A 72,089-nucleotide genomic window follows, 5' to 3' on the forward strand; every position below is an offset into this window, starting at 1 on the left:
GTCAGTAATGAATTGATTCTGGGTCTTCATTTTGACAACAACGTCGTCAACATAGGCTTCAACATTGCGATGTAGCTGGTCGGAGAAGCACAGCTATATCGCACGCTGGTAAGTAGCGCAAGCGTTCTTCAACCCGAAGGACATGATCTTATAGGCGTATGCCCGGTAAGGGGTGATGAAGGCCGTCTTGATTTGGTCTTCTTCTTTTAGGGCGATCTGATGATACTCTGAGTAGCAGTCGAGGAAGGATAATAGGACACATCCTGCTGTCGAGTCGATTACTTGATCAATACGTGGTAGCCCGAAAGGATCCTTCAGGCAATGCTTGTTTAGATCAGTGTAGTCGATGCACATCCTCCAGTCGTTGTTGTTCTTCTTCTGGACGAGCATAGGGTTGGCCAACCAATCAGTGTGGTAGACTTCCTTGATGAACCCAACTGCGAGTAGTTTTACCAGCTCTTTCTTGATGGCTTCTCGCTTGTCCGGTGAGAACCGCCGTAACCGTTGCTTTTTTGGTGTTGCTTTAGGGTCAACCTTCAAGGCATGCTCGATCAACTCCTTGGGCAGCCCTGGCATATCCGCTGGTTTCCACGCGAATACATCTCGGTTGGCCCTAAGGAAGTTGACGTGCTCGAGTTCCTATTTGTCACCCAGTCCTGCTCCGATGATGGCTATTTTGGAGTCGTCTCCCTCTTGTAGCTGGATAGTCTTAGTGCCCACACCATTGGTTGGTTTAACCGATGATTGGCTTGACTTCTTGGAAGGCATCGACACCTTGAGTGAGAGTTCTTTAGCAGCGGCAAGTATTTCGCTAACAGAGCTAGGAACCTGGATAGTAGAAGCATGATCTATTGCTTCCTTGTCGCACTCGAAGGACTTGAGGAGGTCTCCCCGTAGTGAAAGGACTCTTGTGTTGCATGGCATCTTAAGGAGCAGGTAGACATAGTGCGGCACTGCCATGAACTTGGCTAGTGCAGGTCTTCCCAAGATAGCATGATAAGAGGACTCAAAGTCGGCTACTTCGAATTTGATGCACTCTGTCCGGAAGTTCTGTTCTGCATCAAATGTGACTGGGACGGTAACCGAGCCAATTGGAGTAAAGGAATTTCCGGGAACGATGCCGTAGAATGGAGCCTTGCTTGGAGTAAGCAGACTCATATAGTTGAGGCCCATCTTTACCAATGTGCTTGCAAAGATCAGGTTGAGCCCAGTTCCGCCGTCGATGAGTACTCGAGTAAGCTTGTAGCCCTAAACGACTAGATCGAGTACTAGCGGGAACTTTCCAGGTTCAGAGAAGCTGGTCCACTGATGCTGCGGGGAGAAGGTAATGGGGACCTCGCTATATTTGAGTGGCCTCTGAATTGCTGGTTCGACTGAGAGGATCTCTCTGAGTAGGAGCTTCTGAGCTCGCTTGGAGAAGCTAGAATCTCCTCCAAATATGACGTTGTAGACGTTTTGCTGCTATTGGAAACCATCACGGTCTTTCTTGTCGTCTTCATCATCTTTGTCTTGTTCTTTCTTTGGAGCAGTTGCAGGTGCCGACTGGAAGGATTTGCGCAGGATCGTACACTCCCACATCGAGTGGTTGCTTTTGGGGTGGATTGGACATCTTTTGTTGTGAAGTATCTTGTCGAACTGGTCCTGCGGTTTGTCACCCTTCTTACCGCGCGGTGTGCGATCCATAGTACCGATAGTGTCGTCAGGCTTACGCTTACGCATAGGATCCCGCTGGTTGCTGGGCCCTCCACGGTCGTTGTGGCGCTTCCCGTTGTTGTCATTGTTGCGGCGGGGAAAGCGACTGCGTTCTTGCTCCTCTTCATCTGCCCAGCGCTGCATCATGTCACGTAGATCTACCACCGTTTTGGGCGGATTACGCCCGAAGTCGCGGTATAGTGACTGGACGGTGATGTCGCTCTGGAAGTAGTCGATGACGTCGGCGTAGGCGACGTTGGGGATGGTGGCTCTTGTGTCGAAGAAGCGCTTGACGTAGGATCTGATCGACTCGCCTTGCTCCTGCTTGATCATGGATAGGGCGTGACGAGTAGCTACTCGATGTAGCGACCCTTGGAAGTTGTCGACGAATGCCTTCTTGAGGTCCTCCCACGAGTGGATTGACTCGCGTGCCAAGCTTTCGAGCCACGTGAGGGGTGCGGGCTCCAGGGCCATCGGGAGGTAGAGGACCTTGGTGTTAGTGTCTCCCCCTGCAACACTAATAGCGGTCGAGTATAAACATAACCATTGAGCAGGGTCTTGCTTACCTTCGTACTTTTGGATGTTCGTAGGCTTGAAATCCTTTGGGTACTCGATGTTGTCGAAAGCCTTGCTCAGGGCTTGGAAGCGGTCGGAGTTGTCCGCAGGTTGCGCTCTGCGTCTTGCGTTGATGATGTCCCGTGCGTCCACAATGGAATCGGCTACCACTTCCTTGTTGTTCCCATGGTTGTTGCGGTTTGGCTGAGGGCCAGGAGCTTGATTTTCTTATGGTTGGCCACCTCTGGGGTGATGACTACTCGCAGCTTCCTGATCCTCTTGGTTTCTTCGGTTCTTCTATTCTTGCTGCTGTTGACGCTGGTGGCCTCCGGGGGTATGGCTTGCTTGAGGTATTGCTGTTGCGGTAGCCCTTGATCGCGTACCATGAAGCGAGGACAGGGGGTTCTGTTTCTTGAGTTGTTCAATAGCGTTTTTGGTGAGATTTATGACTCGTTCCAACTCGGGATTCTGGGGCATCATCGTGAGTCGCAGGGTTGCTTCTGTCATTGCGGCGATCGATGTTCTGAAGATGGGATCCGCAGCATTGTTGAATTCGTTGTTGAGGTTGCGTGGTAGGAGATGAGCACGTTCGGCCGCACGAGTCCTGTGCACTTCTTTGCATTGATTCCTTTCCCTGCGGGCTGTACGAGTGACTTCATCTTCATCAGCTGGAGCGTCTTGGGTCAGGTTGTCTGCTGAGATCTGATCCAAGGCTTCATTTGGATCATGGTGGCTTGGAGCACCTTCGGGCTGGATGATTACCGGAACCAAACGCTTGTGAGAGAAGCTTTCCAGGTCTGATTCGTAATCAGCTAGGGCAGTTCCACCGGAGCTAGTTTCCTTCTTGGTTTCGAGGGGACTGCCACGTTGAAACGGGAGATCATCAATGCTGGCGACTTCTCGCTGGTTGTCGAGTAGTTCTGCGAGGGTATGACCTCGACAAGATTTGAGTTGCATCTTAGCCAGCGCATTGGTGATGAAATCCAGGATGTCTTGAGGTGACTCGACTGGATCTGGGTAAACATAAAAAACGGGTGCCTCCCGGCTAGCGGTGACTGATTGGTTTTCGACGTGAAGTAGGCGATCCAAGCTATTTTCATAGGAGGATCTAATCAACTATTTGTAAATAGACGATGAATGGCGCAAACTAAAAATTGGTTGCGCGATAAGAGTCCCAATCCGAGTGGATTTCGGTTTGAGATCAATCTGAGTCCGAGTAGAACTCGAGTTGTTTTCGAGTTTCGGCTCGATCTCCTTGGCAAGGTTGGGAAGCAACATAATGCCGCGATCATGAGATCTGGCGAGCTTGTTGGAGTCTTTCGACATGGAGCTCTTCGGCGTGGGAGAGTTGGTTAAGTGGCTATCGAAGCCGCCTGAACCATTGGTGACACAGACCCACGAACCGAAGATGAAGGTGGCGCCTCTGGGAGGTGTCATGGTGCTGAAAGCGAAAGTGGCCATCGAACTCGCTGATGAACTCGCAGAGTCCCCTACCTGGCACGCCAGCTGTCAGTGTTTACCGCCAAGGCTGCTCAGGGATACCCTTAGCAGTAGAGTTTGTAGGTAGGGATCGACTTGATGTAGACTAGGCCCGATCTTCCGAGAGGTAGGGGTAAATTCGATTGGTGGAGTATGTGACGTTGGCGATCCGGCTTCTAATCAGACACGATTCAAAGTCCCGCAACCGTTACACCGCTGCTCCGTTGGTTATCAACCAAGTACAACTTGATTGACCTCGCCGAGAAGGCTTTTCCTGCAAATGAATCGAAGAACACAAGCAAGAAAGTAGAAACACACAATCTGAAATTGCAAATATAAATGAAGCAAGGATAAATATGGGGTTCAAGAACTCAATTCTAAAGGACTAATCGACACAGTGGAGGAGATCAAGAACGGGGGCCTTGGATCACAGTAAAAGGACTTGTCGCCACAGTTACAATGAATCTATCTCAGTTCCTCAATGAAAAACTAGATCTAAACAAAACCCAAGTCTAAAAGGCAGCGGCTACTTAGTTTATATCCTAAGGGACGTCCTAGGGTTTCTGGTGGAGGCCAAGGGGGCGTCCACCACTTGGGCCAACACGGTACACGGGCCAACAGCCCAAAAGATTGTGTCGTAACAACTTGATAGATTCTTGACATTCACTTGTTTTGACAATTCCCGTCGACTCCGAATGAATTTGGGCCTCAAACCAGTGCCATTGGAAGCTCATTGAAATTATCTTTCCATCTATATAAAGAGCATCCCAAACGGACTCCATATGCGGCCTGGACGTTGATTTTAGTGTGGACTGCTTCTGGACACCGAAGCAGACTCGAACTCGACTTGGATTGGATTGGGCCTCCAACTCGGCTTGGCTACCCTTACTGGTCCACCACACCTCTAAACTCCTCCCCAACGTCCTCCTCATCATCTCCATTGTTTCTAACAATAATTAAATTATTAGATAGTAATCTATTCTCAAATTCAGATGATAAATTTATTTGGAACGAGCGCACCTTATAATCAATGGTCGTATCCGAAGGTGTCATGCCCTCATCATCCTCCCCTTCTTGAAAACAAACCGTCCTCGGTTTGATCTTAGTTGGATGATATGGGGTAGGTAACAACCAATATTACTCCCCTTCTTTGAAGTGAACCTGCTTCTTTAAAATAAAATTAGAGAAACTTGACATTACAGGATTAGTAGTATTGTAGCCCTCTACTTGATCACAATGTTGCACAACAAGTGTAGAATTCAGATTTGAACAAATATAAACTTGATGTACCATGTATTCTCCTTTGTTATTATATTTGCCAATAACATAATATGTATATCTAGAAAACCATAGTAAATCAGCATATACATAAAGTTTCTCCTCCAAATCACTAAGATTACACAGAACATCAAATTCAATGTAACCTAGAGTTTGTAAAGAAGACAACAATTTCATCTCATCTGCATCACTAGCAACATGAATCGCATTTGTAAATTCAGCAGAAGCATGTGGTTTAGTTCTCTCATGTTCATGATCAGGTAAGTCATCTTTATCACAGGGAATATGAAGCAAATCATCTTGTGACAAAGGTGAATCAAGAGTTAGTCCCACTAATAGTTGCTCTGTCATAGCATGATTGGTGGAGGAATTCAGCACATCAAAAGAAGCCTCACCTTCCATGAGTGCAGCACCATGAGCATTACCTTTGCTCACAATTTCAGCGGGAGTAATAGGTGCATTGTGAAGTGATGGCTCTGAATTTTCACATGAGGATGTGATCTCCTCATTTTCTTCCATGTCGTTCTTGTCCTCTTGCTTTTGATCAACATCCTGCAAAAGGTTAGGCGTAGCAAGAGAAACAACAATGGACTGAACCTCTATGTTTTGCACCTCATCATATGAATTCAAAGCAGGAGGTGGGTTAACAAAGCTTTCACGCATAAGAAGTTTCATATCTATCCAAGTTTGGGGTTTATCTGAAGAACTTAAAGAATCCCACCAAACTAAAGCTGAGTGTCGCAAAACACTAGCTGCATTTTTTACCTTCCTCCTTGGACACATGCAATGAGTTGCAAATATGTTATCTATAACAATTTCCCACTCCAAGTACACATCAGCACCCACACCATCATATGTTGGTGGATATGAAGAACCTGTCATTGTTAGAAGATAGCGAAAGACAACACAAAAGTATTATCCCTATCAACTAGCAACTACTGGGTGGTGGTGAAAGTGGTATGCAATATCTCAAGCGCCTTACCACCGTCTTGCAAGTGTTCTTACCAAAGCCAACAGGCGGCACAATCAGTTGTCAAGCTTGGGTGTAACAGTTGCAAGATGAATCTGTGCTGATAGAAGTATATGTGTAGCTTTGGGTAGGCACAATATAGTAGCAAGGAATAATAATTATTCAATTCAGAATTGCAAGACTGAAAAGTAGTCGAAAGATTGCCTATGTCGCTGGCCTAAACCCATCCTGGACCTAGTTCAAGCAAACAACAAAACAACTCACCACGAGACCACAAAAGGATGCAAGCACTTCTGAATTTTTTTCTTTGCTGCCATTTCTTTCTTTGTTTTTTTTTCTTGTTGGTGCGGCTTTTTCTTTTCTTTTTTTAGCACCTCTTTGCCTTTTTCTTTTTTTTTCCAGAACTGAAGCAATCAAATATGGTGTGCAATAATTACATGCACCAGTCAACTAAAAACCAGAGTTGACACTAAAGACTACGAACAAGATCTAGACACGACAAACACAACGACACAACAAGGGACTAAAATTCAGCAAAGCAAATTGAGCTAAAAAATTGTGGGGCACAAAAGAGTTATAGGACAGTGGAAACAAAATTTTTTAGGGCTTTTTGTGGACTATGGGTGATGACAAAAAATGAATCTAAAGGGGGGAAAAACACGATAATACCTCACGGACAACCTGGAATCCTGATACCACTTGATGTAGACTAGGCCCGATCTTCCGAGAGGTAGGGGTAAATTTGATTGGTGGAGTATATGACGTTGGCGATCCGGCTTCTAATCAGACATGATTCGAAGTCCCGCAACCGTTACACCACTGCTCCATTGGTTATCAACCAAGCACAACTTGATTGACGTTGCCGAGAAGGCTTTTCCTGCAAGCGAATCGAAGAACACAAGTAAGAAAGTAGAAACACGCAATCTGAAATTGCAAATATAAATGAAGCAAGGATAAATATGGGGTTCAAGAACTCAATTCCAAAGTACTAATCGACACAGTGGAGGAGATCAAGAACGGGGGTGAAAGTGATTGGGTGCTCTAGCCTAAGAGGGGGAGGGGGTGAATTAGGCACTAATAAAAACTTAGACCTATGGCTCCAACTAGTTTGCACAAAACTTAATCTAAAACATGCTATCTAGATGTGCAACTAGATTGTTCTAGTGTGAAACTCCTATCCCAAAAGAGTTTAGCAACCTATAGCCTTTCCTATCAAGAAACTACTCTATGAAAGTAAAGACATACAAATTGCTAGTATGAAATGCGGAAGCTTAAAGAGCGGGATAGGAGATAGCAAACTCTTGACGCGGGTGTTTATTCCGTGGTTCGGTTAGCCACAAAGGCACACCTACATCCACGTTGTTGTAGCACCCACTAAGAGTATTGCTACTCGGCCACCAAGTCTCTTCCGTGAACACAATCACGGTCACCTTGGCCCCGGGTTCCACTAAGGAGCTTCTCCACAAAGTATGGGGGTCTCCACGTCCCCCGCACAAAGATGTCATCGCCGCTCCACACCAAGTCGGAGGGTCGATGACGTTGCCGGCGAGCTTCACGCTCTAAGGTGCCGGCGCACCAAGCTCTTGTTTTGATTCACTAGAGAACCACAGCACAAAGGCTCAAGGCCTTGCAATCTCACTCACTAAGAGCTAATCCCTTACACAACACTCTCAAAGTGTGCTAAGGGCTAAGGATATGATCTTGATGCTTTTGTATGGCTTGGAGATGTTCTTGGGTGTGTGTGGGATATCCAGCAACTCCAGCAATCTTCAAATGGCCGGGGTGAGGCATATATATAGGCCACCAAGTCTTGTAGCCGTTGCTCCAACGGTCAGCAGAAAATCTGCGTATCACCGGAATAACCGATGCCTCTGGCAGGAGTAGCATCGGTTCATCCGGTCACTCTAATACCCGAAGTAGCCGTTCAACTCCTGACAGCTAACACAGTGACCACCGGTTGAACTGATGCTTTGTTCCGATGCATCACCGGTTCATCCGGTGCTTAAGGATCTTCTCCTGACAGCTGGCGTCATTACACCGATGGTATGCACCGATGCTTCACCGGTTCAACCGGTGCTGAAGAATCTTCTCCTGGGCTCTTGACATCGTCTCTGGAACATAGGACGTCCAATGTACCGATGCCTCTTTTTGACCCGTCGGTTCATCCGGTGCCCATAAGCTGACTTGGCTTTGATTCCCTTCTGCACCAGAATTCCATAGCATCGGTTCTTCCGACTACCATCGAATGCACCGATGCCCTTGGCGTCGGTTCTTCCGGTGCAACAGACTGAAGAGCTTTCAGGGCGCTGCCCTGAGACTCGGGGCAGCGGGACTGCTTACAGACATAGAATGTTCTAGAGTAAGGGATAGCTCATGGACGTACCTTACCTCTTTTGTAACTACCCGAATAGACGTAGTACTAGCTGCAGTACAAGGAAACTACCCGATCGTGTTGTAGAAGGACTCCAACTGTACTCAGCTAGGACTTTCCGTGTAACCCTGTCCCCCGGATATATAAGGGTGGCCAGGGACGCCCTCTAAACAATCATCTACACCTAAGGCAATATAAACCACCACACAGGACGTAGGGTATTACGCAACTCGCGGCCCGAACCTGTCTAAATCTTTGTGTTCCTTGCACCATCGAGTTCCAGAGCCGTCGATCCCTACCTTCAAGCCCTACTGCAAAGGGTATCCCTGAGCAGGCTTGGTGGTAAACACCGACAGCTTGCGCGCCAGGTAGGGGACTCGTCGAGTTCATCGGTGAGTTCGATGGCCACTTTCGCTTTCAGCACCATGACGCCACCCAGAGGCGCCACCTTCATCTTCGATTCATGGGTCTACGTCGCCAATGGTTCAGGCGGCTTCGATAGCCACTTCACCAACTCTCCCACGCTGAAGAGCTCCACGTCGGAAGACTCCAACAAGCTCGCTAGATCTCATGATCGTGGCGTTATGTTGCTTCCCGACCTTGCCAAGGAGATTGAGCAAAAACTCAAAAACAACTCGAGTCCTACTCGGACTCAGATTGATCTCAAACCGAAATCCACTCGGATTGGGACTCTTATCATGCAACCCATTTTTTGTTTGCGCAATTCATCATCTGTTTACAAACAGATGATTAGATCCTCCTATGAAAATAACTTGGATCGCCTACTTCACGTCGAAAACCAATCAGTCACCGCTAGCCGGGAGGCACCTGTTTTTGACGTTTACCCAGATCCAGTCGAGTCACCTCAAGACAGCCTAGATTTCATCACCAATGCGCTAGCTAAGATGCAACTCAAATCTTGCCAAGGTCATACCCTAGCAGAACTAGTCGACAACCTGCGAGAAGTCGCCAGCATTGATGATCTCCCGTTTCAACACGGCACTCCCCTCGAAACCGAGAGGGAAACTGGCTCCGGTGGAACTGTCCTAGCTGATTACGAATCAGACCTCGAAAGCTTCTCTCACGAGTGTTTGGTTCCGGTAATCATCCGGCCCGGAGGTGCTCCAAGCCACCATGATCCAAACAAAGCCTTGGATCAGATCTCAGCAGACAACCTGACCCAAGACGCTCCAGCTAATGAAGACGAAGTCACTCATACAGCCCGCAGGGAAAGGAATCAACGCAAATAAGTGCGCAGGACTCGTGCGGCCGAACGTGCTTATCTCCCGCCATGCAACCTCAACAACGAATTCAACAATGCTGCGGATCCCATCTTCAGAACACCGATCGCCGCAATGACAGATGCAACCCAGCGATTCATGGCGATGCCCAGAATCCCGAGTTGGAATGAGTCATAAATCTCACCAAAAACACTGTTGAACAACTCGAGAAACAGAACCCCCTGTCCTCGCTTCATGGTACGCGATCAAGGGCTACCGCAACAGCAAAATCTCAAGCAAGCCGTACCCCCGGAGGCGACCAGCGTCAACAGCAGCAGGAACAGCAGAACCGAAGAAACCAAGAGGATCAGGAAGCTGCGAGTAGTCATCGCCCCAGAAGTGGCCAACCACAAGCAAATCAAGCTCCTGGCCCTCAGCCAAACCGCAACAACCATGGGAACAACAGGGAAGAAGTAGCTGATTCCATTGTGGACGCACGGGACATCATCAACGTAAGACGCAGAGCGCAACCTTCGGACAACTCCGACCGCTTCCAAGCCCTGAGCAAGGATTTCGACAACATCGAGTACCCGAAGGATTTCAAGCCTACGAACATCCAAAAGTACGACGGTAAGCAAGACCCTGCTCAATGGTTACGTTTATACTCGACCACTATTAGTGTTGCAGGGGGAGACACCAACACCAAGGTCCTCTACCTCCCGATGGCCCTGGAGCCCGCACCCCTCACGTGGCTCGAAAGCTTGGCACGCAAGTCAATCCACTCGTGGGAGGACCTCAAGAAGGCGTTCGTCGACAACTTCCAAGGGTCGCTACATCGAGTAGCTACTCATCACGCCCTATCCATGATCAAGCAGGAGCAAGCCGAGTCGATTAGATCCTACGTCAAGCACTTCTTCGACACAAGAGCCACCATCCCCAACATCGCCGCCGACGACGTCATCGACTACTTCCAGAGCGGCATCACCATCCAATCACTATACCGCGACTTTGGGCGTAATCGGCCCAAAACGGTGGTAGATCTACGTGACATGATGCAGCGCTGGGCAGATGAAGAGGAGCAAGAATGCAGTTGCTTTCCCCGCTGCAACAACGACAACAATGGGAAGCGCCACAACGACCATGGAGGGCCCAGCAACCAGCGGGATCCTACGCGTAAGCGTAAATTTGACGATACTATCGGTACTATGGATCGCACACTGCGCGGTAAGAAGGGCGACAAACCGTAGGACCTGTTCGACAAGATACTTCACAACAAAAGATGTCCAATCCACCCTAAGAGCAACCACTCGATGTGGGAGTGTACGATCCTGCGCAAATCCTTCCAGTCGGCACCTACAACTGCTCCAAAGAAAGAACAAGACAAAGATGATGAAGACGACAGGAAAGACCGTGATGATTTCCAACAGCAGCAAAATGTCGTCAATGTCATATTTAGAGGAGATTCAAGCTTCTCCAAGCAAGCTCAGAAGCTTCTACTCAGAGAGATCCTCTCAGTCGAACTAGCAATTCAGAGGCTACTCAAATATAGCGAGGTCCCCATTACCTTCTCCAGGGAGGATCAATGCACTAGCTTCTCTGAACCTAGAAAGTTCTCGCTAGTACTCGATCCATTCGTTCAAGGCTCCAAGCTTACTCGAGTACTCATCGACGGCGGAAGTGGGCTCAATCTGATCTTTGCAAGCACATTGGTAAAGATGGGCCTCAACTATATGGGTCTGCTTACTCCAAGCAAGGCTCCGTTCTACGGCATCGTTCCCAGAAATTCCTCTACTTCAATTGGCTCGGTTACCCTCCCAGTCACATTTGGTACAGAACAGAACTTCCGGACCTAGTACATCAAATTCGAAGTAGCCGACTTCGAGTCCTCTTATCATGCTATCCTGCGAAGACCTGCACTAGCCAAGTTCATGGCAGTGCCGCACTATGTCTACCTGCTCCTTAAGATGCCAGGCAACACAGGAATCCTTTCACTACGGGGAGATCTCCTCAAGTCCTTCGAGTGCAACAAGGAAGCAATAGATCATGCTTCTACTATCCGGGTATCATCAGATCGCCCTAAAAAAAGAAAACCAAATCAAGACGGCCTTCATCACCCCTTACGGGGCATACGCCTACAAGACCACGTCCTTCGGGTTGAAGAACGCTGGCGCTACTTACCAGCGTGCGATACAGCTGTGCTTCTCCGACCAGATGGTGCTTCCTGGTTCTTATGACAAGAAGAGAGAATAATTTTGGTCATCGCTGATGCGATGCATTGATAGTTTGTTCAATTCTTCCACTATCATTCTTTCTAAGGATATGGCATATAAGAAATGAGATAAGACTCATTTTTTGTTGTATTATGCATACAACCATTCTCTTACAATATGTTGCGTATAAAAACTTCTCACACTGTTGATCTATTCAAGATTTGGAATGATCAACTTAGCCATCCAAAGGGATGCGTGCAAAAATTAATAGCAACTCTTTTTGGTCATGATTTTCCCACAGTATGGATACAGTAAGTACCATAGGGAAACAGATTTTAAGACCCTCTTATCTTAAAATCAGATTGATTATCTTAGATTTTCAAAAGAATATGTATGGGTCCGATACAAAGATTGTACGGACAGTTCTGGCATGTTATGGTTGTAAAGATACAGCTGTTAGATGATCTAAAGTGTGGAAGATCCGCACTTAGCCATCCATTTAGTAGATAATGCCTCTTGTTATGAGCATTATCCCGAACACTACTGAGCTTTTATACCTACAATGACGAAGTTTAGCTACATATCCAAAAGGATAAATTGGAATTTATAAGTATGACATTAAGTCATAGCAGGACCATTATTAGTAAATTGCTATTGCCAACTTCGTGTTGGAGTCAGGTGAACTTACACACTCCTAACTTATGATTAACTGCATATCCCCCATATGCATATAGTACGTGGAAATACATGAAGATTTTCTATTTGCGTAAGATTAAAATACGTTGTATACGTACTACTCTCACCACCCCAGCATATATTGATGGGTTCACACAGGAAGCTGGGGATCAATTTGAGATTTCAAATCTCCGTCGATTGTTCAGTATCTAGATCTCTTAGAGAGGATCTATTTACAACCTGTATGCTGGATTTTAGTATAAATGAGCTTTTTTAGGCATTAGGGGGCGATTAGAAGTACCATATGTAATGCCCGGAAAATATTTGAATGCATGAAACATTTCAAGCTCAGGATCACGTACTAAATTAACTGAACTTTGAGTTCAAATAATTATTGATTTGCATAGTATTGCAAATAAACTGCCACATGCATTTACTAATCATTAATCTGATACAAGTATGTGCCAGAAAGAGTAGTGGTACTAAGTAAAACCACTCAACTCCCAATTGTAAATAAGAGGGGGAGAAGTATGGCCATAAAGTAGGATTATTCATGCTAGCAATAGAAGACTTTCCTTCTAAAGTAGTAAATGCAACTCAACCTTTGGTTGAAAGATACCTAGAGGACATTTTATGTTCTGTGGATATTTATAATCCACAACCCAGATCAGAAGTGCACCAAAATACTGATGCTGTGATATCGGAAAGCCCTGACTCTCGTTTAAGGAAGTCACGATAAGTCATTCAGGGTTCATTTTTGAGTTTTCATAACCGGAGAATTATATCATATAAAGACTACATGTATCGATACATACTTCTCTAAATATACTATATACATTATTCCAAGTTATCCAGTTAATAAGACCATGGCAGAGTGCTTTGTCACTCTTACTTGAACTTGACGAGTAAAATTATACATACAGAGATAATCTTGCTCACCAAAAGAGAGGTGTTTTGGGCAGTGAAGCCAACACCTAGTTGTACCTTTACTATGGGTACAAAAGTGTTTTCATCCTGAATGAGGTGGTGAGATTAAAGCAAGTCTAGTGACACAAGGGGTTTATGCAAAGCCCGGAGCATTGATTTTCAATGCAGGTTTTTCTCCATAGTAAATTAGAAATTTCCGATACTAACTTGGCAGTACAAAAGCATCTATCTTTGCAGTTGATAGTTGATAGATGTAGTGATTAGATATGATCACTTGATTTGGTATATTGTGAAACTTCCGGGAAGGAGTTTACATATCCAATACTTACTTATATATAAAATCACAACATATACCGTGTATTTGTTAAGTCAATATATGGCTTAAAGCAGTTAAGTTGATTTTGGTACAATCGACTTTGTATGTATTACTTAAATTGAAGGGACACATAATTGATTACACGTGGTATTCATTTCAGAATTCTTAATGGATTTTCTAGTATTATATGATTGATAATAATCTTGACATCATTGGTAGTGAACACTTGTCAAGAACACGTTGTAATCTAAAGACAGAGGTTAGAGATAGGAGATAACGGTCTAAACCAAAATTTTATTTTGTGTTTAGCATCCAAGTATCTTCTCCCAAGTTTTTTATAGTAAAGCTATCTATATCCACATCATATTGAATGACTCAATATGAAAGGGAATCCTATGGTGGTTCTACCTCATGATAGAGAAAGGCATGAGGAAGATTGTTTTATGCCATAGTGATTGAATTAAGATGATGGGACATGTGGTCCATTATCCCTGTGCTATTTATGCACTATTACATATATTGCAAAAGTTCCCGGCCGGATATTGTCTTTGCAATAATTTGCTATCTAATAGCAGCGCTATTCTACCTAAGGTTGGTAGATTGAAGTTAAGAATATCTTTGATATCTTAAAATAACACATATGGACTTGGTATAATCCATGATCCAATTACGTGGATATCATGATTCTGGTTATTTATAAGACCCCCAAATTCCATATCATTAAAATAAGCTTCACAGGAATATGAAAATATCATTCTGTAATAGTTATTAAGTAATGGTCAATTCTATTAATCATTTTGAATTTGTACTGTACAAGGTTGCACATGAATGTGCATAGCTTGGTAGAATGATATATCACATATTGAAGTTACTGTATTGATTCCATTGAATTAAAGGTCATTATCTATAAAGATAATGAAGCTTATGTTGTTTAGATGGAGACAAGTTATACTTAATGCAATATTTTGCATTAATATGGTTCTGTTCCATAGGTCTATGGGAATATGAACATTTGCAAACTAAGTACTTGTGATAACCTCGAAGAGATATTCACAAGGTCTACTATGCTCCATATTTCATATGAGTTGAATACATTGGTATGAAAGGTTTGCAAGTTTTAGGGGAGAGTCTCTCATCTCTCTGATTAATAATTTATTGAAAACATCATATTGCACTTTTTTCTTTGTATGAGTTTTTCCCTTTAGGTTTCACATATAAAGTTTTTGATGAGGCAATATCGACACAAGACTATGTCATATCATCCATTTTCCCGAAGAGATTTTTGGTGGATGATATTGGGACATATGATACATTGTACTCTTTTCTTTATGTGAGTTTTTCTTTTTTGCGGTTTCTCATATAAAGTTTTTGATGAGGCAATGTTAACACAAAGTTATATGCTACGTCCTCTAGTTTTCCCCACCGTGGTTTTTAGAAGATGATATTTGAAGCATATTGACCATATGGTCAAGGTGTTATTAGACTAAGACTTTGGGTTTTTCTCAAGGGTCTAGTAATATTGATAATTGTATATTATGGTGTTTCTCCTTATTTTTTCACTGGGTTTTAAGGAGTTTTGTCTAGTATACCGATATTACTTTGGTTTTTCCCACAAGGTTTTCCAAAGATTCTCCTCACATTTTTCCTAAAAGGTTTTTGGGGGAGTTATATACTATATCGCATCTCCTGGTTTTTCCCATAGGATTTTCAAGGAGTTATTCGATTGATTACAAGACCACAAGAAGATCAAATTGATTACAAGACCACAAGAAGGATAAATTGATCAAGGGGTAGTGTTTTGAAGGAATTAGGAATTAGTGATCAATTCTGTAATTAAATAATTAATTAGATTAATGATATCACTATGATGTCACTAGGAAGTTACTATTCATGAAGGGGTCATCCCAAAAGAACATGTCCCTTAAGCCCTTGTCTTTTGGTCTTGTATATAAACACAATCAATCAATAGAGAGAATCAATCCATTTCACTCCATTCCATTCCCTCTCCTACTTCTAACATTTTCTACCGAGGAGGCGACAAAAAAAATACCGCATTTTTTATGGCAGGTTAGATCTTGATTCGGAGTCGAACCTTTTGATATTTGGATAGCTTTTTCCTTTTTTCATCGGGCACAAATTCTGATAGTTTTGTTGGATCTCATTCAATTCTACTAAGACACATCGGATATCTATTACACATGGCCTGCAAGCCCAAGAGAGTGAGCAGGGTTTCTTATTTTTCTATTCTAATAAAGTAGTTATAAGTTCAAATTATGAACTATGTTCAAGCTCTAACTTCATTGATACCCCTTGTCAACCTTGGCAGTCGACTCGTCGGCGACGACATGAGATAGTCAGGGAGATCGAGATGGAGGACAGATTGGAGAGGAGGAAAAAAAAACTCTGTTCTTTTCGCAGTTCTGATTGGTAATAAAATTCAACTTGTATTCCAGTATAACGCGCTCGGCCTATATATATTGCCGGCTCAATAGTTGCCCACACGGGCCCACATACTCACGCACGTCACATGCTGGTGGCCACATACGCAGGCCATCAAACACATCTACGCTTCCCACCTTCGTCACATAGCCGGTGTGACAGTACTCTGTTTTTTAAATAATAAAGTATAGACATATATGGCCACATACACGCAGTACAATCACCTCATGAATATTCGTAAGCCATGAGCATGTTCGAGAGTTTGAGCTACCAGATCCTCAAGAAGATTGATAAAGTGACCACATGTCATTCGTTGCCGAGTCAAGAACGCAAACTTGGGTGGACAGATTCTACCACAACCCTACCAGGGGGTTACTCCTCTCTTTGTTAGCTGATACAAAATATGAGTTCATTGAACTATTTGATAAAAACCAAGTACATCGATCAAATGCGCTCAACATCACCTGCTCCATAGTTTTCTGTTTTGCCAATTACCATTTTTTTTATGAAACACAGTACGTACGCAGACATTCATATACTCCCTCTGGGCGGAAGCTACCTTACGTCACTGCACGACCTCCTTCCCTATCACCGTCGTGTACGGTCCCCCGCGTCGTCCGGAGAAAATCCCATTCCTCCACCATATGCGCAACCTCAAGCCGCCTGGCGGAACAAGATGGTTAATTCTAGGCGACTTTAACCTTATCTACAAGGTCAGAGATAAAAACAATCGGAACATCAACCTCTCGCTTATGAGACGCTTCCGAAGAACAATCGACTACTATGAGTTGAAGGAAATAAACTTGCAAAACAGAAAGTACACCTGGAGGAATCAGAGGCGTCGCCCTACTCTTGTTCGCCTTGATCGCTTTTTCTGCAACCAAAACTGGGACATAACTTTTGATAGCTGCTCGCTACAAGCTTTGTCCTCCTCCCACTCGGACCACTGCCCTCTCCTGCTGTCGAACCAATTGGGGCCACGTCGCTCGGCTCCATTCAAATTCGAGAATTTCTGGACGCGTCTCCCGCACTCCCAAGAGATTGTGACGCAAGCATGGAACACTCCGACTGACCACATCGAACCTTTCCACATATTAGGCCATAAGCTGCGCTCCACCTCCCTGGCCCTCAAGACCTGGAGCAAATCCTTCCTTTCTGAAGCGCGCCAGAAATTACATATGGCTCAGGAAGTGATACTGCGCCTTGACGAGGAACAAGACTTCAGGCAACTCTCTGAGGCTGAGTTCTCCCTGAGGGCAAAACTAAAAAAACGTATCATGGGCTGGCTGGTGATTGAAAGAGCTAGGAAAAAACAGTGAGCTAGAATTTCGGCTGTACATGAGGGAGATGCAAATACAGTTTCTTCCACCTCCGGGCGAATGGTAGACGAAGAAAAAACCTCATTCAACGTCTTCGTAAGAACGGCGGCTGGGCACTTAACCACAATGATAAAAGCAGCCTCATCCAGGAGCACTTTGAGAACATCGTGGGCGTCCCCCCGGCACGCACACGTGACTTCTCCTGGCCTGACCTTGCTCTGCCGCAAATCGATTTGTCGTCGCTCGACAGGCCCTTCTCTGATGATGAGATACTACATTTTTTGAGAGCAATAGGTAGCTTTCATTGATCAACGGCGATCATTACAGAGTTTTGACAAAATAAGTTCAGGAGGAGAATGAAACCATTCTGACACACACAACTGATCAGCTGACTTGGCCAAAGCATGAGCTACCTCATTACAATTTCTACTTACATGGATAAAAGAAAAGACAACAGAGGAAACTCTCATCAGTTGTTTAATATCTTCAACGATAATCCCCGTATGTGAGCGATCCACCTTTCTTGATCGTAACTTGTTGATCAGTGTCAGGCAGTCAGAGGCCACCACAACTTTATCATATGGCAGTTGCATGGCAAAGAAAAGTGCACGCCTGAAAGCAATCGTCTCAGCCAACTCTGGGTTTGTGATTTTGTCGATCCCTTGCCTGAACGCGGCCAAGAATTCTCCTCTATGATCACGGACCACTAAGCCCAGACCCATACGATTTGCATCCGCAAAAATAGCTGCATCTACATTAATCATAATCCATCCCTCCGGCGGTGGACTCCATTGATTTGGCATTGTGGATTCACACCTTTTGGGGGAGATAGATTGATAGCAATGCAGGAAGACCATATCCACATATGCAAGAATTTTTTCCACCAAGCACCATGGGTGCAGTTCAGTTTCTCCATTTCTCATTGCATTTCTAGCCTCCCAAATATGCCAAAATGCAATAGCTAGAATTGTAGTCTCTCTACTGGTGCACCTGGACAAGATGTCAAATAGCCAATTCCTTGCAGAACCACACCATTTTTGGTTAATTTTGAGACCTGTTTGTTTCTTTAATTCCTTCCATACCTCAGCCACATACTGGCAGCCTATAAATGTGTGATGCAGATTCTCCTCTCTAGCACAATGGCAGCAAACCTCTGATGCTGTAATGTTCCTATTCTTCAATTGTTGACCTGTGGGGAGACAATCATGAACAAATCTCCACAACATAATTAGCATCTTGGGTGGTACTTTAATTTTCCACAGCCTCTTCCAATCATTGGCAGCTAGATCTTGGTTTGATGTTGCACCTTTACCTTGAGCACTGGTTTTCAAGTGCACTTGCTGACACCTCGCCATAATATACGCCGATTTGACAGTGAATGTCCCCGTCTTTGTCCATGGCCAAGAGACACAATCTGGAACCCTGTTACAGGTCAACGGGATTTGGAGGATTCTGCTTGCGTCTGCAGATGAGAAGCAAGCAGCAATTAATTCTTCATTCCATCGACCTGTTGTTGTGTCAATTAAAGCACTCACTCTTAGCTCATCAGGAATAAAGACAGTGGGTTTAACTGTGTGGCACGGTGCATCAAAGACCCATCTATCTCTAGTAATTCTTATATTTTCCCCATTCCCAACTCTCCAGACAATGCCTCTTTGTAACAAGTCCTTACCAAACATGAGACTTCGCCAAGTAAAAGAACATGATCTGGTTACAGCGGAGTCCAAGAAAGAACCCTCTGGGTAGTATCTTCCTTTCAGTACCTTTGCACATAAAGAATGTGGTTCCAACATTAGTCTCCAACACTGTCTAGCTAGCATTGCTTGATTAAATAATTTCATGTCTCGAAAGCCCATCCCCCCCATGAACTTTGGAGTTGTTAACCAATCCCAAGATTTCCAGTGCAATTTCTTCTTCCCCCCTTCAAAACCCCACCAATGATTGGAAACAATAACTCTCATTCTATCACAAATAAAATCCGGAAGCTGAAAGCAACTCATTACATATGTGGGAATGGCCTGAGCTACAGATTTTAACATTGTCTCCCTTCCTGCCCTTGACAGGGGTCTATCACTCCAACCTTGTACCCTTTTCCACATGCGCTCAGTTATAAAATTAAAAACAGAATTTCTTGATTTCCCCACAAAAATTGGCATGCCAAGATAAATAGAGTGGATGGCTTCGTTGTGTACCTGTAGAGAATCCTTTACCCTCTGTTTTATATGATCTGGACAATGAACACCAAAGAACAGAGTAGATTTTTGAAGATTTATCATTTGTCCTGATCCCCTGCTGTAGATCTGTAAAATAGATTTCAAGCTATTAATACATTTCACATCAGTCCTAGTAAAGAAAATACTATCGTCTGCAAAAAGCAAGTGTGAGATGCGTGGTCCCATAATTCCATTTCTCACCCCTTTTAAATGGCCCATTTGTTCCTCTTTTTTCAGTAAACATGAAAGGCCCTCTGCACAAAGAAGAAACAAGTAGGGACTTATAGGGTCACCCTGTCTCAATCCTCTTGATGGAATAAACGGTTCAGATAGGTCCCCATTTACTTTAATTGAATATCTTACAGAGGTAACACAACGCATGACACTATTAATCCAAATTTGTTCAAATCCCATTTTTTGTAAAACCCCTTCCAAATAGTTCCATTCGACCCTATCATATGCCTTCATCATGTCAATCTTCAACGCAAAAAAGGGGTTCCTTGCATGTTGTCTTCTAATAGTATGCATGCACTCATAGGCTATCAGTACATTGTCTGTAATTAACCTCCCTGGTACAAAAGCACTTTGTTCTTCAGCAATAATGTTAGGAAGCACAACTTTCAACCTATTTGCTAATACTTTAGATGCGATTTTGTACAGGACGTTACAAAGGCTAATAGGCCGAAAGTTTGTTAGTTTCTCAGGTCTCGACACCTTGGGAATGAGAACAATTATTGTGTCACATAGACCTTCTGGAATTTCATCACCCCTCAGGAAGCTCCTAACAGCATCACATATATCATCTTCTAGGATCGCCCAGTGTTTCTGATAGAACATAGCTGGAAAACCGTCTGGTCCGGGAGCTTTTGTTGGACCCATCTGAAAAAGCGCTTCCCTAATTTCCTCATTAGTATATGGCCTGCATAATTCATCATTTGTGGACTGATCAATGCGAACCGGAATCGACTCTAGTACCCTTTTTGTGTCATCATGGGGTTCTGTTGAAAATAGATCTTTGTAAAAGGAACCTGCCATCTGTTTGATCTCTGACTGATCTTCACACTTGCTTCCATCCTCCCGTAGCAGGTATTTTATTTTATTTATTCGTCTTCTTGCTGTAGCTCTCGCCTGAAAAAAGGATGTGTTACGATCTCCAGCTTGCAACCAGTCCACTCGAGAACGTTGGCGTGCCATGATCTCTTCCCTTTCGAACAATTCACAAAGTTTTCGTTCAATTTCCTTCTCTTCTTGACAGTAAGTCCCTGTGGCACTATGGATCCTGAGCCATGACAACCTCTTCTCAAGTTTCCTGATTTCTATCTTAGGAGCCCCAAATGATTCCCGACTCCAGGCTGCAAGAGACTTTGCCATCCCATTCAGCTTGCTCCATGTTGTATGCAAATTCCTTGGTTCATATCTACCCTCTGTCCATAATCTCTCAACTGTTTCTTTGTAGTTAGCTGCTCTGCACCATGCTGCCTCATATTTGAAGTTATAGTTGAAACCTTCATTTTGCCTTCTTTCACCTGCTCTATCAAGCGACACCAACACAGCATAATGGTCGGAGGATGTGGTGATAATATTTTGAACCTGTGTATCAAAGATTTGTATAAATGGTCCATTTGCCACAGCTCTGTCCAACCTGACCCGCACGTTATCACGCCCTTGTTGTCTATTATTCCAGGTATACTTAGGTCCACTGAAACCCAAATCAACAAGCTGGCAATCCTCCAGACATTCACGAAATTGGCACATTTGTGCTTCCCCTCTAGTACAAGTCCCTAGATGTTCATCATTATAAATCACTTCATTAAAATCCCCCATGCATATCCACGGTCCATTCCATTGGGCTTTGAGGAAACGTAACCGATTCCAAAAGATGTGCCTTAGCTCTGCCTTTGGTTCCCCATACACAAAGGATGCTCGCCACATTAATCCTGAATCCTCCTTAATTTTCACATCAATAAAGTTTTTACACACATATTGCAAACAGACACATGTAGTACATGTAGACCAGAAGAGAGCTAACCCCCCACTTCTCCCTGTACAATTGACTGCCAAGCAACCATTGTATCCTAATGTCCACATAAAACGCCTCACCTTTTCTTCCCTCATTTTGGTCTCAGATAAGAATAGGAGGGAGGGACGGTACTGCTTCACTAACCAGCGAAGCTCTCCAACTGTCGAGTCCCGTCCCAAGCCTCGACAGTTCCAACTTAGTAGATTCATGGTTCCCGGCGGGGCTGCATCGCAGCCTCCGCCGATATGTCTTCAATGGGGACCTTTGATTTCTTCACTTTCTTTCCTATTTCTTCAATTGTTTCATCTAAATCAAAATTCACTCTTGATTGCTGCTGTGTAGAATTCTGCACTAATTGAGGATTTGCAATAACTAACGCCATTGCATCATGCTTCACTTCTTGCTCATCACAAACAATGGTATTAATCTGAAAAGGTGGGACTCTCGCCTGCTTGCGTTTTACACCTTGGTTCTTTGGCCGATACGGAATTGGTTCTTTGCTGATATCCCCATCATTTGCAATCATCTTCTTATCTCCATTTCTAACCTGCCTTTTCATAGGAGGGGTTGCTTCATTCTCCAGCCTAACTGTATGTCTTTCACCCAACCCTGAAGACCCCATTGGGTTTACTTGATTATGAGGACCCTTTGCAGCCTGGTTGCCTTCACAGGAACCTCTTTGCCCAACAGAATACTACATGCTATACGTCAGATGCCTCAGAATAAGGCCCCGGGCCCTGATGGCTTCACGGGCCACTTCTTCAATTCCTGCTGGCAAATCATTCGGCATGACGTATCTGCAGCTATCAACTCCCTCTATAATCTGAGATGTCAGGACCTCAATTTGTTAAACAAAGCAAACATAATCCTCATCCCAAAGAAAGAGGGAGCGGAGGAGATACGTGACTACAGACCAGTCAGCTTGATCCACGCGATAGCTAAAATCATCAGGAAACTACTTGCGCTACGCCTTGCGCCACTCATTAATGAACTCACCTCGCCATGTCAGAGCGCCTTTATCAAGAAAAGGAGCATCCACGACAACTTCCTCTATGTGAGGAACCTCACTAGGAAAATTCACAGAACCAAGTCCCCTGCCCTTCTCTTGAAGCTGGACATCTCTAAGGCCTTTGATTTCGTACGGTGGGACTACCTTCTCTCGCTCATGCAGCGTAGAGGTTTCCCTATGCGGTGGCGCAACTGGATTTCATCATTGCTCTCAACCTCCACCTCAAGAATAATGCTAAATGGAACCCCACTAGATCCGATACAACACGGACGAGGGCTACATCAAGGCGACCCGCTTTCCCCACTTTTATTTATCCTGGCCATAGACCCCCTACATCGGCTTCTACAAGTTGCCACAGAAAGAGGTCTCCTCAGCAAACTCAATGGCCGTGCGGCAAGATTCCGAGCTTCTATGTACGCCGACGATGCCGTCATCTTCCTAAAGCCAACCCCAACGGATGCTACGAACATCAAGGAGCTCCTATTGAATTTTGGGGTGGTAACAGGGCTTCACAGTAACCTCCAGAAAACAAGCGTAACACCAATCGGCTGTAGCAATATCAATATCGAACCCATCCTCGCAATCCTGCCGGTGGCACGTGCCTCCTTCCCACTAAAATACCTCGGCCTACTTGCGCAAGCTGGACTTCCAACCTTTAATCGACAAAGCTTCGGGGAAGCTTTCCACCTGGAATGGAAAAAACTTAACTCAGGCTGGTCAGGTCTGCCTCACCAAATTAGTGCTATCTTCCCAACTTGTTTACTTAATGACTGCACTAAAACCGCCTAAGGAAGTCCTGCCGGAGGTCGACAAGATCCGCAAGCACTTCCTCTGGGCTGGCGACAAAGCAATCTCAGGGGGTAAATGCAAGGTTAACTGGACGAAAACAACATTATTGAAGGAGTGTGGCGGACTTGGTATCCTTGATCTTGAGAGATTTGCACGTGCCCTATGCCTCCGGTGGCTATGGCATGAGTGGGCTTCTCCGGATAAATCTTGGATAGGAATAGAGGTACCCTGTGATGAGACTGACAGACTGTTGTTCGCGGCTTGCACACACATACAACTGGGGAACGGCAAGAAAACAGACTTCTGGCACGCGGGCTGGATACAAGGTAGACGCCCTAAGGACATAGGCCCCCTGCTTTTTGCCAAAACAAAAAGAAAAAGCGGTCTATTGCTGAGGCTTTTCAGAATAACAATTGGATTCGCGACCTAAATCACCGGGCAGGCTTCACGACAGCACACATCCGAACTACAGCCAGATCGTGAAGACCACATCACGTGGAAGCTAACGCATCACGGCGACTATACCACGGCTTCGGCCTACAGAGCTGAATTTCTTGGTTGTTTTGCCATGCCGGCAATCGCTTCCATCTGGAAAACTTGGGCACCGCCTAAATGCAGGTTTTTTGCATGGTTAATCCTACAAAACCGTGTCTGGACCTCGGACAGGCTGGCCAGGAGAGGGTGGGAGCACAACCCAACTTGCCCTCTATGCAGAACGATGATGGAAACGGCGCATCACCTGCTTGCCACTTGCCGCTATTCGAGACGCGTCTGGAGTCAGGTGGACACTTGGACGGGTCAACCAAACCTCCACCCGAATGAATGGCCCCAGAGCACGTGGCTGCTCGAATGGTGGGAGAACATCTCGACATCCCCAACCACCTCCTGCAAGGGCACCCGCAGCCTTGCGCTTATCATCTCCTAGGAAATTTGGAAGGAGAGGAACGACAGGATTTTCAATCGCCACGAATCCCCGATCCCGACCATCATGGCGAAAATTAAGAATGATGCATCAATTTGGATCGCTGCAGGGGCGAAGGGCTTAGCAGCCCTTTTAGCACGAGAATAGATCTTTGTTTCCTTGTTTTGTCCGGCTAGCCGGCTTGTAAAAACTCTTCTCTTTCAATGAAATAGGCACTGTCTCATGCCCGTTCGTTCAAAAAAAATATGCATGCACACTTCACCCCTAAGACTACACGCACGTAACCCTACCCGTACGAGCATCTCTGAGATACTGAGTCGGTAGATTCTCGAGATTGATAAAGTTGCTAAAGACGTCTTGCTATCGACAGTCACATCGCCTACCACTTAAAAATTAACACCAGTTAAATTATAAAATAAATCGAGGAAAACATGAACAGCCATGAGTTACGCTCAGTTCGCTATTTTGCCAACTACCATAACTTAGATCAAAACCATGTCAAAATCAACCATCAGAGTCAAGGACAGGCTATGCTGCGATATATATATTTTTTAAAAAAACTATGGCAACCCTGAGGTTGCCTGAACTTTATTGCATTGCATTGTGAAAACAAATAATTACAAGTCAGTAATATATACTACTAGAATATAAGAAAAGCATCATACATATGGTACATATACATTCGAGCTCCTTTAACAATCGCCTGCTATATATCTATATAGAGATATGTTTCCCTCCCTCCTTAAACTCGGTGCCCTTGTATAGAACGGCAAATACCACAAAAAGAATGAAGTCCAAAATCGACAGACCAACCAGGAGCAGGAAGAACAGCTCAAGGTGGCCGTAGTTCAGGTTCTTCGTGATCCAGCCTCTCCTGTTCCGCCGAGTGGTGACGCCGGTGACCGCACTGACCGCCAGCATGCTCGCAAAGTTTCCAAGCGAGATGGACGCCATGCACAAGGAGCTCCCGAAGCACTTGAGGCCATCCGGCATCTGCGCGCTGAAGAAATCTAGCTGGCCTATGTACATGAAGACCTCCGAGGCTCCGATCAGCGCGTACTGCGGCGCCTGCCACAGGACGCTCATGGGGCTCGGCTGGTCCATGGCCACGACTCGTCGCCGGCGGTTGATCTCCACGACCGCCGCGGCGAGCATGCCGAGCAGCGCGATGACCAGCCCGGAGCCCATGCGCTGGAGGCCGGTGATGCCGTCGGGGTTCCTGGTGAACCGCGACGCCACGGGCGCGACGACGAAGCGGTAGGCGAGGACGGAGAGGAGCACGCTGGTGATGTCGAACACCGACATGCTGGCGGCCGGCACGCGGAACCTGCCGAAGAGGTTGGTGTCCATGGCCGTGCCTTGCTCCACGAACGTGGACGCCATTTGGGTGAACTCGACCGAGTAGACGATGGTGCAGATCCATATGGGCATCATGCCCAGGATGCTCTTCACCTCCTCCACCTGCGTCACCGTGCACAACCTCCATGGGTTCTTGGTGTTCCCAGCGTGGTAGTCCTCCTCAGTCACAATGGCTGCCTTGTCAAGACACCTAGAAATTCCAGGTACAAGTATGATGATCATCCTCCTTCATCCATTGAATGCTAATTAAATAAGTATTTTCACACAGCTCGATCGAAAACCTGAGTTGATCCCTGTGCAAGAGTTTGCGGATCCCTGAATCCTCGTCTTCAACCTCGTGAAGGTCCTCACCAGGGGGCATCTGGATGTGCCTCTTGTGGAACGCAGCAGTGAACACCTGCACCATGCGCGTGACCGGGTTGCCAGTGGGCTTGAAGTGGCGGTAGTACGGCGTGCCGAGGAGGAAGACGAGAAGCCCAAGCGCCACAGCCACTGTGGAGGCCCAGAAGCCCCTGATCCACATGCCCTTGTCCTCGTAGAACGCCAGGAAGGAGTTGGAGAAGAGGGAGCCGACGTTGAGCGCCACGTAGAAGTAGCTGAAGAAGGCAAGCTTGGAGCGCCGCTCCGTGGCGTCCGACTCGTCGAACTGGTCCGCCCCGAACGTCGCCACCGACGGCTGGTACCCGCCGATCCCGAACGCAGCCGTGTAGGTTGACACGTAGAACATCGCAATGCCGAGCTGCGACGGTGGCCGGCATGGCCTCAGCCCTACGCCGTCGCCGCACCGGGAGGGCACCACCAGGAAGAACAAGGATGACAGGGACAGCATCACCAGACCCTGCACGTACACACGCCACAAAACAAAGTTCGTAATTAGTATTCACCTGTTAATAATGGTCTTACGACAATTAAGTAGCTAGCAACCAGAGTGAGTTCGATCAATTCTTATTACCACGAGATAGATGGCCTGGAACACGATGCAGGTGATGTAGCGCCCCATGTAGGAGTCGCTGAGGAAGGCACCGAAGAGCGAGAAGATGTAGACAGTGCCAGTCCACTTGCTGATGTTGTTGGCGGCCTCGGCGTTCTCCTGACGAAGCACCCTCCGTAGGAACACGACCAGGTCAACAGCAACTCCACCGAATGCCAAGTTCATAAGAGCATAGTTCACTGATCACCAAAACAGTTGCATGGTGGTTAGTAGGGTGACTGAAACCAAAGGTTTCTTTCGTATATAGTAGTACATAAGTCGGGGGAAAAAACTATTGCTACATGAATACAAAGCATTGCAATTTTAAGCAAAACAAATACGCAAATTTTAGCGAAAGTATAGCGCGCATTGTTATACTGTAGTCAATCAGCGACAAATAAAGAGTGCCAGAATATAGCAGAGAATTAAACAAACTTTTACCAAGCAGTATGGCAGTGGTTTTCTTTCCCCCTGTGGTGGCTCTAACTGCAGGGTTTCCCCTGAAATCGACTGTGCCATCTTCAGTGTATAAAGATGGTGTTGCATTTTCAGTCTCATTGTTCGAAGAATTTGATCTTGAGAATTCACTTTGCAGCGGCTTCACAAATATTTCATGAAATAAGTAAGACAATATGTTAGATCTAAATACTAACTAAATACTAACTAAGGACGAAAGATTTGAAGGCACTCTGTTCTGTCTTAAGATTTATGTCTAGTCAGGAAGATGACAAATGCTTTAAAAAAAAGGAAAAACGACAAATGGTTCTTAAATTGTTCTGCAATGTTAGTGTGATGTTTTGCCTAGGAGATTACGTTACATGTGGCGTATACTATTTGAAAATTGCTGGAAGGAAAAATGTATCGGAATTGCAAAAAGTATTGTAATATACTCTTGTGGTTTTAATGAAAATAACTACTACTTGTAAAAGGAAATAGTAAGTCTGATCCACTAATATCACAGGTATAACAAAACACAACGATTGGATATGTCATTCTTACAGTCATGGGTATGCTACTTGTGTTTGGAGACTCCATCGTGTTGGGAACCTTTAGTACAAAAGACAGAATTAGCAGGAAAAAAGGTTAGCAACTAAACTTACTGATAGTCTTAAACTTTCATAAATTGATTTCATATATTGATGCTTTTAAATACATAAATATTTCCAATAATACCATATCATTTTGTTCCAAAAAATTAAAAATATTTCTAAATTTACTGATTATATAGTATCCTCTCTCCACAGTCCTGCCTGTCCATGAAAATATGTAGTAGGTTCCATGAAATTGGGCCATGAACCACGGAATCATATTAAAATTTTATTTAAAAAACAATGTAAAAAGTTTCCAGTGTGCTGCTAGCATACAACTTAATTTCATCTCAGATGAGGAGAATGATCTCATCCTATTAGTTTTAAGTAAGTAATGAAACAGTAGCATGGAGGTTGACATAAGTACATTAAGGACGAAAAAGTAAGATACTTCCACTGGTAAATATTATTCCATCTACATTTGTCTAAGTCAAACATTTTTAACTTTGACCATTAATATCTAGAGTATTATATATGATTACTGACATTACTTTCACTGAGAAAAAGTCTCATAGTATATATATTAATTTCTTTGCATTTAAGCTAACCAAATCCTTATAGATATGGCTTGTCAAAATGTCATATATATATTAGAGGCCATATTATCCATATCCTAGTGCCTTATATTTGTGACTGAATGAAAGTATTTAAATTAATCCGTCAGGAGTTAGCAACATCCTAGGAATTAAACACTATCTGACAAGAGACTGGAAACAGGATTTCCTTCTCCGTAAAATAAGTAATTGTCTGATACTTCCTTTGATTGCAAATATATGTACGTTAGGACATTGGTATGGCCTCCATTATTGAACTTTCAGTAACAATGTCTACAAAAATATATTTTATTAGATATAAAGAGCTTTATATTCTGAAAGTAATTTTATAACTAATTAATCTGGTGTTATCAATCTACACAAAATTTTAGATGTCAATGATCAGAGATAAAAAAATTTGAATTAGGGATTACATTCGTTGTTGGACGAAGCAAAAAATTATGAGAGTTAGTTCTTAAAGGCATAGCAGTTGTGACAATCTCAATCTCCAAAGTGTCCATCTTGTTAAAATGTGCCAACAAAAGAAATTGCATGAGAACATGAGAAAACTTCACCAATGACGACCCTCACTTTAGTATTGTAACTGCAGAGATAATGTGATGGTGTACATGTTGTATACTCCCTCCATTCCTATATATAAACATCGATCTATCTCCACAAAAAATATGTTTAAATATAAAGAGTTATATACTATAATATATTATGAAAATAACTTTTGTAACAGGTAGTGGAAATCTTGTATTGTCAATCTACACAAAAATTGAGATGTTGATGATCATAGATAAAAAAGTTGGAATCAGCTAGGACTTGCATTCATGGTTTGGAGGAAACTAAAAAAATAATTGAGGCATTTCTTATAGGCATGGGAGTTATGGCGATCACAATATCCAAAATGTCCATCTTGTTAAAATGCGCCAACTAAAAATAATGTGAGAAGATGAGAAAATTTGATCAATGGCCCCTAACTTTGTTGTACAGTAAATGCAGGGAAAAATTCCTCACACATACCATTGGTTAAACCCTAAATCCCTTATCTCTTATATGCCACTGTTAGTGACTGCGGAGGAACCCACATGTCATAGACACAATGATGATATATGAGGGGAGATTACAAGTTTTCTCGTTGGCATATAAGAAAATTGCCCAAAATTGCAGAGAATGCAACACTAGTATACAAGTAGCATACTCCTGCCATCCCTATGTATAAATATTTGAAGCGTTCAAAAATTATCCAAGCATATTTCTGGGAACTAATTAAACATAACCCCACCCACCCCACCCCACCAAGTAACTAATCGATCCTCTATAGGGCCTACACAGGGGTGGTAAAGGGCTTTAATTTTTTGTCTAGATTATCTAAGGGAAAGGCCCTAAAAGGATCGGGCTCTAATTTTATTTAATTTTGAGTTAAAAAAATAAAGGGCCAAATAGGATTGTGAAGAGAGCATTAGGGCCATGGCCCATTACCACCTTATCTTTCCATTCCTGATTGGAGCTAATTTATTGTATTTGTAAAACAGTGACTAAAACCAGCCATTATATTATGGATTAGCACAACAGTTAACCTGCAAATGTGCAATCAAGTGTTGTTCCATCTGTTTAATTAGGGCCATTATCATGTTACGTAAACCAATTAGTAAATGAAATTTAGTTAATATTTATGCAGAAGTTAGCGAACTGAAATAACCACAAGATCATTCATCAACAAGGGTGAAATTCATCAAAATTTCTAACTGTAGCAATAGCATATGCCAATATATCCCAATTAACGGTCCGAGTAGCTAAAAGCCAAAAAGAAGGTAAAAGGCATTTTATCTTTATCAGTAGACGTAAGAATCTGATATGAGGTTCTTACAGCGGTATCAACGTGCTGAATCTCTGGAGAGTCCATCTTGCTGGCAACCTTTAAGAGGAATACGAACAAAAATATAAGTTTATGCTTCTTTTATTTTGAGCAGGAAATAAGAATACATATGCTTGCATTGCTGGTATGTAAAATATTTGAAGGTAACAATTGTAAAAATACACTTAGTTTTTTTTGAAAGAAATGATACACTTAGTTTTTAAACTCAACAAGGAGTAGACTTAAACAGCTGATAGGATTTTGGTCTACACAATTCCAAGTACTGTGCGAAAGAGCGGCACCGGTTGTTGATTAGTCTCTGCACATTTTTTGAAGCAAAACTGTAGAGGAGGTCCCCACAATTTAGTTCCCAAAAAATTTTACACAGTACTCATCATATTGAATCTTCAAATACATACATGGAGCATTAAACGGTGTTGAAAAAAATAACTAATTACACAGTCTAACTGATTAGCACGAGTTGAATTTTTTAAGTCTAATTAGTCCATGATTGGACATTATTTGTCAAGTAACAACGAAATATGCTACAGTACCAAAACTCAAACTTTTTCACAAACTAAACGGACCCTTAGTCTCTGCACATTGCTGCAGACTTAAAGCCGAAATGTTGTAAAATTAAATACATATATTGTTAGATAAAGTAGAAGCAGTCTCAGAGAATCTGCAGGGACAGGGAGCATCTGATCGATGAGCGAGATTGTAGGACACAGACCTGCTGCTCCCTGACTGACTCTGGAGGAGCTGGCAATGGTGGCGTCCAATGCTTGGACAATCGATGGATGGATAGATGGTTGAGGCTATGATCTCTGCTCAGATTAGAATAACCTCCTATTTAACCTGTAACACCGGCCACTAACGTCCACAGGTGACACGCCAGACACTGCCGGAGCAGACACAGACAGCCCAAAAGGCGATGGTGGCGCCTGCTGCACGGCACGCAACAAGCAACAACCGTGTTCCCCAGCACGCAATGGGTCCGAAAAGCTCCAGGGTTTTCTGTTTCGGCCATCTGCTGGCAGGCGTCCATTCAGCGCCGCCCTGCTTGTCTCACCGCCGGCGGGACACGCAAGCTCTCGTCTCTACACGCAGAGCACCGTCCACCGCCGGTGATGTGGCGCCACCGTGTGCATGGTCTCCCTGCATTTATAGGGTCGGCTCGGAGGAAGAGGACAAAATTAAAGAAGGCACTTAGTTTCTTCTGCAAGCACACTGTGCGAGCAATGTGCAGTGCAAACCTTTTGCAACAACCTTTGTGCTTTGTAGTTAGTGTGCTAGCTGCATGCTGATCATTTGATAGACGATCTTGCTTCTCGACAGGAGAGCTAGCTTTTAATTTTGGAGGATCGATACGATACGCAGTGCTGGCATGGGCGGTGTCTATCATCTTGTTGATGGGCACTTGGGCAGCGTGCCGTGCATTTCGAGCAAGAGTGCGCGGTGGAGAGTGCGCTTTGCAGATCAATCCACTGTCACTATGACGTGGTGGCCTCATGTGCTAGCTTGTGGCTGTTTGCCGGGACCAGCTGTGTTCTTGAACCTTGATCAATACAGACAAAAATCACACCCATTGGATCCATCCTGATATGATTGATCACGGAAATAGCCCAGAGATTCATTATGTTGGATTGGGGACCACACATTAATAATGCATTACGATCTTAGATTATTTGAAGTGTATTTATTTAGTCCTTCAAATTAAAATCAATAGTCTTACCTCAGAAAAAAGGTGCTCCACATTTGTAAGTGGAGCATCTCTAGCTCCGATGCCGCAATTGTCATGTCATAATGACATGACCTAGCCTCGTCCAACTAACTGATGCCCTCTTGATCCACATGTAATTAATTACTTCAGTTTTAGCAGCAAATTAAACTATTAAATAGAGAATCCAGTATTAATTAGAAATCCATCCTCAAGGTGCAAACAAAAAAATAGATCCTTTCACTGGAACAATTTCTGACTAATTAACAAAAAATATATCCCTTGGAAAAAATAAGACTTCATAAGCAGCTAACAACCATAGAACATAATAAAAGATGGACAAAATATATAGTAAACAAATTTTTGGCATGAGAATGAAAATAATATGTTGCAGACTTCCCAATAATGTTGCATTTACTGACTGATGTTGCAGACTTGATAGTAGCATATTGAGCAAATAAAATCTCAAAACAAATTGGAGTAACATTGTCTTATATTAACAACATATCAAATGACCCTATTTCAACACTAATACAGTCAAAATACTCACGAAGCTTACCGTTTGGTAGCAGTGGTGTATTGGTGTTGGAGCTCCATGGGCTTTGACAGGGAGTTGGAGCTTGTTAGTGTACCAGATCTGTTCGTATATATGGGATCTCAAACATATGACATATATAATTGCTCTATCCAACCTTCGGAGACATCATAGGACAGCCCATAGGGTTCCATGATCATAAATATCAGGATCAACATGAACAGAGGTTTAGATGTGGATGGTCATACCTTTAATTTGCAGTTCTACCTGGATGGATCTATGGAAGAGCTAGTAAGAGAGGGGATATGGATGGATTCACAACTTTGTGTGGTGGATGAGGAGGAGGAAGGTGGGGAGGGGAAGGATGTTGGTGATGATGAGGGAGATATATAGTGAATGCAATAGGTCAAAATGAAAACAAAAAAAGTAAGTCGCACAACCGTGCACGGAATATCGATTGCCTCAAGGAAGGCGCAACAATTGACACCTCACGTGCACGGGAAGCGACAAACCAGTTTGTCGGATTGTTTTCTTTTTCTAGCGGCCACATTGCCACATGAGGAAGTTTACTATGGTTGAAACAAATCAGAATCATCCATCAGGCTGAAAACAACACCTAAGACATAATAAGAGGTACCAAGAGGTACCTACCAAAACCTAACAATCAGTACCAAAATAGATGGGACAATTACTAAAATAGGAAAGGTATCTCCCGGTATCTCTCGGTGCCTTGTCGTACCTTACCAAAATAGGTACATTTCCATTGCACATATATAACATTAAAATTGGTGAAGAGATAAATTTTACACCATTTTGACGTTAATGTGATTATTGCTTTTATTATGTGTTTCCATTCCCTATACATAGGGCTAAGTTTACTATTTGGCCCCATTTTGCCTATGTCATAGAAGGATTTCCCACTGTACGCCTTATAGAGTTATAAGCCCAACTTTGATACTAATTCAGTTGAAAAATCTATAATTTCCCTTAAACTTCGATAGTCCTCTGATTCTAAAATGTTGGTTGTCTTAGACTTGTCCACAAGGATTATCAAGGAAAACCTAAGTACGTAGTTTGGTTGCCTTTTACTTATACTACATTAGGAAAGTCGACTCATTCATTTGTTAAAGTGGTTGCAGTAATTGACCATGGGTAAGAAAGATATAAATAAACTTCTACTATGAATTATATTTCTAAAATAATAGTCAAGAAAGTGTGTTAAAGTCATTTGCATATGCAATCGGAGGGTGTATATACAAATCTTCTGATACATCTCGTTATATCTTACATCCTTTTACAATTACTAGTGTGTCTCAATCTGACTAACAATATAGGTGATGAGTACATGGCACTTAGCAGCCGACTGCCAAAGAAAAATTCACAAAGAAAATTTAAAGCAGCTAAGAAACACTCTAGCCACCAAGAAAATTAAATTCCTGTGCAGTCAATAGCCATTAAGCAAATTAGTTTTCTTTGCGGCCAGTAGCTCCAAGGATTTTGGCTAGCCCCACCCGCCAAGGAAATACATGTTTCTTGGATGCCTTAACCATCAATGAATCTGTTTGACTACCAACCATAAAGGAAACATATACCACCAAAACAATATAATGCAATGAATTATAATCGAATAATATACACTGTAAAATAACAATCAGCTCTTAATTCAACCAGTATTAATATAATTGAGTGTTAGACTTGTTGATAAAATTGTTTGATATATATCCATATTTCTAACAAATAGATATTACACCTACTAGTAATAAAATAACTTATTAGGCAAAGATAAGAAATTGTCACATCGCAATACCTCATTCCTCTTGTACTGCAAGTCTTCAATTCTCAAGATTCTTCTTAACTTGCCATTTCCACTGTTGGATGAACTAACCAGCATGTTGTCATTGATGTACAATTCATCAAGTATGATGATCAAACTAGTCCTTGTATACAATAATTTTTTCCATGGCACGCAACAAATAAACAAAACACACATACAAATAAAACAATATGTATTGTATGTAACAAAATGGATTGTTAGATGGGCAAGAAAGTTACGTCTTACTATTCTATACCATGCGAAACTATCTAGAATTAAAGGTTTAGCTTGTGTTCTCTTCAATTTCTATTTTGTTCTGCAGTCCAGCAGCAGCAGCAGCAGCATCAGCTTAGGTTATTTGCTAATGCAAGTTTATTGGCCATGTCTGGTTACTTCATTTGGTTATTCAATCAGTTTTAGTACTATTCCTATTTCATGCTGTTAGTAGTAAAGCAGATGCATGTGTCATTTAGTTGGTGGTCTGCTCAAATTATTTTAGCTTTTGATCAACTCATCTCGACCGTGACTCTGATCTTTTTGAGTTTTTTTGTGCAGGTGTGCAGTGGTGAGCACTGGAACTGAATCCTGGAGTTGCAATTCTGAATAATGGAGCTGCATCAGGTGAGAGTTGGTTGAGTGTTTTGATTCTTCAGTGTTCTGATTTTTGTGCAGATATATCCTAATTGAATGCTTAAACCTGTGAAATGTTGTTAACCAGTGCTGATCTGTTAGGTTCGAATAACAGGTTGGTCCATTTTATTTGGAGTCATGGGCCATATTTTTAATTCTTGTCTCTAGTACCGCGTAGTACTATTTTCTTTGATGGATCATGAAGTCATGTTAGCAAGCGGCAATAGCTCAGTAGCTGTCAGTGGTTCTTTGTTTTTATTAAGTTGTATCTCTTTCTGTTTCACATATTAGTTTGTGGAGCTTAGTAACAACATTTGATATATAGTTTTGTTCATGATCTTATTTTCGTTAAAGATAGGACTGTCTAGAGTACTATATATTTGTGCTGATGCATATTTTTAGTTTGCGATGAGAATATGTTTGTGCTGACTATGGATTGGAAGGTTCTGTGGATGCAAAGATGAAAACATGACTGTAATAGCTAGCTATGCAATGTGCTTCTTAATTTTAAACTTGATATATATTTTTTATACGATGTAACTTGAGATATTAGCTCTAAATATATATTATGATTTCTGGGTTCGAATTGTTGTTGCATTTGTGGGCTAACTTGTGGGGTGATTTTTTATATGGGCTGTGTATTTCTGGTAAAAAATGGTGGCCTAAGAAATGTTAGGCTCATCTTAGTAGTCTAGTCCGAATTGGGCCCATCGCAAATGGGCTGTGATGTCATTGACACATTAGTGGCGTCATGTCACCATCATTATCCGCCATGTCAGTACCACTAAGTAGCCATGTCATCGCCTATGTGGATTTTGTGTGACATGGCAGTTGAATCCATGATGAATATTATAATGTTTGTGATGTTTATTTTTGTCATAAAAAATGGACTTGGGTTGGGCTTCAGGGCTCGAGGACATTCAATGACCATTTCAAAACGTCATGGATGAAGAAATTTATAACAATTTTTTAATAAACGTCACGAGGTGTAATCTATGACGTTCGATATATGATGAAATTTGAGATCATCATAGATACTATTTTTATAACGGTTTCTTAGTAATCTATAACAAAATTTAATTGCTATGGATCAATATATTTTTTGTAGTGGCAACGACAGAAGCCAGCGGGACTCTATTAGCAAACGCAAGTCTGATGACATCGTCGGGCTATGGAGCACAACCCGCGAGGCAAGAAGCAAGGCAATCAACAGGACCAATTTGACAAGATCCTACACAAGAAGTGCTCGATGCACCCCAAGGGCAATCATTCCTTGTTCGACTGCATCATCATCTGCAAATTCCTCAATGCCCCAATCCCTGAAGGCGTCAGGAAGAAGTCGAACAATGAGGATGAAGATGATGACAAGCAAGGATCAGAGGGTTGGTACCAGTAACCGGGACTAAAGGGTCCTTTGATCCAAATTGATACCACCAACCGGGACTAAAGGGTGACCCTTTAGTCTGGTTGGTGTTACCAATTGGGACTAAAGGGTTTGACTTTTTAGTCTTGGATTGGAGCCACCAACCGGGACTATAGATGGACTTTTAGTCCGGGTTGGTGGCTGCAAGCGGGATTAAAGAGCCCTTTCGTTCCCTAGCTGTTGGATTCGGGACTAATGCCTAGATTAATTCTGTGCAACTGTGATAATCACAAATGGCAAGGATCAAAGATCTATTCTGTAGCAGTGGTCTAGATTGTTATTTTCTCCATAGGAATATGGATGCGAAAAGAACGAGAAGATACTTTTTTTTAGAGCAGAAAGGAGCTTCACTACTGAATCGCAGGGTTATTACAATCCTTGCTAACTGCTTCCATTAGCCAGTTCGGAAAGCAGCCAGACCAGGACAGCAAAGGAAATGACGCCGATGCCTTGCTCGCACACAGATGAGCTACCTCATTGCCCTCCCTATTTACAAAAGAAATATCAAAAGAATGGAAAACCCTTCTACGCTCCCGGATTTCTTGCCAAAGACCTGCAATTGCACAACGGCCCCCATCTTCTGACCGGAGCAATGCAACTAGAGTAGAATTATCAAGTTCCAGAATTAGTTGCTCCACTCCAAGCTCTTGAGCCAGCATCACACCATCCCGCGCCGCCAGTGCTTCACTTGTTAACACATCCGGTAGGTGTTTGTAAAATCTTGCTGCTGCCATCATAATCTCTCCCTGAAAGTTCCTCACAACAGAGCCACCTGCTCCATCACCAGTGGCCGAAACAAAGGCAGCATCAGTATTGACCTTCATCCAACCTAGTGGTGGCTTCTTCCACATGATCCGCTGACGAGGAGGTGCCAGCATACTTGTCGTCTCCAGACACATCATATCCTCCAGCATTGCCGCCACATGCCGTACCACAACGTTTGGATCCCAGCGATCACGTCCATGCCTTCTCACATTTCTTGCGGACCATAGCGACCAGACACCACAAATAATCATGGCCGCATCTGTGTCCGAACAACAATCACCTGCAAGTAAATCCTTCGCCCACATACTCGTACGCAGCTCCGGTAGTTTTACTCCAGTAATCTCCTTAGTTGCCTACCAAAATCGTTTTGCAATGGTACAATCAAAACAAATATGATATATTGACTCACCCTGCATTCCACATACCTCGCAAAAGTCCTCTTGGGTCACATGCCTCCTCTTCAGTTCTTGTTTAGACGGCAGGTAATTATGAATTAATCTCCACCAGAAGATGCGAATTTTTGGCGGTATTTTTAGCTTCCAAAGCTTTCTCCACCAAAACGCTTCACAAGAAGAGCTAGGTTCATTTGCAACATCTGTCTCCCTTTCACTCTGTTCCATTTTCAGTAGCTAATAACTTGAACGTCCAGAATATTGGCCGCTCCGTTCATGCGCCCAGCCTAGCCCGTCATCTTCCATTCGAGCACCAGGCCTTACCTTCGGTATCTCCTCAGTAGACCTGATCATTCATCGGGTCGGGTCGGGTTCGGGTTTCGAGTCAAAAGATGTTGGCACATGCCCGGCCCATGACATGGTCGGGTCGGGTCGGGTTCAGGTTGGGTCGGGTTGGCCCGTAGTTTTGTGTGTAATTTTCGGGTTACATCAGGTTTTTTTAGTTTTGGATCAAATATTTCGGCCCGTACCCGACCCGTCACTTGGTCGGGTCGGGTAGGGTCGGGTTTTTTTTCGGGCGAGTCGGATCGGGTTTATCGGGTCGGGTGTCCCGTGATCAAGCCTACTCCTCAGCATCCCTTGATATAAAAGAGTCCTGCACTAGGTCAACATTCCAAACTCTTGTCACCAGCAAAAATAACTCATTTACAAAATGTACAGAAGCTCCTTCTAGCCGTGTGGTAGGCTTTAGAGAACGAAGCCCTGGAATCCAGTTATCATTCCAAATATTAATTGATGATCCAGGGCCAACTCTTTTAATTATCCCCTTCACCAATGCTTCTCCCTCATGTAGCATAGCTCTCCAAGTTTCAGAACTTCTTTCCTTCCTGTTTGCTGTCAGGAATTCACCATTCGGGAAATATTTACCCTTTATTACCCTTGCACAAAGTGAATCCGGCCTTGTAATTAATCTCCATCCGTGTTTCCCAAGCATCGCCTTATTAAAGAGAGGCAGGTCCCGGAAACCCATGCCCCCTTCCCCCTTCGGCGTCGTCAATTTCGACCATCTCTGCTAGTGGATTTTGTGACTATCCACTGCACTTCCCCACCAGTAATTTGAGATATATGTCTTCTTTCTCTTGCACACAGGAGCTGGTAACCTGAAACAGCTCATAGTTTATGTAGGAACCGCCTGAGCATTAGCTTTGATTAGAACTTCTCTATGTTGGCATTTCTTAGCGTCGCCACTAGGAGTGGTTAGTTTCTAGCAACGGCGCCACGAAGATGCCGTGTGGTATGTCTTAATGTTTACAGAAGGATCCGCAAGCGCACGGATATACCGTTGTAACATTTCACCCGGAAGTATTCAGGGTATCGTTATTTATATTTTCCCAAGGGATGGCTAGGTTGTGTAAAGTGTATTTACTTAGTTGCATAACCATGACACGTATGAAGTAAGATGAAGACCACTGACTATACAGGGGTAAGTGATAAATAAAGGATAATCAGGGGTAATGTGACACACACAGAACAGCCAACTCTCATGAATAAAGAATAAACAAGCAATCCTAAGATTAGTGGGAGCATAGGCAAAGATTCCTAGTATACTATTCATATTAGTGGATAAGTTATGTTAGCCACATTGCTTAGAGCTGCAGGTGCCGGGAAATTAGGGACATCGGGGAGAATGACCCGCACTGGAGAACATCCAGTCCTGTTTCATCTTTGCATAAACTCCTACACCGTACCCGAACGTCGGGGAGTATACTAACCGAAAAGCAGCTTCCCGGCGGACCGACAGTGCTGTCACCACCTGCGGTCTACCCTAGTCACACCGTGGAGCACCATCATATCCGAAGGATCCCGCATACCCGGGCACCATGCCCGCATATGAAGTCGCTGCCCTAGCACCCCCGGGTCCCCCACCCTTCGGATGGACAGGTAAGATGCTAAGACAAGCCCGAAAGCACAACGAACCGATATCCTTATCCAAATCATCTAGTCTAAGCAAGCAACTATAATAACTTGATGAAGCACAGATCAAGGCTAAGCATGCTACTAACATAGAAAGATAACCAAGAACGAACTTAATATGAATAGCATAAAAAAAGTCGGAATACAAAGCCATACCAGAGGCCGAGGATTGCTCGCCGACCCCGAGAACGACTGAATTCGCTAAGAAGATGAAGTACTAGTCTAGCTCCACTACCCTAAGGAGTACAAGTCACAAGAGAGTGTAGAGAGAGAGGCCTTCAAGTGGTGTGTGTGTGATAGAGTGGTGGGAGGCCCTTATATAGTGCTTGAGGTCGGTTCCCGCTAAATCTATACATGGAAACATGCCTAACCGACCACTAGAGGATAGGATCAAACTTCCCGCCAAAACTCAGCATGAGACACTGACAAGGGGGGTCGGCCGACCCCCCCTTGGTGTCATTTGCCACCGACCTTCTCTGGTACACTACCTGGTGGGTCCTGATGTCAGATGGTCGGTGCCGGGGCTTGGTTGGTCGGTTTGGTCTGATTTGTGAGCCTCCTTTGCTCATGTTACGCAGGATACGATCGTCTGTGGCTTTTGTCTGCGTATTCGTCATGTTTTTGTCTTATTCCAGACTTGTGCTCCTGAAAACATAAATTCTCGAAAACAACTGTGGAGCTAGATTAGTGATACAAATATGCGAGTAAGAGGTATAGTTTTCCTTCTTTAATGAGTATAGTTGACGGTCATATTTCGCACTTAACGACCATCAACACTCTACCAGCACAACTCAAATCATTCTCTCCCCAACCATACACAAAGTTCCTTATACGATCAGCAGAATAATTAAATGTACCATCGGCCACCTTTCCTACAGCCGTAGGTAGGCCCAAGTATCTTTCTCCCAGTGCTTCAGCAGTAATCTCAAGAGACTGAAGCACCTCTTGCTTGACACCCGGACTACAATTATTACTGAAAAGCACAGCAGATTTATGCTTGTTTACCAACTGTCCAGAGCCCTTGTTGTAAATGTCTAGGATCTGTGCAATCCGATCAGCATTCCTCCTGTCTGCCTGGCTAAAGATTAGGCAGTCATCTGCAAATAACAGGTGGGATATCTATGGTGCATGTTGGCTAACCCGAATCCCTCTCGAGATATATTGTGGACCAACATAAGTATTTTCTCGTTATTCTAATTGTCACCGCGCTGAAGCCGCCACCGCTCTAGCGCCGCCGCCGCCCTTGTGCCGCCGCCGCTCCAGCGCCGCCACCGCCCTTGCGCCGCCGCCGCCCTACTGTCGCCGCCGCCCTTGCGCCGCCGCCGCCCTACTGTCGCCGCCGCCGCCCTACTGTCGCCGCCGCTCTAGCGCCGCCGCCGCCCTAGTGTCGCCACTGCTCCAGCGCTGCCGCCCCCTTTTACAACACCGATCTTTGGTGACGCACCACATCTTTGTCCTCGTCGCGGAGGTCATCCTTGCTGCGCTCTGCCCACTTTTCTTCAAGACTACCTGCAGTTGCACGAGTCTGAATAGGATGCTCTATGGCTGCCCTCAAGGTGTTCGACGTTTTGTTCGAACTACTCTACTTCTGTGAAAACATCAGGGTCCGTGTGTGTGTTTTGATAGCATGAATATCTGGGTCTCCAAGGAGCGGTCACGCCGGGCACAATGAATCTCCTAAGTGTGAACTGCCGGGGCTGTGGGCGGCCTGAGGCAGTTCAAGAACTACACCATGTGGTGCAGACAGTGAGGCTTGCTGTGTTGTTTTTGATGGAAACAAAGATGCACAGAGATCGGGCTATGGTTTTGAAGAAATCGCTGGGTTTTCCTAACGCAGAGGCAGTAAGTTCGGAGGGTCTTAGTGGTGGTTTAATGCTATTATGGAGAGGGGACGTTACTGTGGCCATTGAAAGTCTGTCGAGGTCGCAAATAGATGTCTTACTCTCATGTGAAGCTTTAGGCGTTCGACATTGGCGCCTAACTGGTTTTTATGGGGAACCGAGGAGGGAAATGCATAAGAATAGTTGGTACTTTCTCCGATTTCTACGAGCACAGCTGAATGCACCATGGCTGTGTGTTGGAGACTTCAACGAAGTGCTTGAGGCAAATGTGCAATTTGGTGGAAACGAGAGGGAACAATGGCAAATGGATGGCTTCCAAAAAGTGGTACATGACTGTGGTTTTGTCGATTTTGGCTTCTCAGGTTTGCCATATACATGGGATAACCGGCAAGATGGTGGCAGGAATGTTAAAGTCCGCTTGGACCGGGGTTTGGGTGACCACAGGTTCCTGGAGCTAATGGGGGAGACTGTGGTTAAGAACATTCCCTTAGCTCAATCTGATCATTGTGCTTTACTAGTGGAGATTCGCATGTCACAAGGAGGAGAGAGAAAGAATAAAAGGAGAAATCGACGGCCTTTTCGATATGAAAACATGTGGCAGCGGCATGATAATTATTTACGGTTTGTGGAGAGAACATGGGATCCGGGGCCAGGCACTAATGATTTATCTTCAGTTGCATCCTCACTAGCTGCATTGCGATCCTCCTTGAGCTCCTGGGATAAAGAGGTATTTGGTTCTGTGAAAGAAAAGATCAAATCCATCCGGGAAAAGTTTGAGGAGGAAAGAAGTGACAACTTGTATAGAGGGCCAACAGTTCGAGAAAAGAACCTCATGGCTGAGCTTTCAGAAGTTCTAATGAGAGAAGAAATGATGGAACGACAACGCTCTCGAGTTGAATGGCTACGGGAGGGCGATAGGAATACGGGTTATTTTCAGGCAAAAGCTAAAGCACGAGCGAGAACCAATAGAATTCGAACTCTGCGTATGGAACAGTTTACACAACGCAAAAGGATCTACAAAGGCTAGCAAGCAACTACTATCAACAGTTGTTCACAGCCCAAGCTGATTTGCAGCCAGAAATGGTGTGTGATTTTGTGCCGCGGAGAGTGTCGGAACAAATGAATGAAATGTTGTGCCAGCCGTTCACTCCTGAGGAGGTTGAAGTAGCCCAGTTCCAGATGGGACCGAATAAGGCTCTTGGGGAGGATGGTTTCACAGCTGGTTTCTTCCAAAAGCATTGGGCTTTGATGAAAGAAAATGTGACAGTAGCGGTGTTGGGTTTTTTGAATGGTGGTGAACTCCCAGAGCAAATCAATAGGACAGTACTGGTTCTTATACCTAAAGTTGCCAATCCACTGGAGCTCACACAATTCAGACCAATTTCTTTGTGCAATGTGCTTTACAAACTCTGCTAAAAAACAATGGCCAATAGACTTCGGTTGGTGTTAGATGAAGTTATTTCTGAGGAGCAGAGTGCATTTATTCCTGACCGGCTTATTACAGATAATGTGGTGATTGCTTACGAGTGTATACACTACCTGAGGAAAAAAAGGGTAAGTCCGGTGCATGTGCAATGAAGCTTGATATGGCTAAAGTTTACGACCGGGTGGAATGGAACTATCTGAATTTGGTGATGAGTAGTACAGTGCAGGTTATGTGCCGCAAAATACTATTCTAGTTCTAGAAAACAAAGTACGGAGTATTACTTAGACTTTACACGTGCCCCCCACGCGTCCCCCTGCATCCCACGGCAGTCGTATCAACTGCCCACGTAGTTTCCTAGCGGTGCCACGTGGGCAAGTTAAACGGTGCCGTGTGACAAGGAACTGCCGTGCGTGTCCACACTTGAAAACCAGCACTGAGCTTTTATTTTATATATATACCGGTCGTCCCGTTTAAGCTGAGAATTCCACGGTCCAAAATCCAACCAGCAAAGTTTTCAAAAAAAAAAATCCAACCAGCAAGGCATCACGAGCATGTCCGCGATTAAAGCCAAGGTCGAGAATGCCGCCTCGTCCGCCAAGGCAGGCACGGAGAAGGCCATGGCCGCCGCCGGCGAGAAGGTGGAGAAGGCGACGACGAGAGACCCGATGAAGAAGCGGGAGGCCGAGGAGCGGAAGCTGGAGATCGAATCCGACGAGAGGGTCGAGAAGGCTGGCCATGGCCCCGAGAAGACCGCCACGCGCACTGTGGAGGATCGGAGTAGGCCGTAGGCACCAACACGACCCACAAGCAACCACGGCAGCACGCCGGCGGCGCTGCCCCGAGTGGAACGAGCACGGACCATACGACCTGTTGTGTGCCATAGACATATATCGCCATTACTAATATTATTATATTCATCATGAGTGTATCATGATAGTATGTTTAATTTATTCGGTACGGTATAGTAGTATATTTATTGATACGTCAGATGTTCACGTATTTTTTTATATAAATAAATTTGATTAAAGTTGGAAAGGCTAATTTAGGATAAACGTAAAATGGTTACCGCCTTACTGGTCTAGTGGTCTTTCAATCACTTTTCAAAAAAGTCCCACTTGACTATATTTCTCTCAATGAGGTGAAGTTATGTTTTCTAAAAAATATTACCGCGTCTGTCATGTAATATAAATTTCCTCTGTCATTTAATATAACTAGCTTAGATGCACGTGCAGGTAATTTAAAAACCTATTTAGTTTTTAATTCGAAAATAAATTGATTATGTATTAATTAAATTAAAGCTTATATCGATACGAACATATTGCAATAAGAATGGAGCTAAAACAATTAAGCGTTTAAGTTTCAAAGATATAGGAATAGAGGTTCAAGCGTTATTAACTCTCCATACTTTGGAGGTTAGCAGGAGGTTTATCTTTGGACCCAAATATGGCAGGTTCGAGCAGTAACTGAAACTCTCATATTTCAAATTAATCTGACATGTTCAAAGCAATTTTTGATCAAGTTAGAGGCAAAATTTCAAGGTGTGCCTAAAACAAAAATGGTAGATATTTATCAGAGCTACATCATTTCTTTTGGGAGATTTTATTGTTTGGTAATGAAATATGTAGAAACGAGGTCTGCAAGTTTCGGTTTCAGTGTAAATGCAGATTCAGTATATTCAGAACGCAATCATGTCCGTATCTTCTTCCTCGAGCAGCCACATGAATTCGTCAGCAAATTCAAGGTACTCCACACGTCGATTTCGCAGCTCGTCCACATCCAAGCAAGCATCCTGAAGGTGGCTCAGGGATGGCGGTAAGAATTTGAATAAGAACCCCCTGGATCGATCCGTTCACTTTCCTGCCGGTTCACCTCATGCACCAAGTCCATCTTGGCACCAAAATTCGTCGTCCTCGCTTAATCCATGTTCGATTCCTCGCGCACACAGCCTCACCACACCATCAGAAATCCGTTTGAGCCCTTCCCAGGGAGTGCCACCCAAGCGCGAACTGGTAGAGTCTGAGAGAGGTGGGTGGGTAGGACTACTGTAGGTGTGAAAATAATTTGTTTTTGACACAAACATTCGATTTCTGGGCCTATACGTTCGTGCGGGCAACGAGAGGGAGACAGGGAGTAGGTTTTTTTTGGCAAGAGTAAAATTATAATTGGATGGGATGCATGTGAATTTCCATAACAGTGGTCACGTGAGAGGAGGATTGGAGAACGAAGATCGCGTCCGAGTGCGTGAATTGCGCAATGAAGCTTGGACGCGACGGACGAATTCTGTGTGGACGCCGTAACAAGAAGAGTCCAAGCTCTGTGGACGCCGTAACAAGAAGAGTCCAAGCTCTTTCATGAGCGCGCAAACGGGTAGAGTCCGAGAGAGATGGGTGGGTAGAGCTATGGTAGGTGTGAAAAAAGTTTAGTTTTTGGCAAAAACATCCCCTAACTCGCGGTTTCTATGGGTCTCCACCCTATTCCACCTCCCTCGGCCCTGACACTCGGGTCCGGCGTGAGGGGTACAATGGACCAAATTTAAGTGAGAAAAATTTTCAATTATTTTCGATTTTTATAGTATAGATAGATAGATATAGATTAGTACGTCACAAGTTGCTTCATATACATTATATGAACTGTTGGCTAGCTGGACCACAAAGTTTCTTTTTTTCTAAAACTCATATACTACAATGTAACTTTTATTCATCCACGAAGTATTAAATTACTTTTCATGAGTCAGAAAGTTTTTTCTAAAATTCATATAATACCATGTTACTTTTTTTTTACTTTCACGAAGTACTAAAGTTAGTTATCTTTATTAAGATACGGATCGGACAAGTTACTTTATCTAATAATAATGTATTATGAAGTTATCTTTAAAATTTTCACGGTGTACAAAGTTACTTTCTAGTACTAGGCCTTAAAATTATTTTTAAGGTAAAAATAGTAACTTTTTATTTTGAGGACCAATGTTGGTCACTCTTTGGATGATGAGTGATTGACAATATTGAGCGGATTTGATGTATCTCTTGGCTCGTGATTTGTAGATGTAGAATGTGACGTGACGGTCGACGGATTCAGTGAAGGTCAAGCGAAAGGTCACGCCGATGGACCAATGGCGGTGAAGGGTGAACGTGAGTAGGTTTGGACTGAGGGACCCAAGGAGTCCGAACGGTAATGGGGACGTGGGTTTCCGATATTCCGTCAGGTTTTGGATAACTCTCATTGTAGGCGAAGCGCGATACACTGATCTGGTTTCAGATCCTAAGACCCGAATCCAGTAATCTTAGCACCACAACTCATCTGGTTATCAGCCGTGTCGCAACCCGGTTCACCTTGCCAAGAAGGCTAATCTCTACAAACACAACGAAGAACACAAGCAAGAACTCAAAAGAGCGTAGCTCAATTGAAGTGACTCTGCAGATGAATGATTAATCTCACGAGTTGGGGTCTCACACAAACCGACACGGCGGCGAAACTGTTCTTGATAGAATAATCTAAGCAAAACCCCAAAACCTAACAAGGGTGTGGCGGCTGCTAATAAACTCCCTATGGTCGTGCAAGACCCTGGCCGCGCCCCTAATGAGCTCCAACACGATACAAGGCCCAAAGTCCAAAAAACGGCGTCGCAGCGCCGGAACAGAATCTGGATGTCAACTTCCTTAGACGATTCCCATCGACTCCGGATGAATTTGGGTCTGAGACTAATTCCATTAAAAGCGTCTTAAAATTATCTTTCCATTCATACCAAGTGCGTCCAAATCCGAATCCGTATGCAACCTGTGCGTCCGTTTTAGTGCGGGCAGTTTCTGAAGTCCGAAACAAACTCGAACTTGACACGGATTGGGCCTCCAACTTGGCTTGGATGCCCTTGCTGACCTTCTAAGGTGGTGGCCAACAGGGAGGAAGTCCAAGAGCTACTTTTGGGTGTTCTCCACCTCCCTGGGTCGTGCTCCAACTTTGGCCTGGATTCCAAGGGTGAATATAAGGCCCATGACAACGACGTAGCTCCTGGCAGAAACAGCAGCGGTATGTCTTGATGATTTGAAGACCTTGACGACGAGATATTGAGGGGGGACCAGATCTATTTGAAATCTTATCAAATAAGCTTTCCATCAAGAGCTCATGGACCTCAATCGCACACCGGATGACTGAGTTATGACCTTGCCAGTGGCGGATCCACGATTTGCCCTTGGGGGGCTCATCTCCCTTCTTCTTCCTCCAGCCCCTCCTTTCTTCTTCCTCCCTCCTTCTTGCCTCTAATTTCCATGGAGTTTCTGGGGGAGGGGGCTTGAGCCCCCCTGCCCCCATGCTAGATCCGCCCCTGACCTTCGCAATGATTCACTATCGATCTATCAACGAACTGAAAGTTCAGCTTTACATTTATGCCTACAATCAAAGATTGACATGTACAAGTGGAACCAAGTGAATTGTACCAAAAATCATTATGCAAATGTAGGAACGAGCTCACCTTGTATTTAACTATCATGGTCGTATCCATAGGTTTCATGTCCTCATCAAATGGAGTCATGGACGGTCCACGTGGTGCATGCAAGAGCAAAAGTACATGGACGTGATAAAGACGACGTTGACCAAGTCAGAGAGGAAAACAATGCGAGTTCGAGTAGGCTGCCCGTGCGGCGGGAGCGCGAAAGATATTGAAGGCGTCATGACACATGGCAGGAGGTCGGACACACGTCGACATCGGAGGTGGCAGGTTTACCGGGGCCTCAAAACTGACGGAGGCAGGTTTACTGGTTTGGGCCTCAAAACCGGGGGCGCGTTCGGTGTGGCCGGATGGCATTTGTGGAGGGCACGTGGCGTCGTCGCGAAACTTGCGTTGAGATGAAGCGAAGTCGTGAAGACGACGTGTCCATCTAGTGCTCCAGTAAAAAGTTGAACGAAAATCTCTGAGCGTGTAATAGACATAATTAGTAGTGTAGGGCAAAACTGTCTTTTGACAGAGGGTGAGTAGAAAATAAGAGAGGAGGGGCAGCCATTATGAGCACTCTATCTCTTCCCCTGCTCTTTGATTTGAGTTTTTCGTCATTCTAGCTTTGATTAAATTAGAAGTGGCTTGGCCTCGTGGCGTAATCGAAAGATTCAAATTCGTGTCTATTTATTTAATCCCCAGTGTTTTCTTTTTTGCTATTTTCGGGTGTTTTTTTAGTGAATTTTGTTCTTCGCATTTGGAGGCGTTTTGAGCCGGATTTGTTGGGGGCTTTTGTTGCTCGAGTCCTTGTGAACATCTTTGATGTATTCCCCATCAAATCCCTTAGACCCCGTTTGGATGTAGACATTAAAATCTGGAATTCGAAATTGGCATTGGAAGCACTTAATACCAGCTGTTTGGATGCTTTAGGAATTGATATTGGAAATTTGCTCCAATACCAAACGGCATCCCACAATGCCGAGCGCTCCCCCTCCGTATTGACTGGAATCACCCTCCTCGGCACCTCCCGTGACTGCGTCTTTCTTCCTCCTCGCGCCCCTGTCTCCCTGCTTCCCGTTCCCTCTTCCTCCCCGCTCCCTTCCCCCTGCTTCCCGCCCATGGCGGCAACCTGCAGTTCCTGCGCCGCTGCTCCTGTAGTTCATGTGCCGCGCTCCTCCCTTTTTGCGACCCGCTCATCCTGTAGGTCCTGCGCCAGTTCCACCGCTCCGCAGATCCCGCTTCTCCCATTCTCCACCGGTTTGAGCAGCGCCCACCGGCCCTCCGTCGGGTCCAGCTACTCCCGAATCCCGCGCCTCCACTTCTCCATCGGCCTGAGCAGCGCCCACCGGCCCTCCACCGGGTCCGGATGCCCCCAAGACCGCTGCCGCCTCTCCCTCCCTCGCGCGCGCCGAAGCCACAGCGCCGGTTTAGTCCAGCTCCTCCGCACCCCGAAGCCACCACGCCGGTCCCTTCAACGCCGCATTGCTCCCTCCGCTCTGCTCCACTCCTCTCTGCCGCCACATCCTGTTCTGCTCTGCTCTGCCGCCGTCGGCCCGCCTCCTCCATGCCCCTCCTGGCATCCTCCACGGAGCCCTACCTTGCATCCCTTGATGCAGCACAATGGAGATCGAATCGGCTCAAGGTCGACGGCGGAGGAGCGGCGGGGTTGGGAGGTGAGAGGAGCGGCGGCCCGTCATCTCCTCGGCCGATGGCGATGTCATCTTTTGGTCACTGCTCTTTCAATTCCATGTTTATACATCTAAACATAAATTGAATTGTTTTGCTTCTTAGGATTCCAAGGTCCAATGTAATAGTCATCCAAACAATAGAATTGGAATTGTGACCATTTCAATATCATGATTGTTTTGGTATTGAACCCAATTCAATGCTGCGCTCTCCAATATCAACATCCAAGCGGAGCCTTATGAATTTGCCCCAAATATGAAGGTTGCCCCAAAACCGAATTTTTGGTAGGGTTTCGGTTGACTTCGAAATTCGTGATGGATACTTAGCTTTTCGTGCAATTCTTCGTGAATCCATTTGCCCTTAGAGTATTGAATCAGTGGCTCAAGTTTCTGTCTTGAATCGTGGAGTTTTGAGAGGGATTTTTTTTTTGGTCTGAAGTCGGAAGCTTGTTCCTGTTCTTGGTTTGCTTCCTCTCTATTTGTTAGCAGGAACGAAGCCGCATCGGGAGGACGCACGGGCTGCACAGGCGCTCGTGCACGTGCGAAGCTGCTGCACCTGCGGGTGCTCGCAGGCGACCGGTGCTATAGGCACGCGGAGCTCCGCCGCTCTCCCAGGCGGGTGCGCAGCCAGCGGCGCCGTGGAGACGCTGCTCCCGGACGAGCTCGCGGCGGGGGCGATCCACGTGCGCGCAGCGTGCGGCGCGGCGCTGCAGGCCGGACACGCACGCAGGCCAGTCACTCGGTCAGCAGGTCGCGGCCCAGTGCGGGGCGCGCTCACGGCCCACGCCTGCTTGCAGGCCAGCGGCAGGAGGCAGAGCAGGCCACGCTGTTCCTTGGCGAGCAGCCTGCAGCAGCTGAGCAAGCACGAGGCAGCCCACGTGGGCCTCGGTGGGCCTCTGCTTGCACGGGGGGCAGCCCAAGCACCAGCACTCGTGCAGCATTTCAACAAGATATCACTGTGTCCTTATTTTTCTACTTTTCTCACACTAATCTTTGCATGTTCTTAATCCTTGTAAATTAGTTTTTTGCGACACTAATCTTTATCTGATTACTTAGCTTTATTGTTAATTCTTGCATGCTTAATTAAGAGGTTTCTTTTGTAGTAGTTAACTCTAATCTTTTTGGTTAGACTCTTGATCGGCTTTTGTTAAGTTTTGCTTACTCTGAGGTTTGCTAATATATTGTTAAGTCATCGAATGCTTTGTTAAGTGGATTTGCTAGTAGCATTGCTCAAGTAAATTGCTTTGCTTTTTGGCTTCCGCTTTGTGTTTGCTTTCGGCGTCCCAGTTAATCTTTGCTTCCGCTTTGCGTCGAGTTTTTCTAACTGTTCCTAAAGTGAGCTTGTTATGAGTTGACTTGTGTCACTTTAACAGTTAAAAGAGATGCATGTCGGATTGAATTAGGGACATAGATCTTGTTCTCATGAGAATTTATCAAAGAGCTCTTATTCACTATCCCATCTCTGGTCGTCCGTCCCAATCCCACGTATTTTGGTAAAGACTAAGCTACAGCCGGCTGATTTTGTCGGTTGGAACAGCCGGCCTTATCTAGCGTACATTCAGAATCGCACAATAGTGATGATGAGCTGTTGTACGCTCGCCACTCTATTTTTATACACTAATTTTTTTGCGGATCCCACAACAGCTAACTGTATAGTAATTTACATGCTATATGAACACTTACGTGAGCCTGTCTTACAGCTCTCCTGTTCGTACATTTAAAAGAGCAATGCCAATATTTAAAAGTCATAGTTGTTGACCCATATATACATTACAATTAAAATTTTATCGCGCAATCATGTTTCGTTCTGCAAGAATGATCTCACTTGCATATGTTTCAGTAATATTTTTTGAGAAGGTATAAATTGCTTTTGTGGTAGACAAAAATGCTAAACGAAACAAGTTCAATTGGTTTGGCAAAGTTACCTATCGCTGAATATGCATTAAACATCCACCCACCGCAACACAGTTGTCCTGCCTTCTTCTCTAATCACACTATCCAATCTATCTTCGCAATATTAACACCAATATCCACTTAATTCAAATAAGATGAGTGAAACAATTTTAAAAAAAGTCATGAGCAATTGTTTTAAAAGTCGTAAGAAAAAATAGAATATAATGAGAAAATTAGAAAATTAGTATTTTCTCAACAAGGAAAAACATCACTAAAACATATTGATGTGGCATCTAGTTTTGAAACTCTTGTTGACGCGAACACTATGGTACAATCAGATTTTAATTTGGATGCTCGATTATGAGACTATGGCTTTTTCAAATTTTGAAATCACACACGTGCGCTGATGTAAGGATCACCGGGGTGTCCGACCCTAGAGGGGGAGGGGGTGAATAGGGTCGCTAATCGCTTTCTATCCTAAGGCTCAAACTATTTGCATAAGATAAACCTAACACGTCCTACACATTCTAGTTATGACTAAGGTTTATGTATGCTACTCTCTACTTACCCCTAAAAGACTTGCAACCTAGCCAATCCTAATCACACTAACTAGAAAAGTAAAGGCACGCAAGATAGAGTAAATGCGGAAACGAAATACGGTAAGTAAAGAGGTAAGGGAGAGAATATGCAAACTCCCATGAAGACACCAAGACACACGATTTAACGTGGTTCAGTTAGGACACCAAGTCCCTCCCTACGTCCACGGCCACTTGTCCAACAAGAACAAGTGTGATGCCAAGTCTCTTCGCTTCGCTTGATCACCGTCTTGCGTTCGCCACCAAGGCTTCCGGCAAGCAAAGGCTAAGTGGCGCCAAGTCACCAAGATAAGGCCACCGCCACCGTCTCTCTCAAAGCGTCACCAACGGCACCGTCTTCACTATTGGAGCTTCTCACCAAGAGGGGTCTCCTTCCCCGCACAAAGTGTCGTTGCCGCTCCACACCAAGTCGGAGGGTCACACGACGAGTACACGGTTGCTTGCCGCAGCAAGACTTTGCTCAAGGTTGATCTCGCAAGATCAAGTCCTCCCAAGCACCAGGGTTTTAAAATCCGACCGTTGACCGGTAACCGCCGGCCTCCGGTTCCGGTATACCGGTCCGGTTTGGCCGGTTACCGGTCGGAACCGGACAAATTCAAATGTAAATTCAAACTTTCCAGTTCAACCGGTTTGTACCGGTATACCGGCCGGTTAGATCGGTATACCGGCCGGTTTGACTGGTAACCGGTCAAATTCAATTTTTTTTCTTTTTTGGTTTAAATTCAAATGCCCGCAAAGTATATTAAATAAATGTTTGTATAACATATTTTAGTCTAAATGAACCCTCCAACCCTCTTTTGTACTACTTTTACATTGTATTTGTATATTTTTGTATGCACGTTTTTTTTGTTTAACTTCAAATCCCTGCAAACTATATTAAATGAACGAATTTTTGAGAAAATTTGACACCATTAGATTTGTCGCATCTTGAAGTATTTTTAGGAATTTTTTGAGAATTTTTCATTTTTTTGAATTCAAATTTAAATTTTGAATTTGGTCCGGTTTCATACCGGACCAAACCGGAACCGGTCAAACTGGACCGGTTACCGACGGTTTGGTGAACCCTGCAAAGCACTAAGCTTTTCAAGCTCACACTTGCACTAAGCTATTCTAAGCTTGAATGTGGCACTAAGCTCAATATGGTGGATGGAGTTGATGTTGATCTTCAATAGAACTTCCAGAGTCTCCAACCCTCAAATGACCCGGCCTTGGGGGTATATATAGGCCGCACAAGCAAATATAGCCGTTGGAGAAAAGCTGCTAGAAAAATAATTAATGCCGATTAATCTGACGCACCTCCAATAGCCATCATCGGTTCAACCGGTGATACTAAACTGTCTGCCTCAAAAACTAGCCGTTACGTGTACGGACAATCAACCGATGCTGCATCGGTTTAACCGGTGAGTGTAGTTGTCCTGTGAACTCTGAAAAACCAACTCTCTGGACAACTGCACCGACGATCACCAAGACCCCATCGTCGGTTCATCCGGTGTATAGACCTTGCCTCAGCTTCTGGGTCCATTGCACCGACGTATTCAACTTCCCTAACGTCGGTTCAACCGGTGAAACCAAAATTCCTGGTGTGTTCCAAGTCAATGCACCGACGTATGTGATTTTCTCAGCGTAGGTTCAACCGGTGATACTAAAGTATCTCTGTCTTGATTTCCTTGACTTGGTTTTCTTCACGGTCTCTTCGGGCCTAGCTACGCCTATCTTCTCTTTGTCATCACTTGAATCTAAAAGTCTGAGAATGGTCATCTTAACAATCATATTAGTCCAAGTGTTGTGCTGTCTATATCAATCACCAAAATATTATATTGATATATGGCATGAGAGGCTATTTTCGCTACAGCTGATATCATCCTCCGTTTGTGAACTGCTTGATTATAATTGGAAAAACAGCCAAAATTGTCCCTGACTATGAGTGCTCGGCTCAATTTGGTCCTTAAATTATGAAAAGTTCAATTTAATCCCTAAACTATCATAACCGGATCAACTTGGTTCTTAAATCCGACATGGCACGCCACACAGGCTCCTCCATTCGTCGTCCAATCAGCTTAGGATGTGAAATATCCTTTTTACCCTCCATCCATAGAGCAGATTTAACACAGGCAGCTTCTAGCTACATCGCCAATGTTCATCTGCATTTGTTCACATCTTATCTTCGTTCATTCTTGCCAATGTTCAATTTTACCCTCCATCTATAGAGTAGATTTAACATAGGCAGCTTACATGGAGCGTGGTGACAGAGACAACTTTTATGTAACTATAAAACTCTAATTTTCGGTTGACGTAGCTCATTCTTGCCCATGCTCATCTGCATTTGTTCACTTCTTATCTTCGTTCCTCTGACCACCTTTATCTCTTGGGTCCCGACCTTCTTTACGTGGAATTTTTATGCGTCAGCAGCAAAAATATTTTTATATACAAATCAGTACGGCTGCGTTTTTCAAAGTATACGGTTGAACATCGGAGACTAGTTCACATGTTTTTGCATAAATTTACGGCAAGAAAGTTCGCTCTACATATTTCTAATAATTCCTTCAAGCCTAAGAATTGACTAAAGAATGGTGCCACGAAGGAAGGACGGCAAGACAAAAAGAAACGGGGACGAAGATGTTGTGAGCAGATTCTCTCATCCATGAACTTGACTGTCTAGCACGCACACATACAGGTGGCATCTTCACTTGACGAGCATAATTCCCTGGGTCCATGCGTCCAAAAATGCAGGACACCACAAAGATCAGGAAGGACTAGCCATGTTTAAATGACCTCTCCATGTGTCCAGTTCAACTGTGAATGCGTAGTCACATTTGTCTGCAACCTGACGGGGACGAAAACTTTGAAAAAAACAAGCAAAGCTAACGAACTAATTTGAAGCAAAGATGCATGTTATATATGTACAACCAGAATCATATATGCGGATTCAACTATATATGGTTCTAAAAACAATCACACAATGTCATACAGAGTCGATCATACCCCAACAAACATAATTTACAGGTAGCCTAGAATCCTAGATTCACACAGCACACAACCACAACAATTCAACAATAGTGTCTTGTTATTTTTGTTCGAACACTGTTGGAGAATGGCTTATTAGTGCCGGTCACAGGGCGTATTAGTGCCGGTCCCTGTGGCCGGCACTAAATGGCCGGCACTAACGTGACAGACGTTAGTGCCGGCCACTCTGACCGGCACTAACGCGCGCGTGTTAGTGCCGGTCCGAAATACCAGCCGGCACTAACGTGCCCGACCCCGCCCGAGTCCTCACTACAACGTTAGTGCCGGCTGATATAACTAGCCGGCACTAAATGTTTTTTCTTCTTTATGTTTCTTTTCTTTTCGTTTTTATATGTATGGCTATGCGTATTTCTACCGTATGTGACTGCATAGTCGTACTATTTGCATTGCACAGTATTATTAGAACAGCATATTACACTAACATTATTTATATATATATATTTGTCATGTATGGAACACTTAGGAGTTCAAAAGTACATGAAATATTACAAATTATTAAGCACATCAACTATAGTAACGTATCAACTTTCTCGTCGTCGGATCTTCTTGGGCGACGCTTAGACGGAGATCGCCATGAAATTCGCCCTTAGGATTTATGACTTCATCGAGTAGAAATCCGCATATAGCTTCTTGAATTGCCCTGATCCGAGCGATTTCAATGAGTTCTTCTTTCATCCACCAACGCTGTCACATTTTTCGATAAAAACATGAGAATAAAAAATAATGAATTAAAATAATGAGCAGATGTGATTGTGCTCACGTACATTGAATGCCTCCACTGTCATTTGCCCTTTTTCACTTGCAAAAGAGTTGATCCACTCGCATACGTAGTATCCACATAAGTTGTTTCCTTGGCCCTGTCTCCAACACTATGGACAAATGTGGGTTACGATATAGAATTTTTCTGATGTTTATTGCGAATGACATTAGTAGTGAGAGTATATTCGTACCGGAAAATCAGTCACCCAATGAAGAGACTCGATTTCACCTATGGGCAAGCCTATGTGTTTGTGGAGGTAGCGACTCCATGCAGTATTTACCACCTCGATGATATCTTGGTACTTTGATATATCTTGCCTTAACGAGTCGTACACCAAGACCTTGTGCTCCTCAATCCGAATACAAAGCAATATCCAATGAAAGCTGTGCATATACATACGCATAACCAATTAATGTTGATCATAATAGTTATTAAATAGTATTATTAATATGAAGGGATTGAAAAAAAGAGGCTAACAAAGAACGACTCACTGATGGTTGTATGGCAAGAGAATGAAGGGACACATGCTATTTTTACGCAACCCCCTGTATATAACATTGACTATGTCTCTAGAATTTTGCGCTAACGATTTCTCGTGTATAATATCGGGGTCGAAGAACCCGACGTTATGGAAGTTCTTCTTTCGGCAAATTTGAATTTTTGACCTACGGGACACAAGAAAAACGGGGATCAGTCAACACACAAGGCTAAAAATAATGAAACGAGAGACAATACTTACATGCACCATACACTCATGAGGGACTTGTGAAGGGCATCTTGATGGTATAAATCGTAAAGTGCTGCAAACTCGATATATACATCATCTCCCCCCCACCAGAAATGCTCATCTTTAATCCGAGCTGGGAACATCTCTAATTCATTAGCTTTAGATTGCACGGCATACCATTTGTGTAAGTCGGCCATTCTCATTGGTAGGAATGGTAGCAACTCTGGCCATATCAAAGGTTCACCAAGTACAAACTTTTTCTTGCCGCGTGCATTCTGTAGGGCCTCCCCAAGCAATTGAGCCCTTGTTAGATCAGTTTGCAATATCATCCCAGCCATGGTCAATGGATCTCTTGATTCATCGGGACATTCTTCACGTGGCACTATCAACGGAGGGATCGATTGTTCGGACTGCTCTCCAAGCTGGGGAACGGTCTTTGCATTAAGCCGCCGATTCTTGGGGTTGCTGTAGCACTTTCTGATCTGACGATCATAATCCGACTCCCTTTCTTTCTCCTTGGTGGGATCTTTAATGAAGTGTTTAATGAAGTGTGCCTTTGCAACCGGATCTATTTCCGGCTTCTTGTTCGCAGCCTCCCTCAGTAGCTTGCGCTTTAGCAAGAAGGTTTGAAACGATTCTTCTGCCTCTTCCTCTTCTGTAGCCTTCGCTTTCTTCTTTCTTTGCTGCTTATGAGATGGTTGGACCGAAGGTACCGTGTATGCCTTCTGTCGCTGACTCTGATTCTGTTGTGCGGCTGGTGATGATGCCGGAATTGGCTCGCTTTGTGCGGCTGGTGATGGCGGATCCTGTGCGGCTGGTGATGGCGGATCCATGCTGGGGTCCCGTGCAGGCGGTGGAGAAGGTGGGCCAACACTAGGATTCCTGTCATCTAGCATTGGTGATCTTTGCCTTGAGCACCGAGCGGAATCTGTGGCTGCTTGCACCAATCTTATGTCGCGCTTTGGCCACGCGATCCATGTGTGTACGGCATGTTGTAGTTCTGTTTCTTCAGGACCTATAGGGATCGGGAGGTCCATGTCTTCCCAGCGTTCTTCAGTAATTCGGTCAACAAAGACTCTGGCGAATCCTTCAGGAATCGGCTGGCAATGTATTGTCCCGCCCTCTTCTTGGACTTCCACATAACCCTCAGCACAAACTTTGAGCTTTTTCCCATAAAGAACTAGAAGCTCACATTGGGTCCTAACGGTGATGTCGTCAATGGGGTCCCTCGGCCTGTCGGCACCCAAATTAGGGTGCTCTGTGGAAGCAACACTGCTACGACGCTGAGAAGGGGGGCTAACCTCCACATTGGCAGCTGGTTGGTCCGAGCGTTGCCCAACTGTTGCCTCAAGTGACATTATCCGATTTTCTAGGCTACGGATCTTCTCTGTCACTACTGCCTTGCTTCTGCATCGGCTTCGGTAGGTTTCGAGATCTCCGGAAAAGCCATATTTCCATGGAACTACGCCCATGCCTCGGGTCCGTCCAGTGTGTTCCGCATTCCCAAGAGCGTAAGTCAGCTCGTCATTCTCTCTGTTGGGCTGGAAGGTTCCTTCTTTCGTACGCCTCATTGCGTCGTCGAGTCTTTGGGCAGCCTCTCTTAGTACGTCGCTAGTCACAAACATTCCAGTGTCGGGGTCTAGTGTGCCTCCATGAGCATAGAAGTAATACCTTGCTCGTTTGGGCCAACTCAAGGTCTGCGGTACGATTCCTTTTACAATTAAATTATTTTCCATCTTTTCCCATTTCGGAACAGCAACCTTATAACCTCCAGGCCCAAGTCTATGGAAGTTTGTCTTTTTGCTAGCATTCATTTTGCCTTGAATCGAGGCTGCCATGCTATCAGCACTGTGCTTGTAATTCACGAATTCATTCCACCACTCTCGTTGCTTCTTCTAGACTTTATCAAAATCTGGTGTGAGGCCCTTGTTGACAAAGTTTGCGACCAATTTTTTCTTGAACGAGGCGAACTGAATTGCCATCTTCTTAAATGCCCATCCCTTTACTTTGTCAGCTTTGCCTGGGGGAAAGTTGAAGTGCAACGACACCTCTTTCCATAACAAATCTTTCTCTGAATCTGGCACGATATCTTCAGGTCGATCAGAGACTTTATTTTTCTTCCAAAGCTTATACTTTATGGGGACGCTTTCCCTAACAAGATATCCCAATTGATTTACAAATGTTGTCTTAATTTGACCAGGGGCTAGTGGCTCGCCGGTTGCTTCGTTGATCTCCGTGATGGTCGTACATCCTACCATCTTCCTCTTGGAGCCACGTTTCCGTTTAGGCTTCGTCGATCCTGATGCCTGAAAGAATCGCAAATTTATCAAGCGGGTTGCTAGCAACTAGTGGACGTCGCGGCAGGTATGCGTAACCTTCATAACCCGCAAGCAAGGGTTCCAGATCGAAAATTATCATGATATTAGGTAACTTATTGACTGAAACATTCATAAGAATTATAGTTGGAGCACGACTCCTTACACAAGGACTGAAATCATCAACAAAGCTAGCAACATAACACAAATAGTTACCTAACATATCTTGCTCCTAACATATATATTGACAAAACGTTTATCCTGATGCCTGAAAGAATCACTAAACTTTTATACCTCGGCTTCCTCGACATTTCCTTCTTCCTCCCCACTAATATCTTGCTCCTCGTCGCCATGATAATGCAAGTTTAAAAATTGGCTGCCATCGTTCTCGTCCTCATCAAACTCTGGAGCTATGTGCCCAGTACTACCACGAATGAGCTCGTGCATTAACTCGTCTTGGTTGTCCGTAGGATCCATTTCCACTACCTGAAACAATAAAAAACAAAGAGAGTGCATAAGCCCCGAGCATAAAAAACAAAGAGAGTGCATTATTTTTCTCGGAAGAATAATTTTCCTCATTTATAAACCATGGATTAAGATATTCTCTATATATATTTCTTGATCTAATTTTGAGTCGGACTAATTTTGGATGTCAACACACACTACTAGCCTTAATCCATGATAAGATCCCAAACATTAACAAACATCTCTAGAAACTAAAAGCTCCGCAAAAATGAAAATCTTTTGGCGAAATCTTCGAAGAGGGGTAATAATCTTAACAAAAGACATTGCATCCTCATTAAGCAAATTGGCAGGGTAGTAAAAGTTCTCCTTTTATCGTACTGACAAAAGGAGACAGTTTTTTTCCAAGTGCCGCCTCACTCATTTGGTTTGGGCAGCTATCCATGTGACTTTAATTTGGGGCTCCAGCAACTTCGTAGTGGGACACACAGGTTTGGTAATTGTAGTAGCGACAATGTGTTAGTCTTTATGGTTGAGTAGAAATGATTTGATATTTGAAAACAAACAAATATCTTTTTTTTGCAGGTTATCTTCGTAGTACCGCACTTGCTTTGTACATGGCTATTATCCAAACACTACTGTAAAAGGCCTAAGCTGGGCCGCATGTGTCACAAAAAATATACTTTACACCAATAAGCTTACTTTGAAATTATGCAATCATCTAATGTTGCCCCTGATACATTCACATGGTATGCACATTGTATGTTCATCCCTCATGGAAGCATTGAATAATGGAAGCCAACCTGAAAGGGTCCTACAGTTGATGAAATTCATGAAGCAAAAACAGATACCGTTGAACCAAAAGGCTTATTTTGAGATAATAGCTTCATGCAGCATGTATGTTTATCCACCATCTCTAGTTTCTGCCACATTAAATAGTATTATGCAGATGAACTTTTGTATTACAATTGTATTTATTATGATACCACTTGAGATAGCAGGATAAAACCTTGTGGTAGGTGAGATCTCTCTTATTTCTGTTAGATCAAATTTTTTTAATTCACAAACTGATGCTTGAGGCTATCAGGTCTGTTTGTTTGCTTACTCTGTTCAAATGTAGTTCAGTAATTCAGTGGCATCTCCTTTTTTTTGGACTTGTTGAGCATTTGCAGTTATAGAAAGTGAGCCTCTGCAGTCTGCACCTTTAGCTATTATCATCTAGATCATGTCATGCTTTTGTCTTGTTTTCATGCATCTTTGATGTTCTATTTTTTTTGAGAGGTTACTACTGTTGCTAGTTTAACTAGTGAGACCTTTGATGCTCTGCAACAGGCTACGGGAATGGAAAACAGCCAGTAAAATAATTGAGCAATTGGATTCCTCCCTCTCATCCATTTCTGTTGGCACACTAAACCATCTTTTGAATTTTCTTGGAACCGTGCAAGTGATTGTTTGTCTAAAAAAACAGTATAGTGATGACTGTTTTTGTATTTGCACTGAATTAAGGAATGCATATTCCTCTAATCTGTTCACTCAAATTTTAGAAAATATTTATGAGACAAGAAGCAAGAGCTTTACCTGGGATTGGGCGAAGAGGAGGCCGGCGCCGTTTCCGGTGAAGCGCAGGGCGTTGGGGCGGCCCCGGGACGAGGTTGCGCCGGCGAGGCACCAGGCGGCGACGACGACGAGGCGCGCAGTGGCGCGGCCGAGGACGACGAGGTCGGGGCAGCGCGCGGGGCCGGGGCAGGGCGGCGTCGGGGCGGCGCCGGGGGACGAGCTCGCGCTGGCGCGGCGGGGGACGCGAGTGCTGCGCGGCCGGCACGGCGTGCCGGGCCGGGGAGGTCGACGACGACGCGCGGCGGCGCACGCGGGGGAGGGACGGCCGGGGACGGGGGCGGCGGCGAACGTCGATCTGAATTTTGTGAAGTGTGGGAGAGAAGGGATTTATGGGGGGAGTGCTCGGTTAGTGCCGGCTAACAATACCAGCCGGCACTAACGTGCCCTCTGTGACGTCATCTGGCCATGTTAGTGCCGGCTGGTAATTCTAGCCGGCACTAACGTTCGTACGTTAGTGCCGGCTAGAATTACCAGCCGGCACTAACCTATCCCACCTGGCGCGAACCAAATTTTGCCCGCCCCAATTCTCTTTTACACAAAATCTTTAATATTAATAAATTTATTCGTAATAGGCTTAATAATTAGATTAACAAAACAAAAATTGATGTCTTGATTTTTTAAGTATATTGTTAATTATATCTACACAATAAATAGTAATTGAAGTAAATGAATGAATATGCTTGCATTATCAATTATGTGTAGTTTATACGGTTTATATGTATATATGCTTCTGTTATTCATAATAAATCGAAAATATTTCATTTTTATCCATACAAAAATATTCAAAAAACTTTTCAGTAATAGCTTATACAATGATGTAATCAATTCGCAAATTACTTATTATTTATTTGTAATTTAATGTTTCAACGCTTCTAGTAATGCAAAATTAGTGAAAGTAAATAATATTTATACCATGCAAAAATATAATATTATCTGAAGATGATATTGTGTTCTAATTGCATGAATAGTATCGAGAATTGAGATAAATGTGACACGATGTGTTACATTACATCACTTAATGAGAAAATACAATATATAATTTATATAAAACTACTACTCATTATCATTATCTACTGCAACATTGATGATCTTCTTTTTGACGAAAGTGCCTTGCGCGTGATCACGGCGTAAGTAAGGCATGTCCTCTTTGGATAAGAGGATGCTGGGGTCAACGTCAACTGAGAATGGAGGAAGGTCATCAATCTGGTCATAATCTTCCGAATTGTCCGAAATATCATCAACTCCAATAACTTTTCTTTTTCCTGGAAGAACTATGTGCCGTTTCGGCTCATTTCCAGCCTTGTCTGCTTCAGGCGTCTTATCCGACTTTTTCTTCGGTTTGCTCGACATATCCTTCACATAGAACACTTGTGTCACATCCTTGGCTAGAAGCGTGGTACCCAACTTCTTCTGCTCCAGTTTGCAACTAGGGAACAACGGCTTTTTGTGATCCTCCAACATCTTCTCGAATTTTAATGCCTCCTTCATAGTCTCACTGTCTTTATGTGCATCAAGCAACGCCTGACCTAGCTCGTCAGGTGGCTCCTCTTGTGCAACATTTGCTTCACCCTCGTCCATTGGTTCATCTTGAAAGCCACCTGCTTCATGAACCCATGCCCAATCTGGAACATTGTTATCACCATCGTCATCTTCTTCATTATCTTCCATCATAACTCCAACTTCGCCGTGCTTGGTCCAAAGGGTATAGTTACTCATGAATCCATTCAAGGCTAGGTGATTCCATAGAGTATCTCTTTTTCGGAATTCCTTTTTATTTTCGCAAACACTGCATGGACAACACATTAAACCCTTTGGCGATCTATTTGCCATTACCGCCTTGAGAAAAGAATCTAAACCCTGAATCCATGCCGAGGTGCTCCGGCTTCCGTGCATCCATTGCCGGTCCATCTGTACAAATTAAAAAAATCATGCTCATTATCCCTAAAAACAGGTTACTATGAAGTAATTCAAAAAAAAATGTAAGTGTGTCATAGGCCACATATCTAGTAAATTTAAACTAAATAGCAAAATAAATTGGCACAATAACATATACACATGTCACCATAAAATAATTCAAAAAAATCATTCTAAATGTGTGATAGTCAAACTATATAGTAATCATTCTCTAAAAAGCAACAAATAAATTCTACCTTGCTCAAATTAATGAACAAATTAATAAATCATGCTCATTTTCCCTCATCCTTAAAATTCTTAAAATTTTGCATTATAACATGTACACATGTCCCCGTGAAATAATTCAAAAAAAATACTCTAAATGTGTCATAGTCAAACTATCTAGAAAACCTTCTCTAAAAAGTAACAAATCGATTCTATTTTGCTCAAATTAATGAACAAATCGGAAAATTATGCTCATTTTTCCTCAACCTTAAAATCACTATTTTCTTTATCTAGAAAGCATGAAACAAAGAATAAACACCGTGAAAGAAGAGTGGAAGAAGCTACTAACCTTTGGTGCACTTGGATGGGTGAAATCCTCACAAATTTGGAGGGAAATGGGCAGCACCTCCCCTCTAACACGCCATGAGAGAGAGGAGGAGCTCGGCCAAATGAAATGGTCGGGCTAGGGAAGAAGGAGTGCCTGATATACAGGGCAATTTAGTGCCGGCTGGTGGTTCTAGCCGGCACTAAGTGTGGACTTTTAGTGCCGGCTAGAACTACCAGCCGGCACTAACTTGCAATTGACCAAGTTAGTGCCGGCTAGACTTTCCAGCCGGCACTAACGTGTCTTATGACCGTTGTGGCATGCGAGCGGACCGTTGGGGGATGGCACGTTAGTGCCGGCTGGTGTTGCTAGCCGGCACTAACGTGCCCGCCTTGTACTGTACAGGCACGTTAGTGCCGGCTTCTATTGGACCGGCACTAACGTGCTGGTACCAATATGACATTCTCCAGTAGTGGAACTTCGGAGCATGTAATAGGTAGAACAGATATAAGCACCGAAGATGAACAAGGGCCAGATAATCACAGTGCAATCTTCCTTGTTGCTCACCTCAGCGCCGTGATTTGCCCTGCGGCCTGCGATTCCTTACCACCATATGCGTGGTCATCGTCATGGCCACGATTGCTGAGGCCGTTGTTGGCGGCCGGCTCCGGCGCGGTGGGAGCAGCAATAGGGTAGGAGTCGTCGTCTTCACGGCCACGACGAGCGATCTGCGGCGAGGGTGGCGTCCTCAGGGTACCCGTGGCCACATCTTTTGGCTGCGGTGCTGCCACCGGGCCTTGGTGGTGGTGAGGACCGGCAGCGATGGCATGCTCCAATTTCTTGGGACCTTTGGTGGCCGGAGTAGACTTCGTGAAAATCCGATCCCTATGCTCAGGGGACTCCACCACCATCTTCTGATCCCCATGCTTAGAAGCATGCACGGAGGGAGGTGGCCTATGCTCAGGAGCTTGCCCTGATGGAGTAGTAGACGTGTCCGTCTGCTCAGCCGCCCAATCTTCATTAAACTGTGGTGCCAGAGCAGACGGCGGAGGCGGCGGCGGCGAGCCCGAATTGCCACCATTCGAATCTCCTCCGTTCTTGTTGTCACTCGCACCATTGCGCTTCTGTGATTCCTTTGCTTCATGCCGGTGCCTGCACCCGAAGACGGTGGCCCGTGATCATCGTTGCCTAAGCAGAATGGGAGACACATAGCGGTGGAGCTGGCGCCGAGGAATAGCTAGCCGCAGGCTATGCAATTATTCAGTGATGAGCGATTAGAATGGAGGAGGTAGGTAGGAAGGGTGCTTAGACGTGTGGTTAGGCGAGAGAGAATATATCGCAGCAGATATGGGGCGCCAGTCATCAGCTGAGTTCGTAGGACTTAAGCTAACGTTAAACCTTAATGAAGATAGTCCACACCGTATGAAGCAACAGGAAGATGCTCGTCCCTCAATGATGGAGAATTTATGCCCAAGGCTTTATCAAGCCCTGCCCTCGTCTTTGCAAGACATTGCAGGGTCCTTGGTTCGGTTATCTGAACTAAAGAAGAATTGAAAGTGTGATCCTTGGTACGGTGTTTCAGAAGAGAAAGGGCCGGAGGAGACTGGGAGAGAGACAAGAGTGCAGCTAGCTTGCTTTAGTCGACCTTTGATACATACTGACCTGCTTGTTGCATTGCCAAATGTGGGGCCCTTGTTCAACTCGGAATCTTTTGTCAGGGACAGGGAGCTCCCCTCCAGTCCCATATCTGTGGCGCTTTCTTATCTGTTCCAATTTCTGCTCTACACTTTCTGTACGTGGAATAATAATCTCCTTACACGTATTTCTAATATTGTTTTGATTCAAGATGACGATGAATTCCGCTGGAATTTGCATTATAATGGGGAGTCCGTATTCAGTAAAGTCCCATTATTCGACTTTGATAAAAAACAAAGTGCCAAATATCAGCAAAGGCAAATGGAAACTAAAAGTGCCTATAAAAATAAAATTTTCTTGTCGTTGTGTCAGGTTTTGCGAACCAGCGTTAAAAACAGCCACTCTAATGGATATGGTATCCACTGAAACTCGTTTGGGCGTAACCCTCTTAGCGACGCGCTACATCAGAACCCAGATGTGGTGTTAAATGGGAAAGAGCCGGGTTGCCATCCCCCTAATGGCACGTTGTATTATGACCTAGGTAAGATAAAAAGTGAGCAAGGGCCGGATCGTCGCAGCCTTAGTAGCACGCTACATCTACGCCCGGGTGTAGTGAAAAATGAGCAAGGTTCTTCTCACTTTCCTTGACGGGTGCGAAGGGTATACTACTAAAAAAATGCATTAACACAGACCTTTTGAAAACCACTCTGAGGCGGGCACAGAAAAACAGCCTCTATTAATACCCAGCATTAACAGAGGCGGTCACTTCTTATTAACTGAGGCGGTCACCAAAACCCCCACTCAAAATATATTAACTGAGGCGGTTACCATTAAAAAATGCCTTAGTTAATAGACTAGCCCAATTAAAGTCCATATGAGCTCGGAACGGTAGCAAACCCAACCCTACTCTCCCTTCTCCCCCTCTCTCCCTCCCTTCCTCATTTCGGCCGCCGAGCCCCACCCCCCCTCTCTCTCATCGCGCCTCTCTCTATCTCCCTTCTCCCTCTCCCTCACCGATCCGCCGCCGCCGGCCCTCTCTCCATCCTCCCTCTCCCTTCGCTGTGCGGGGCCAGGCCGAGCGGCGAGCAAAGGCCGGATCTGGCCTTCCCCAGTGGAGGTGCCTCGCATCCTCTCGCCCCGGCAGCGGCGGCGACCTCGGGCCTGTGGCAGAACCACCTGAATTATCCCGGCTCAAGTGCGCTGGCCATCACCCTAAAGGCAACACCGGCTCAAACGCACTTCAAACGGAACAATTCTTGGTCTGTTGGGTAACGACCCGATATAACTACCGGTTCTCGGATCGAACAAGCATACCCCGTACGATGGCGAGTCCAGAGATATTACAACCATAATTTTACAACACAGGCATAGCAAGTATTACAATAAATTTAAAACATCATTACAGATCCAAACTTAGTAAAACATTATACAAGACATAAATTTAAGTTCAGAGTTTAAAGCAGCGGAAAGAAAACACGACGGCTGCAACACGTCGCAAAAGGACACCAAGCTAGCCCAAGCAAGGTATCACTCGTCGGGGTCATTGCTGGTCGAAGACGGATCCCACTCTACGGACCAGCCAGGAGGCAAAGAGCAGGGCCAAGACAGACTAGCGATCTGGTCCTCAAAACTCATACCTGAAAAATGTTTCAACAGCAAGGCTGAGTATTCTAATACTCAGCAAGACTTAACCGTCAACGGATATACTTAGTCCACCTAGCTAGACTATGCCGGGTTTTGTAGGCTCTGGTTTTTCTTTTGCTGAAAAGCAATAAAGAGTAGGTCCTTAATTTCACATTTTAGCTTTCAATATTCTAGTTGATTATCCATTCTATGTAAGCAACTAACTCTACTCAACCATGGTATAACTTTAGTCAAACATCAAGATTGAAAACTCATACCTGAAAAATATTTCAACAGCAAGGCTGAGTATTCTAATACTCAGCAAGACTTAACCGTCAACGGATATACTTAGTCCACCTAGCTAGACTATGCCGGGTTTTGTAGGCTCTGGTTTTTCTTTTGCTGAAAAGCAATAAAGAGTAGGTCCTTAATTTCACATTTTAGCTTTCAATATTCTAGTTGATTATCCATTCTATGTAAGCAACTAACTCTACTCAACCATGGTATAACTTTAGTCAAACATCAAGATTGATCAAATAATGTTACGCTTATTATTCTATGTGGCAAAGGGATCAAGCAGTCCCAAACCGTGAGAAGCAGACGATTCGAATCGAATTTGTTGACTTGGCCAAGCAGACCTAACACACACATTTGGAACACCGTCGGGTCATTCCCAAACAACCGTTGACCTTTCATTCTGGCTTGTGGATAGGGTCACTCTCCCCGATGTCACACCCGGTTTTAAAGACAAAACCGAATGCATAACTATATGTATGCCAGGATTAAGTTTCATATATATAGAGACATTATAAGTGAATAATCAGTAATAGTATCACGAAAAAGAGAACTAAGACAAATAAAAGACTATCAGAGTTATACAGCTTATCCTGGAAATGAAGGCTTCAAACTTCACAGGCAATCGACTGGGGGTGGCGTACGCCTAGAACTCTGCAACATCTTCAGAAAACTTCATAAACCTTCTCCTTCTGAGTAGCAGTAAGCAAGGGTGAGTACACTTATGGTTGGTACTCAGCAAGGCCACAAGAAATAACCAGAATGTGATTTATATCCATCTTTAAGTTTATTAATCATGTGAGGGTCCAAGCCGCTCTTGACCGTGAGCACGGCTAACCGGTTAGTTTTAACTCTGCAGAGGTTGTACACTTTCACCAAAATTCACTTAAAAGTTCCAAAGAACTTTGAACCCAACCACGCAATGTGCTAGCTAGGCACAATACCACACTTCCGAGGTGTGATTGCATAGGGACGCTATGAGGCCTTTACAAAGAATCACTATATGTACGCACTGGTCCCTTGCTTTCTGCGGTACCTCAGAAGATGATGCTTCCTTCACCCGCTCCTCAAAGCTCGATAACCCAAAAATCCACCAATCAAACGCCCCAGGCACGACATATAGATCATCTAGTTACTTAGCCAAGACCAGAACCATATAGTATTGTGGTTGTACGATTTTCTTGGGTGGTTCTCCATGTTCCAATTAAATCAAGTACTCTTGTTTATAAGCATAGATAGAAAGATGGTTAGGGTCACTTGCCTTTCTCCAACGAAAACATACTCTTATTGCTCTTCAGCTTTTACTCACTTGGAATTCTTGATCTTCAAACTTCGAACAATGATCCTTCTACTCGGAACAATCATCGGGCAAACATACAAAGCAAACAAGAAGATACATCTAAGAGCAATACACCAAAACAAAAGAAAGACTTTAAAAGAGCGTACTAAAGGATAAGGCTCACTGCTATGGTTATGAGAGTGCAAGAATCACGGAAAACGGAGCTAGGACGTGGAAACTATGGGATAAACAATGCTTCAGGGATCTAGTCGCGATTAACTATAGAGTTAAGAGCCAACGGAAAAGATTTGCAAGACACAGAAAACTATGCTCATAGTGGATAACAAGGTCATAAAGCTATCGCACACGTTGCAAGGATCACGTGAGCGCAAGAATCGCTGAAAACGGAGTTGAAACGTGAAAGATATGGCTAAAACAAGGTTATAAGGACTTGTTTGCGATAGATCTAAACTTCCAGGGGCTAGATCTGAAGAAACCAGGGGCTAAAATAAAATTAAACCTAACTCACGAGGGTTAGAAAGCAAAACTACACTTCCTGGACGGCAGGTTCTATTTCCTAAAAGATCAGGGTCTAAAACATAAATAAAAGGGCTCTTTTGTAAATACTTTTGAACTATACTAGAGCATGGGTTGATTTTAGGAAAACAGAAGGGTTTAAGTGCAAAAGATCCTTGATTGACCGGTATTGGATCTGTTGACTCAGGTTAGATTGGACTTGGACCGTTGGATCTAGATCTAATGATCCTGGTCAGATCGGGAGGAGGGGCGGCGGCGCTGGGCTGCCGGCGACGAGGTCTGCGGCGGCGGGCGGCGGCGAGGTCACCGGAGTTGACTGAAATTGGCCATCCAGGCTCGATTCAACTCGGGTTTTGGCCTGGAAGCGAGCTGGGGCGACGAGGAACACGACTAGGGCATCGGGACAGGACGCCAAGGACTGGAGAGGGACGTTCAACGGCGAGGGGGGGACGACGGCGACGGCGGGCGATTGCCGTGGCAAGGAGACGCAGGATAGAGGGAATAGAGGGGGGGCGTGGCATCGCTCACCCTGCGGCGGAGCTTCGGTGACGCGCGGGTGTCGAGGGGAGGCGGCGGAGAAGCGGGTCGACGACGGCCCGTGCTCGCGTGGAGCTCCAATGGCGGCGGCGGTTTCGGTGCTAGGGTTTGCGCGAGAGGTGGCGGCTGCGGCTCGAAGAGGGTCAAGAGGGGGGTCCAAGGGGCGGTGTGGGGCTATAAATTGGGGCGGCCGCGAGTCTTGGCGTGCGCGCCAAGGGAAGGGTGCGGGCGGCGCGGCGCGACTGGACTCGGAGCAGAGTCTTGCTCGCGCACGGGCGAGGAAGGAAGAGCCTGCCACGGGTCCCACTTGGAGGTGAGAGAGCGAGGAGGAGGCGGACTGGGTCGGGAGAAGGGAAGCTGGGCTGGGTGGTTTGGGCCGAGTGGAGGAAAAGAGGGTAGGGAAAAAAAGAGAGAAGGGAGAAGGAGATGGGGTTTGATTGGGCTGGGCCGAAAACCAGGGAGAGGGGGAAAGGTTTTGCATTTTTTTTGAAAGAGAAACAAATGAATTCAATTTAAGTTCGAATTCAAGAAATTCGAACTCAAATTGAACAACAAGCAATAAAGCAATGCAAGGGCGGCATGAATGCACCCAAACCTCAGAAGCTTATTTATTTTAGAAGACAACCAATTATATATTCTATTTATACTAAATTCCCTGGAAAAAAATAAATGTTGGAAAACTTTTAAAAATTATGAGAAAATTGTTGTTTTATTTTTAATTTTAATCACATCCTGAAATCCAAAAATTTCAGGGTGTGACACCCGACTACAGGGCACCAACTTCCTCCCTGCACCCGTGGTGTTGCGCAACATAAACATAAATAAAACATATCTCTAAGAGAGAGTGAAAGGTATATCCACTCCCCGTGTGGCAGAACCGCCTAAATTATCCCGGCTCAAGTGCGTAAACCATCACCATAAAGGCAACATTAGCTTAAACGCGATTCAAACGGAACAATTTTTGGTCTGTCGGGTAACGTCCCGATACAACCACCGATTCTCGGATCGAACAAGCATACCCCGCACGAAGGCGAGTCCAGATATATTACAACCACAATTTTTTTCAACACAGGCATAGTAATGATTACAAGCCAGTTAAAAACATTATTACAAGGCCAACTTAAATAAAACAGTTATACAAGTTATGATTATAAGTTCAGAGTCTAAACAGCGGAAGATGAGACACGATGACTACAACACGTCGCAAAAGTATACCAAGCTAGCCCAAGCATGGTATTTCTCGTCACAGTCATTGCCGGCCGAAGACGTATCCCATTCTACGGACCAGCCAGGAGGCAAAGTGCAAGGATAGGTCAAGCTAGCGATCTGATCCTCAAAAGTCATACCTGAAAAAGGGTTTTCAAAAGCAAGGCTGAGTATTCTAATACTCAGCAAGACTTAACCGACAACGGGTATAAATAGCCCACCTTAGCTAGACTATGCAAGGCTTTGTAAGGCTCTGGTTTTCCTTTGCTGAAAAGCAATAAAGAGTAGGTACTTACTTTCAAGTTTTAGCTTCAAGATTCTAGTTGATTAACCATTCTATGTAAGCATCTACTATCCAATCATGGTGGAACTTCTAAGCAAACATCAAGATTAATAAGAATATTGTTGCTCTTATTACTCTGTGTGGCAGATCAATTAAGCAGTCTCATTTCATCGTGAGAGGCGGACGATTCTGAATCGAAATTCAACCTTGCAAGGACAACCTAACACACACGTCTGGAACACCGTCGGGTCATTCCCAAACAACCGTTGACCTTTCTTTCCGGCTTGTGGATAGTGTCACTCTCCCCGACTACAGGGCTCCAAGGCCGAACCTTGTCCCTTGAAGTCGTAGTGTTGCGCAACATAAAAATAAAACATATCCCTACTGAGAGAGTGAAAGGTATATCCACTCGGCTACTAGGCTTGCTGCGTACCATATTTACGGCATGTGGCTAGTACTTTCAAAAACTTAACCGGCACTACCACACACCGCGACCTTAGCAGGTTCATCAACACAGACGGGGTCTCACATAAGGTCATGATATCGAACACAACCCCGTCCGTCGTCCTTATATTGATAACAGAAAGTAAACAGGCAATTCCTATAAAGCTCGCGAGTGACAGGCAATCACTCGACTTTTACCGGTCCTATAAGCTTAGCAATTATTCGAACTCAAGTCTAGTGTTCAGTACATAGGTTCCTAGGATCATGCATCTAGGGTTTCAATTTAACTCCTATGAACTGTAAATGCACAAGTAAAATAATACAGTAAATGATATTAATTTGAAGTATAGGTTATGCCCGGGGCTTGCCTTCTCGGTAATTGCTAACTATTTCAGCGCTAGGCTCTTCCGAACTTTGGTTCGGGGCTTCAGTTAGTTCCGCAGTGTTTACTTGAGCTTCTAGATCACCTCCGTCAGATTCTGAAATCAGCTCGTACGTCCCGTCCGATAAGGCAGTCGTGTCTATATGTAATGCAAGAACAACATTATAAACAGACATGGACAATCGTTTATAGAGTAGTTAAATACTAAATTTAGCTACACAAGGCATCATGATCAACAGCACAAATGAAGTTGACTAACTTCATAAACAAGTGGGGGTGATTTCCCATACAATTAAGTCACGGTTTACAAATAAATCAACAACTCAGAGTACAAATAGAAATAAATTATACAAAAATTACACTAAACAGAACATGAACATACTCAGCTACCCTGTAAAAATCATGCCAAGACATGTAGTCATTTAATCACAACAAATCATTCATGCAGGCAACACCTAGCACAAGCTTGAATTATACAGACTAAAATATAGCAAAGTAGAAGCTCAAAATTTAACAGGAGATCTACACAGTGAGGATCTAGCTACTGTGAATTTTTCATGATTTTACCTACACAGAAATAATTCTGATAAAATAAAGAAAACAGACATCAGACTAGCAAGATTTATTTTTAGCTCCTGATCTAGCCATTAACTGATGCTCAAACTTCCTGGACAAGTTAAGATATTCCAGATGAACACTCAGGAATATTTTCAGGATTTAACAAGAACAGAAACTATTTACCATAAATAAAGTGTACTAACAAAGTTTAAATCAAAGAAAAAGCTACACAAGAGAACTGATCATGAAATTTTTATAGCAAAGCTAGTGTAACATGAGTAAACTACCACAAAAATTTCAAAGCAAGACCAGCTTTCAAGCATTAGGTAAGAAAAAGACTAAACATCTAGTATGTATTTACCTAGTGACACAAAACCATTTATACAGCAAAAACTTGCAACTAAAGCCTAACATATTATGGTTCTACTGCATAGATCTCTTCAAGAGGTTTCCAAAACATCTAGATTTGGTATTTTACGAATTTTCTACGAATTGATATTGAATTTCAAAGATCACAGCAAACTATTTCAAACAAGCCCCTATAGCACTATTCCCCAGAGTCACTGACATCGCAGACAGCCCCCTGGGCTTTTTCAAATTCAAAACCGAGGTCCTCGGGTCGGGTC

The 72,089-nt window shown here is 44.2% G+C and overlaps 3 protein-coding genes across 3 annotated transcripts; 2 read left to right on the plus strand and 1 right to left on the minus strand.

Annotated features, from left to right (window-relative positions):
- Window positions 1-24,981: 24,981 nt before the first annotated feature.
- LOC120668683 (protein NRT1/ PTR FAMILY 7.3-like) lies at window positions 24,982-32,859 on the minus strand. The gene is made up of 8 exons (XM_039948432.1): window positions 32,722-32,859; window positions 30,952-32,575; window positions 30,231-30,278; window positions 27,733-29,293; window positions 27,175-27,331; window positions 26,716-26,933; window positions 26,045-26,601; window positions 24,982-25,953 (listed from the first exon to the last, which is right to left on the minus strand). Exons 4-8 carry the CDS (start codon window positions 27,766-27,768, stop codon window positions 25,119-25,121), a joined length of 1,803 nt encoding a protein of 600 aa, XP_039804366.1. The 5' UTR covers window positions 27,769-29,293; window positions 30,231-30,278; window positions 30,952-32,575; window positions 32,722-32,859; the 3' UTR covers window positions 24,982-25,118.
- Window positions 32,860-43,222: 10,363 nt separating this feature from the next.
- LOC120670912 (protein LE25-like) lies at window positions 43,223-43,687 on the plus strand. Its single transcript, XM_039951103.1, has one exon. It carries the CDS (start codon window positions 43,289-43,291, stop codon window positions 43,523-43,525), a length of 237 nt encoding a protein of 78 aa, XP_039807037.1. The 5' UTR covers window positions 43,223-43,288; the 3' UTR covers window positions 43,526-43,687.
- A 15,538-nt stretch (window positions 43,688-59,225) lies between these two features.
- Window positions 59,226-60,663, plus strand: LOC120670512. Its single transcript, XM_039950629.1, has 2 exons — window positions 59,226-59,522; window positions 59,958-60,663. The coding sequence occupies exons 1-2, from the start codon at window positions 59,350-59,352 to the stop codon at window positions 60,619-60,621; spliced, it is 837 nt and encodes a 278-aa protein (XP_039806563.1). The 5' UTR covers window positions 59,226-59,349; the 3' UTR covers window positions 60,622-60,663.
- Window positions 60,664-72,089: the final 11,426 nt, after the last annotated feature.

Source organism: Panicum virgatum, chromosome 4N, assembly GCF_016808335.1.
Source record: "Panicum virgatum strain AP13 chromosome 4N, P.virgatum_v5, whole genome shotgun sequence".
NCBI lineage: Eukaryota > Viridiplantae > Streptophyta > Magnoliopsida > Poales > Poaceae > Panicum > Panicum virgatum.

Bases quoted from the DNA above. Each gene is read 5' to 3' on its own strand.
- LOC120668683 (XM_039948432.1), bottom strand. From the start codon at position 27,768: ATGGAGTCTCCAAACACAAGTAGCATACCCATGACT. The intron at 26,934-27,174 runs GTAAAAGTTTGT...TTTGGTGATCAG, and splicing joins AACCACTGCCATACTGCTTG to TGAACTATGCTCTTATGAAC. The intron at 25,954-26,044 runs GTTTTCGATCGA...TGGAATTTCTAG, and splicing joins TTGCACAGGGATCAACTCAG to GTGTCTTGACAAGGCAGCCA.
- LOC120670912 (XM_039951103.1), top strand. From the start codon at position 43,289: ATGTCCGCGATTAAAGCCAAGGTCGAGAATGCCGCCTCGTCCGCCAAG.
- LOC120670512 (XM_039950629.1), top strand. From the start codon at position 59,350: ATGTTGCCCCTGATACATTCACATGGTATGCACATTGTATGTTCATCC. The intron at 59,523-59,957 runs GTATGTTTATCC...GCTCTGCAACAG, and splicing joins ATAATAGCTTCATGCAGCAT to GCTACGGGAATGGAAAACAG.